The 72,089-nt window shown below is 38.0% G+C and overlaps 1 protein-coding gene across 9 annotated transcripts; it reads right to left on the reverse strand.

Moving 5' to 3' along the window:
• Positions 1–10,739: 10,739 nt before the first annotated feature.
• SLC35B3 (solute carrier family 35 member B3) lies at positions 10,740–35,729 on the reverse strand. 9 transcript variants are annotated; one of them, XM_003897033.4, is made up of 11 exons: positions 35,352–35,475; positions 34,300–34,345; positions 29,461–29,754; positions 27,515–27,636; positions 22,122–22,276; positions 20,386–20,493; positions 17,238–17,335; positions 15,049–15,141; positions 14,521–14,632; positions 12,559–12,628; positions 10,740–11,364 (listed from the first exon to the last, which is right to left on the reverse strand). In XM_003897033.4, the coding sequence occupies exons 2-11, from the start codon at positions 34,300–34,302 to the stop codon at positions 11,214–11,216; spliced, it is 1,206 nt and encodes a 401-aa protein (XP_003897082.1). In that variant the 5' UTR covers positions 34,303–34,345; positions 35,352–35,475; the 3' UTR covers positions 10,740–11,213. The 9 variants fall into 9 exon arrangements, with proteins under 9 accessions (XP_003897082.1, XP_003897083.1, XP_009202685.1 ...); XM_003897034.4 differs by having other exon boundaries at positions 34,990–35,475; XM_009204421.3 differs by having other exon boundaries at positions 17,238–17,302; positions 35,256–35,469.
• Positions 35,730–72,089: the final 36,360 nt, after the last annotated feature.

Genomic DNA, 72,089 nt, shown 5'->3' on the forward strand with positions numbered 1-72,089 from the left:
AATGTGATGTGTTTTTATATAACAATCATAGCAAATCTTCCCTAGACTGGAAGGTTTTCAATAGTATGGGTTATAGTTTATTCTTTTTGCATGCTCAGCATCCAGTATAATGCCTGGCTCATATTTGGCCCAGTGAAGATGACTGAATAAATGCCATTACAGTAAAAATAGAGCAGTCATGTCAGTGAGGCTACATTAGCTATTTACAAATGTTAAGACAGCTGGCTCAATGGGCAAGAATAGGGACATTCAATAGGAACAATAAAGCAGAATAAGTGAAAATGTAAAATATTTTCGCTCAGACACATAATAGAGAAAACTTATCAAGTGTTTAATCAGGAAGAAAACACACAGCAAAGGTTTTGAGTGTCAAAATGCATAACCTGATGATTTGATAACCATGTAATTAGTTTTAGAGTTGGGGCTGGCCATGCTGGAAAGACTAATGATGTGACCGTAGGTTTGGAACTTTGAGCCATGAAGTTTGGGACTTTGAGCCATGCAACACCAACCCAACCTCTGGGGAAGGAAAGCTGAAGATAAAGTTCAGTCACATGGCCAATGATTTAATCAATCCTATGGGCTATGTAGTGAAACTCTAATAAAAACCATATACCAAGACTTGGGAGAGCTTCCCTGGCTTGAACACATGGATGTACCAGGAGGGTGATGCATCATAAGGATATGGAAGCTAGTGTTTGCAACTATCTATATAAGAGCAAACATGATTTTGTAATGCATACATATTTGCAGTGTGCTAAGCCACATTACTGGCCCATTGCTGGTCAAGTTTTACTAAAATGCTATGCTTACTGATCAAATAAGAATCTAGAATGTAAAGTGGGTTCAAAATCTAGAATATAAAGTAGGTTTAAGGTACAAAACACTTGGGAAAATTAAAAGCATTTGATAACAGTTCAGACAATGTTCTTTAGCGAATAGTTCTTTAATGATAGTTAACAACCGTAAGGCCTGCAGTACAGTTCTGATCCTTACTACCCAGAATTAGGTCAAATGTCACATGTATTAGTCAGGGCTCTCCGAGGGACAGAACTAATAGGATATATATTAAAAAATATATAATATATGTATGTATAATATATATAATATATATTTATATATTATATATATGAAAAGGGGAGTTTATTAAGTATTAACTTACATGATCACAAGGTCCCACAATAGGCTGTCTGCAGGCTGAGGAGCAAGGAGAGACAGTCCGAGTTCCAAAACTGAAGAACTTGGAGTCTGACGTTCCAGGGCAGGAGAGCATGGGAGAAAGATGTAAGCTGGGAGGCTAGGCCAGTCTCGCCTTTTTCTGGGAGGCTAGGCCAGTCTTGGACATTTTTCTGCCTGCTTTATATTCGCTGGCAGCTGACTAGATGGTACCCGCTAGATTGAGGGTGGGTCTTCCTTCCCCAGCCCATTGACTCAAATGTTAATCTCCTTTGGCAACACCTTCACAGACACACACAGGATCAATACTTTGCATCATTCAATCCAATCAAGTTGACACTCAGTATTAACCACCGCAAGTCTACCCCTTGTTAATTTGAACCCATACATATCTCCTGAGATCATACATAATCTTCAAATAAAGACAATAATAAAGTCATAATTATGCCTAACATAATACAACTATCCTTCATACAACTGGAAATGCACCAGTCCCCAACCCAAATACTATTACATGAAGTTAACAATACTTAAATGCTGGTATGAAGTCAATAACTCTTATGTCACATGATAAAGGAAAGGAAAAATGAAGATACTTTCTTAGTACAAGTGTATACATGCATAAACATGTTTTTAACAAAAGGAGGAGGAAATATTCATGACAGTTACAGTCCTTGCTTCTGTAGCTGGTCATGTGGTCATAGCTGGTATTGATGACTACATTCTTCTAGTACCCATTCTGTATTCCTTTTGCCTTCAGCAAGCACCTCAGCAGATCGTGGCTTTTTTCCTGGTGGAGTAACCCAAGTCTTCATTCCTGAGGGGTCTGGACCATTTGTAGTCCTGCCTGGATTGGGCTGTTGTAGTTTCCCATTGACCTTAATCACAGGGGATGGTAATACTAAGAGACACCGATCTCCTGTATTCCATGCATACTCTTCCTTACCTCTGTTATGGAGTAATAGACTGATTTCATCTTGATAGTCTGGGTCAATCACCCCAGTCAACACTGTAACTCCCTTCTTAGTCTGTTGACTTAAAGGTAGGAGGAGCCCAAAGTGTCCAGGTGGCAATCTTAACTTCCAGTTTAATAGATCGTTGTTGTGTCTCCTGGTGGCAGCATTCCTCCCTCTGGTACTAAGAACTTTAGGCCAGCAGAATGTAATGTCACCAGAACAGGAAGCAAAAATTTTGCTAGTGGATCACTAGGGGTGATGGTGAGTGGTGCCACTTCCACTTCCATCCCTTGATTCCTGGACCCGTGAATCCTGGCTATGGGAGAAATTGTACCATATATTGGATACAGATTCAGAGCATACACGGACTTTTGGAGAACTTTGCCCCAGCCCTGCAAAGTATTGTCACCTAGTTAGGGTTGTAATTGTGACTTCAGAAGGTCATTCCACCTTCTATCAATACAGCTTCTTCAAGAAGATGGGCAACATGGTAAGACCAGTGAATTCCATGAGCATGAGCCCACTGCCACACTCCTTTAGCTGTAAAGTGAGTGCCTTGATCAGAGGCAATGCTGTGTGGAATACCATGACAGTGGATAAGGCATTCTGTGAGTCCATGGATGGCAGTCTTGGCAGAAGCATTATGTGAAGGATAGGCAAACCCATATCCAGAGTGAATGTCTATTCCAGTGAGGACAAACCTCTGCCCTTTCCATGATGGAAGAGGTCAATATAATCATCCTGCTACCAGGTAGCTGGCTGATCACGCTGAAAAATGGTGCCATATCTAGGGCTCAGTATTTGTCTCTGCTGCTGGCAAATTTGGCACTGAGCAGTGGCCATAGCAAGGTCGGCCTTGGTGAGTGGAAGTCCATGTTGCTAAGTCCATGAGTAACCTCCATCCCTGTCACCATGGCCACTTTATTCATGACAAGGAAGGCTGGGGAAAGAGGCTGAGTGGTGTCCACAGAACGGGTCATCCTATCCACTTGATTATTAAACTCTTCCTCCATTGAGGTCACCTGTTGGTGAGCACTCACATAGAATACAGATATCTTCACATTTTTTGACCACTCAGAGAGGTCCATCCACATACCTCTTCCCCAAATTTCTTTGTCACCAATTTTCCAATCACGCTGCTTCCAAGCCCTTGACCATCCAGCCAAACCATTGGCTACAGCCCATGAATCAGTATATAATCCTACATCTGGCCACTTTTCCTTCCATGCAAAGTGCGCAACCAGGTGCAGTGCTAGAAGTTCTGCCCACTGGGAAGATTTTTCCTTCACTGCTGTCCGTCAGGGACGTCCTAGAAAAGGGCTGTAGTGCTGCCGCTGTCCACTTTCAGGTGATGCTTGCATATTGTGCAGAACCAGCTGTGAACCAGACCCTAGTCTTCTCTTCCTCTGTCAACTGATCATAGGAAACTCCCCATGAGGCCATCAATGCAGGCTGGAGGAGGGAAGGCAGGGTGGCAGGAGTGGAGACCATGGCCATTTGAGCCACTTCCTCATGTAACTTACTCGTGCCTTCAGGACCTGCTCAAATCCAATCACATATATACCACTTCCATTTGATAATGGAATACTGCTGTGCACGACCCGCTTTATGGCTAGATGGGTCAGAAAGCACCCAGTTCATGATAGGCAGTTCAGGTTGCATGGTGACTTGATGACTCATAGTCAAACATTCAATTTCCACCAAAGCCCTGTAACAGGCCAAGAGCTGTCTCTCAAAAGGAGAGTAGTTATCTGCAGAAGATGGCAGGGCCTTTCTCTGAAATTCTAGAGGCCTCCGCTGTGATTCACCCACGGAAACTGCCAAAGGCTCCAAACAGCATCCCTATCTGTCACTGACACCTCAAGCACCATTGGATCTGCTGGGTCATGTGGCCCAAGTGGCACAGCTGCTTGCCTAGCAGGTTGGACCTGTTGCAGACCCTTCTCCTGTTCTAGACCCCACTAAAAACTGGCAGCCTTTTGGGTCACTCGACAAATAGGCCAGAGTAACACACCCAAATGAGGAATGTGTTGCCTCCAAAACCCAAATACACTCACTAGGCCTTGTGCCTCTTTCTTGGTTGGGGAGTGTTGGGGGGTGAGGGGGCGGGAAATGCAGCAACTTATCCTTCGCCTTAGAAGGAATATCTCCACAGGCCCCACACCACTGGACCCCTAGAAATTTGACTGAAGTAGAAGGTCCCTGAATTTTAGTTGGATTTATTTCACATCCTCTGGCATGCAAATGTTTCACCAATAAGTCCAGTGTGTTTGTTACTTCTTGCTCACTGGATCCAATCAGCATAATGTCATCAATGTAATGGACCTGTGTGATATCTTGCGGAAGCAAAAAGCAATCAAGGTCTCTCCAAATAAGATTCTGACACAAAGCCTGAGAATTGACATACCCCTGAGGTAGGACAGTAAAGGTATATTGTTGGCCTTGCCAGCTGAAGGCAAATTGTTTCTGGTGAGCCTTATGGACAGGAATGGAGAAAAAGGCATTTGCCAAGTCAATGGCTGCATACCATGTACTAGGAGATGTGTTAATTTACTCAAGCAATGAAACCACATCTGGTACAGCAGCTGCAATTGGAGTCACCACTTGGTTAAGCTTATGATAATCCACTGTCATTCTCCAAGATTCATCTGTCTTCTGCAAATGCCAAGTGGGAGATATTTGAATGGGGATGTGGTGGGGAATCACCACTCCTGCATCTTTCAAGTCCTTGATGGTGGCGCTAATCTCTTCAATCCCTTCGGGAATGCGATATCGTTTTTCATTTACTATTTTTCTAGGTAAAGGCAGCTCTAATGGCTTGCATTTGGCCTTTCCCACCATAAGAGCCCTCACCCTACCAGTCAGGGAGCCAATGTGAGGGTTCTGCCAGCTGCTAAGTATGTCTATGCCAATTATGCATTCTGGCACTGGAGAAATGACCAAAGGATGAGTTTGGGGACCCACTGGACCCACTGTAAGTTGGAGCTGAGCTTTATGAAACTCCATTACCTGATCTCCGTAAGCTCCTACTTCTAACTGGAGGACCACAATGACATTTTGGATTCCCTGGAATCAGTGTCAGCTCAGAGCCAGTGTCCAGTAGTCCCAGAAATGTCTGATCATTTCCCTTCCCCAGTGCACAGTTACCCTGGTAAAAGGCCAAAGGTCTCCTGGGGGAAGGATGGGAGAAAGAATCACTGCATAAATTGTTGGTGTGTAGTGGGGTCCTTCCTCAAGAAGGACCTCCCCTTCATTCAAGGGGTTCTAGGTCTGTAAACTGGCTCAAGTCTGGAAATTGATTGAGGGGCCGTGATTCTCTGTTTTTATAATTCAAATTAGTCTTTTATCCATTTGATCTAGAACTTTTCTCCTTGTATAAATTAAGTAGAAATGCAGTAGGCTTCCTATCAATTTCACTTCTAGGAACACTGTGATTAATTAGTCAATGCTACAGCTCTACACGAGTCAGACTATTCTGAGTGTTGCTTTGCCTCTGCTGTCCATTACGTATTCTCAATGTATTTAAATTTTGTAGTTGAGTGACTGCAGTTCCCACTTTTAGATCTGGCATACAGAGAAGAGCAATGACAGGAATCTTCAAAGATGCAGGTGCTGCCCTCACAAATCTATTTTGCAAGGCATTGGTCAAGGGTATATATTCTGGACCCTCCCAGCTGGGATGAGTAAATCTAAAGTGGCTAATCCACTCCACTATGCCACACTCCCTAAGCCTTTGGATCCCTTCCTCTACGTTAAACCAAGGGACATCAGGCATTTCCAACTTGTTCACAGTGGGCCATCTTTTAATCCATATTTCAGCTAACCAAGCAAATAAACTACTAGAACCTTTTTTTAACTCCCCAAGCTGCAACATTAAAATCATAGTCCCTACTTAGTGGGTTCAAATCAATAAATTCAGCCTGATCCAACTCTATGTTCCTTCCACCATTATCCCATACCCTTAATATCCATTCCCATGCCTGTTCTCCAGATTTCTGTTTATATAAAGAACTCTAAACAGTTCGAGTGGAGCACACCTCCTCATGGGTCACACTCTCAACCTCACCTCTAGAGGCCTGCTGGGACTTTACTCTAGTTATAGGTCTAGAAGCAAACAGGGGTATTAGGGGTGGCTCCGGAGGAGAATCGACATTATTTTGCCTGGCAACTGCCTCAAGGGAGGCCATCACTATTGCATCAAGTAGCGCAGGACTTATGTCCTCAGACAAAGGTGGAAACGCTGATGGCAGCATGGGTCAGCGAGATGTTGCTACTACTGGGGATGGGGAAGCTGTTCCTTGTAGCAAAAAAGGTTCCTCAGTGTTTACAAACTCAGTGTTCCCAGCTTCATCAGGGTCCTCCTACACATCCCCATTCCAAGTTGCAGGATCCCATTCCTTTCCAACAAATGTCTCACTTTAACAGTAGACACCTGGCAAGGCTGTGCATGCACCTTTCACTGCAGGTCAGCGAGTGACATGAAAAAAGCTTGTGTTCATTTTTCCACAATTTCAGCTCTTTCTCTACAGGAGATAAGACTCTGACTCAGTGCAATCTTAGCAGATTTGAGGCTCAGTATCTGCTTCTGAAGCCAGAAGACAGAGTCCCTGAGTTCATCATTTTCTTTCATCACATTGTCCACTGAACTTAGGAGGAACCAACCAGCTTCATTATGTTCCTTGGTTCTCCACATGTGGACAAAGGTATTATGTACAGTCACTAAACTCCTTGCCTCTCATGAGTGGTGAATCAGGAGTGTCAAGTGCATTTATTTTGCATAACTCTTTAAACAGTTCATGCCAAAAGGACTATCAGTGTTCTCCACACTATTGGAAGTAGAGTCCTTAGCATTTTTCGGTTTAATCATATTAAGCAGCCAACTCCAGAAACCCTAAAACCAACGAAAGAACTCCATCCTTAATATTGTTCCTCTAGAACCATTCCTGGTACCAAAATCTGTATTAGTCATGGTTCTCTAGAGGTACAGAACTAATAGAATAGAATATTTCATATATATATATATATATATATATATATATAAAATAGGGAGCTTGTTAAGTATTAACTTACATAAACACAAGGTCCCACAATAGGCTGCCTGCAAGCTTGAGGAGCAAGTCCAAGTCTCAAAACTGAAGAACCTGGAGTCTGATGTTCAAGAGCGGGAAGCATCCAGCATGGGAGAAAGATGTAGGCTGGGAGGCTAGGCCAGTCTCACCTTTTCCTGGGAGGCTAGGCTAGTCTTGCACATTTCTCTGCCTGCTTTATATTTGCTCACAGCTGATTAGATGGTGCCCACCAGATTAAAGGTGGGTGTGCCTTCCCCAGCCCAGTAACTTAAATGCTAATCTCCTTTGGCAACACCCTCACAGACACACCCAGCATCAATACTTTGCATCCTTCAATCCAATCAAGTTGACACTCAGTATTAACCATCACATCACAGGTGAAGGACACACTCTCCACGAGACTGCCCTCACTTCAGAGAGCAGTTGCAAGCTTTGGGGTTCCCAGGCCATTCACACTTCTGACAAATCGACTGCAAATTCGAGGGTTCTCGTTATCCTTAGAGGTTCAACAATTCATGAGAATGCCTTACAAAACTCATGAAAGCATTGTACTTTCAATTTCAATTTCATTTTAAAGAATACAAATCAGGACCAGCCAAAAGAACAGATCCATAAGGCAAGGTCTGGGAGGCTTGCAAACACTAAGCTTTTGTGTCCTGAGGAGATACATCACCCTCCTGAACACCCACGTGTATCATGAACCAGGGAAGCTCTTTCAACCTCAGTGTACAGTTTCTACTGGAGTTTCACTATATAGCCCATAGGACTGACCGATTAAATCATTGTCCATGTGACTAAACTTAATCTTCAGCTTCCCTTCCATCCCTGAATGTTGGGCAGATGAGACATGGCTCAAAGCCCCAACCCCACAGTTACATCTTTAGTCTTTTCAGCATGGCCAGCCCCAACCCTGAAACTATCTAGGGACCAATCATGAATAACCACACTCCTATCAATTGGAAAATGCCAAGGACTCAGAGGCTGCCTCCCAAGAACTAGGGACAATGGTCAACCAACCTCCTTGTTATGCAACATGGTTGTACTGAGAATTCTGGCTTGGCTGGCTTACCTCTAGGTCAGTCTTAACATAGTGATCCGCAGAAGCTGGCCAGTTTCTACTATTGTTGTTGTTGTTGTTGCACTGAATATTATGCCATAAAATAAAACACGATATGGCAGAATTTAGAACATCATTTCTCCAGAATATTTTTGATCTACTGGTGCTTGTCCTTTGATTAGTCTTGCATGACAGATATTTACTGAGTATATACTGACAGGCACCTAATGTAAACACAGCTGAAGAAATAGTTTCTATCTACATACTGCTTAAAACAAACACATCTACCTATATTGTAATGTCTCAATCAAATGATCTCACAAATTCTTTACTTAGAAACGCTTTCTTATGCGTTGTCTTAGTTTGGGCTGCTCAGGTTGATACCAGAAAGCACCATGGGCTGGGGGTCTAAGACAACAGAAACTTATTTCTCAGTTCTGGAGACCGAAGTCCAAGACCAGGGTGCCATCATGGTTATGTTCAGGTGAGGGCTCTCTTCTGGGTTGCAGACTGCTGACTTCTTGTATCATCACATGGTGTGAAGAGGGCAAGAGAGCTCCCTGTGGTCTCTTTTATAAAGGCACTAATCCCATTCACAAGGCCTTCACTCTCAGTAGACTTTCAAATGTTGATTTCCTTTACTACAGAAATCATTCCATATTTCAGACTATTCATTACAAATTAGTGAGGTGAAGTTTACTTCCATCTAATGGCAAATGACAAAAGAAATAGAGTTTAAAGGGTAAGACTGGCAAGTAGTGATTTTTAAACAGTGCTAAATTGTTTAAAATTGAAGGGTGGAATGATGTTGATAATAGGGAGACAGAGGTAAAATATTAGGGAAGTGTAGAGGCAAAATAATGCTTTGATAAGTCAAATTTATATTTTATCAAAGATCTGAGAAAGTTGATAAGGTTGTTTTTCAAGCACAAACCCTTTTTTCTTAAAAGTTTAAGGCAGCATAATAAAATATGCTGCCTTCTATCTTAAGACAGGAAAAATTTAAAATGATTACCACTAGGGAAAAAACAACAACTGTATTTTAGCAAATAGGCAAATGAAAACCAGTCAGAATTCCTCATGCTGGACCCCTCCATGACACAGGCTCTGTTGTACCTGCATATGCACATAACAGGTTAAAGCAGCCATCAGAATACAACAGAATTTTAAGAATGAGAGTAACTATTCCAAGTATATTATACTCACCAAATATAAACAGTGTCCCCAAGAGCACTAAGCTTTTTAAACCAATATTATTTATATTGAAAATGAAGAATAACAGAATTAAAAAAAAATACAATAGCAATTCTAAAAATCACTGCTAAAAATAAGTGCCCAAATCTTTGAATTTAGACTCAAAACTATACATGCAACATTGCTATAGTCTGAATATTTGTGTCCCCCTGAAATTCATATGTTGAAATCCTAACTCCCCAAGTGATTGTATTAAGTGGTGGGGCCTTTTGGGAGGTGATCAGGTCATGAGGGCAGAGTCCTTGAAAATGGGATTAGCACCCAAGGGAGCTTGTTTGGCCCTTCATCACATAAGGACATAAGAAGAAGCCTCCTTCTATGAACCAGGAAGCCGGCCCTCACTAAATCTGTCAGCACCTCCAACTTGGACTTCCAGACATCAGAACTGTGGGAAATAAATTTCCATTGTTTACAAGCTACCCATTCATGGTATTTTTACATAGCAGCCTGAATGTGCTAAGGGAGAAAATATTGTCCCAATTTGCTAATTCTACTTGTGTTTCTTAAATTTATTCTATTTTGTCCTCAAACTTCCAAATTAAATCTCACTTTTATGGAAAAAACTAGGATAATTTTATAATTATTTTATTATAATTTTGAGACATCAATTACTTTTTCTTCAATTAAAAAAAATCCAATCATGAATCCTTTGGTATTACTTGGGCAAACTGTAGCAAATTTTTCTTATGATACATACTTCCATGATGCAGAATGATGTCTGTTTTTACTACCTTGCCTATATTCTACATAAAACTTAAAGCATGTCTTCTGTAAAACAGTGGTCCCCAACCCTTCTGGCAGCAGGGACCAGTTTCGTGGAAGACAGTTTTCCCATGGACTGGGGCAGGGGATGGTTTCAGGATAAAACTATGAAACTGTTCCACTTCAGATTATCAGGCATTAGATTCTCATAAGGAGCGTATAACCCAAACCCCTCGCATATGCAGTTCCTAACAGGGTTTGTGCTACTATAAGAATCTAATGCTGCCGCTGGTCTGACAGGAGGTGGAGCTCAGATGGTAATGCTAACTTGTCAGCTTCTCACCTTCTGCTGCACAGTCTGCTTCCTAACAGGCCACGGACCAGTACCAGTCCACGGCCTGGGGGTTGGGAGCTCCTGCTCTAAAGAATAATTTTAAATGAGAGAAAACTCAAGTTTTAAAGTGCATGTTAAGCCTTACTCCAACTTTCATTTCTCTCTTTATAACAAAATTCTATTAACACGTCTTGAAAAAAGATCACAGAATAATTTTATTTATAATGAATGTTATTCTCTCCAGACTTCAACTCATCAGTTTACTCTTATAACAGAGAATCAATTTAAATAACACCATCAAAATGGAATGAATATAAAACAATCTGGTATTACATATCGATTTCTTTGATATGTCATAATTATAGCCAGTTAGTCTTGCAACATGTGGTCCATTTCCAGTGAAATTCTTAATAAAATGCTAGGAATTACAGTCCTTCATATTGACATTTTATTGTAAAGCGTGCTAGATGCGGCTGTCTTGGTTGCTTTGGAAGTCAGTCAAACAAGTGCTCTGAAGAAAAGGCTGACACCGCAAATAACTTCATATGAAATCTATCCACAAAGGGGATAGCAATGCCTCCAGATCCTTTGGTTTTTATCAGTCCCTTTGGAAAGTTAATTGATTGTTCCCTTAAAATTCTATTTTAAATAGGACAAATCACTGTCTATACAGTTTGTGCCAGCGTCCTTGACTTTCTTGCTTCCACTGATTTGTTTATCAAATCATACAGTGATGGTAGTCTTACTTTATCCATATTTTTGCTGTAAACATTGAGAAATATACCAAGGACAACTAAGAAACCAGACCATACATACCTAAGAGAAAGAAATAAGGAAAAAATATATTAAAATTAGCAAAATAACAATCTACTGTTAACCACAGAATTTGGTAATTTGTCCATAATAATTCTTCAGTGAAGTAAAATTCTGCTATTCTACAATAATAGCATTAAAATAAAAATAGTATTCTTAGATGAGATTAGATAGAATCCTGTATCTTTTATTAATACATATTAATACATTGAGTATATATAAAGATATTTTATAAAAATTTATATGACATAGTTCATTTGAGCTTTGGGGATAATAGTATATTCAAAGTACAACCCCCTACCAAAAGTCTGAAGAGTACACTTAAAGCATTGGATATGTATATCTACCAAAGGCCATTTTGGGAATTAAACTCAGCTGTCTAACTCGTCGTCTCAGTTGGGTAGAATATAAAGGAATAAAAAGAGAAACATCCCTGAGAAAGTAGGGGAATCATTATAATTATATTTATGTATGACATAATACTATTATGTATTATACCTAGTACATACAGAAAGAAAAACTAGTTTATAGACAAATAACAATCTGTAATACATTGATGGAAATTAATTTTATGTTTCCCTCTAAACTTAGAATGTTAAGATTTTGGTTGAAACTTCACAATCCTGACCAATGTAAGTTTAAATGATGCTAATGTCAAACAAACAGTAAAGACAGTAAATATGATAGTAAACACTTTCGCACACACAAAAAATACAAGCTAAGTAAGTCTTTGGGATGTAACTTACAGAATACTTCTCTGCCTTAAATCCTTTGTGGAAACAGGCATCAAATAAACTAATACTTTTTAAAAGCATGTGCTATAAATACGTAATTTATATATTTACAGTAGGGCAAAGGGGAATCTCTTAATCTCAACAACGTACACATCACTCACATTTACTCATAATGGAAACAGGTCACATTTGCACTGGACTCTGGTTAGGCAATTTAAGCATAAAAATGATAAATTCAAAATAATAAACTACCGACATTTCCAAAATAGCAGAAGACACACTGATAGTTACGAGACCAAGATGACAAAGTTTCTTTATAAAGCATAACAGGAAAAAAAAACCCACATTAATTTATATAAAAATAAATACACTTACTACAAAAAAGAAAAAGTAGAAAAGTTGAAATTAAGATTAAGAGGAAATGTGAAACACAGTACCTAAAAACTGAGTAAAAAGTACTTACTGAAATGTGAATGGTTTAGCAAAGAATATAAACGAAAGTACAATGGTCATTGCTTTTCTTCCTGTTGTCACTGTAGGAGCAACAAATTAGTTTAGAATGTGCCTATTATCTTGACAATATTTTAGAAATCATTTATTCAGCAAATATTTACAGAGCTGACTATGTGCCAGAATCTGTGTGAGGTGCCAAAGTAACAATGGAAAGTAAAAACCAACCAACCAAACAAATGCACAAAAGTCACTGTTCCCTGTTACTATGGAGTTTAGTCTTGTAGGGAAACAGACATTAAATAATTAATACAGTTAAATGTTAAAGTATAACTGTAATAAGTACTTGATGGAGGCCATGGTATTATGTAGCCACAGTAAGTCTTAGAGAAGGGCTTTCCTATGGAAGCTATGATTAGCTAGAGGCAGGGGTTATTCTTTAAACACGGTAATCTAAAGGATATACTCATATCTTAATAGGGGTCATCTCTGGATAAGACTATGAGTAATCATTACAATCTTCTTTACACATCTGTATTAACTTTCTCCTGTCCTTTGAAGTACTACACTTCGAAGTCTGCCGTAAGGCTGGAAGCCTTCCTCCCTGGTCCCAGGCAGAGCGGGGACATCTGCATAGATCTCCATGACAGCCCTTTCCTCCTCACTGCACGTCAGTTGCCGTCTTCCCACTAGACTACGTGCTTTACTTAGTTTCTTGCCTTATTCACCTGTATATTCCAAGACTCTACAGTTCCTGGCACTTAGTAATTTATGCATGAATGAATGAATTCCAAAGAAGAAGCTGTTCTGGAAACATGCCAGTCAGATTCCCAATGTTTATTTTCATTTCTATAGTAAAAGGACCCGTATTTTAAGCTGGGTATATGTTCTGCTTCTCCTGCTACTAGGTTTGGTCATGTGTCCAGGCTGTGGTGAAATGTGAGCAGAAGTGCTGTTTCTCTAAAATGACTTTTAGGATTTTCATCTTCTCTTACTCCATCCTACTGCATAGCATGAGGATGAAGATGGCACAGCGGACAGAAAGAATGTGGGTTTCTCATGACCAGGGAGTCACCATACCAGCTTAGAGGCAGTATAATGTATGGTGAAGAGCACAGGTGTGCAGCCAGACTGCCATCACTGGAACCTGGCTCTGGCTGACTATGAGACAAGTCACTTAACCTCCCTGTGCCTCAGTTTATCCATCTGTAAAATGGAACAATCATAGTGCCTAATTTATAGGACTGTTGTGAGATTAAAATAATGGTGTCTGGTACATACTAGGGCTATATACGCATTAGCTATGATTATTGCCAACTCTGGCTTTCCTTTATGTGAGAAAGAAACTGCCTGCACCTCTAAGGCAAAGGCTGTACCTTAGAGTTTTGGCAAATGACACAGGTGACACACTGACTCATCTGTTCCTCTCACTAGGCTGTACAGTCCTCCAAAGCAGAACAAATACAACTGATTTTTCTATAGGGCCAAGCAAAGACCCTGCACAGAGCAGGGGCATAGTGCTTACTGGTGAAAAGGGAAGCTAATCTGGTTGGTGTCCTAGAAAATGTATACATGAAAGGCCTAAAAAGCTTATTTAAAGTGTACCTCTCATACTTGAAATGCAACAAAATTGAAATTTTCAGTTATAGGTTAGAAGAATATAAAGGTAGTACTTTCTTTGGAGGTCTTCATCTCATCATAATTTTATAGAAAGTTCTTTTAATGCGTTTAAGGGTTACTATTCTGATAAATGTATATGATTGATTTTCAAATTAAATCATCAAAATAAGAAATTAAGACCAAAAATAATTTTCTTTAGCATTATAAAGAAACGCCATAAGCCAAAGAATAAATTGGTGAAATAGGATAATTTTCTTTTTAATGTAAAGGAGATGTTGCCTTTATGTTTTGAAAAAGAGCATCAGAGAAAATGTGAATGCTTATTTTATAACCAAAGCAAGTAAATCCCTCCTACCTGTTACAGCAATAAGTGCACCAAAAATTTTAATCAAAGCCAGAACAAAGGAGATTCCAAAATATCCAGTGAGGGAAAAAAGGAATGCATAACCATAGGTCCGAATTGGATTCTGCAAAAAATAAAAAAGCCTGTTAGAAAAATGTGAAGCAAACCCCGAGGTATTACAAATACAATAAAACTACAGATTTTAATCAACTTCTTGAGCAATAATAAGCTGTTTGACAATGCAGTCAAGCAAAAATTCTTATTTTGATTTAATGAAAAAATAATGTTGAAATTAAAGATCCTCAACTTTTCTACATTATGAACAGCTTAAAAATCAACTCATAGGGTACAGCAAGGATAAAATAAATTTAAATACGAATCATTTCATTTCTGAAATTAATTTCTGATTGGCATATGTTATATTAAAGGAGGTATCATTATATCTATGATAGCCTCTTGTGAACAAGGAAAATTAGAAATATAGAAAAAATTACTTAACAGAAGATATTTATTTGTTTTTAAATTGTGATTACTGTTTACCTTTGCACAGAATGTTACTGCAGGGCCTAATCCACTAGTGCATGTCAATCCCAGTAAAATGTATACAAAACCAATTGAATACGAATACAATACCTAGAGCAGATAAAAATAAAGAAGAAAAAAGTACTATCAAACAGAAAGTAGAAGACTAAAGGTTTTAACTCTATGGCTCAATTAGGTCTGCAGAACAAACATTTTAAAAGAAACATTATCATTTCAATATGGCCTAAATTTCCAGAAATGATATTTGATTCTAATGTTTTATAAGTCTATGCCTCAATTTTATGTACAAAATAACACCTAGTAATATTAATCCTTTCATATATGCTTACATATTCATTTTTTTCTAGATAATCACTGAAATCAAACCAGATTTTCATATTAGAGTTCTAAAAAAAATACTTAAAGAAAACAAAAAGCTTTAAAGCTACTTATAAAACCTAAAAAAATCCAAACATTAAGTTCTAAAAGACATTAAAATATAATGAAAATAAGCAGTATATGGCATATCTACTGCTTAACTTCTCTATTTTCCAACCAACCTTTTAATCCCAATTTACTATGCTTTTCATAAACAGAATCAGCAGCAGCAGTAGCAGCAGCAGCAAACCTAAATATCTGCTGTGTCAGGTACTGTGCTGAAGCTCGGTACAGATTATTCCACTTACTTCTCACAACCATCCTAGAGATGGGTATTCTTAGTCATCATAATCCAATTTCCAGATGAAGAAACTATAACTTAGAGATATTAAGTAATTTTCCCCAAATGAGTGCTAGTAAAGCCAGGATATGAACTAAGCTATCTTATTCCAGAGCCTACCATCATAACCACTGCATTATATTAACTTTCTAACAACCTACACTCCCTCACTTCTCTCTGCGCCCATCCTAACCTTATCTACGAGTAGTGATGATGATGAAGAAAATTCTTAACCAAGTTCCTGTGTTATTAGAAAGTACTTAAGTTGCCCCATTCTGTGTCAAGAAAATAACAGGAAAGAATAGTCCTGTCTATCCTTAATTCAGTATGCTCTTTCTGTCCAGCAAGGTGGGTGGTTATAAAATTAATGTAAACACACACACACACACATACAGACACACAAACAATTTTCCTATATAAAAACCAGTTACAAGATATACAAAAAGACATTATTTGCAAAAAACACCAGTTACAAGACATACAGAAAGATATTATTTGCAATAACTGCAAAAAGATGAAATAACTTTAATAAGTTATTATTAACAATACCTTTAATAAGAAATGTGCTGGATTTACATGAAGAAAACTTTAAACTCTAATGGACATTGAAAAAAAGACCACTTGAGTAAAAGAAAAGTCATACCTTATTCTTGGACTGAAATAATCAAGATGCCATTCTCCCTAAATTAATTTATAATTCAATGCCATACCAATCACAATACCAATGGAATTTTTAGTTTATTTGGGAATATAAACACCCCAGAATAACTACTGGTAGTAATATTCTGCAAAAGAAAAGGAACAATGGTAGCTAGTCCTAACAGATAATAAATGTATGATAAAGCTGCTGTCATTATATGTACTATTGCAAAAATAAATTCAAATACAATTCTGAATGCCACACTAGAGTGTGATATGATAAAGAGGGCATTTAAACTGAGCTGAAAGTGGATTATTCAATAAATGATATTGGAAAAAATGGGTAGTCATTTGAAATAAAAGTTCTTTTTAAAAAGTTTTAGATTGGATCAAGGGCTTAATAAAAAAGGAAAACACAACACTAGTAGGCAACAGGGATGAAATGTTCTAAATCTCAGGGTTGGGAAAGCTCTTTTCAACCATGATACTTAGCCAGAAGCCAGCAAGGAAAAGACAAACTGGGCAATATAAAAATTACAAACTTCTACATGGAAAAATATTACCCACTAGAAAGAGATAAGAGAAATGACCTAACAAAAGATTTTATTTTAATACATAAAAACTAAATCAATGAGGAAAAAATTTGTTAACTATGCAACAAGTGGTTAGCACTGCTAGTTGTAGTTTTAGTTTTTACTTTCCTATAATGTTTGAATGTATTACTTTTATAAAAATGACCGCTTAAAAATGCAATGCCAGTTATAATGATATTATAATTATTTCATCACATTACGTACATCACCATTGTTTAAGTCTGCCTAATTTGAAGAAAAAACACTAGAGTATTTACCATTTCAGAATTGGAAGCATTATGAAGTTTCATAGCTTTCTCTTGAACATTTCCAATGACAGCATCTGCACATAAGGCCAGGGAAATAAGCACCACACCTTCAAGAAGGTATTAAAAAAACAAAAAAACCTCCTTATTTAAACATATGAACTATAATCAAGCTTTATCAGAAATTTCATTGGTCTAAAAAACAAAAGCAGATCTTCAACCACGTTTGTTTGGTAATCCAGAATATTCTTATTCACAATCAGGTGTAACAAGTACAAAGGTGATGATATTAAAAAAGATACACTAATAAACTGAGTGAGTTCTGTCACCATTATCACATTTCAATAGCGTTATCAAATAACAGTTCCACAAATATTCCACTAGTCTAATAGTTCCACTAGTTCTGAAAGTGTAGAAGAAACTCAGGATATCTGTCTATTGGGATTGGTGGCTAGTCAGTTAATTAAAAAAACAAAACAAAACAAAACAAAAAAAAACAGATGAAGAGAAAAGCCATTTTTGAAAAACCCTATTATTGCTAAAATGTTTAATTTAAATCACATAAACATGCACGCAGCTGTCAGGGCCTTTTTCTTTGAGCATGGGTCCTGAATAGAATTCCGTATTTTCTCCTTTGTATAAACACGCTAATAGCACACATTTTCCGTGATTTCCAAGGTGTTTTTGTTTAAAAGTGCCCTGCAGAGTACAGAATCCTTTTACATGTTTATGAGCTTCCCTCCATTATTCACAGTGGTTTTACCCACACCTCATTCAATAGTGATTTTATTGCTTGTCAATCAAGTTGTGTCAGTTAACTCAGTTTTCACAAAAACAATTCTTTGTTCATACTCATTTTTGAAAAACTTAACACTGAGTTATGACATAATTATAATAAAGGTACAACTGACATAAACAAATCTGAGAGTCAACACTATTCATTCCTGAGAAGCATCAAGTGCACATGTGTACTTGGGAAGCAGGCTAGTAACTGACAGTGTCTAGGACGCAGGGTCATCGGTCACTGTGCTTTACAGAAGGAGTCAAGAGCAGTCTTAGTTGTATCTATGAGTCTGATGGGGTTTAGAGAAATTTTTTCTCTCCTTTTGTTAATGCATAAGCAACCATAGGTAGCAGAAAAGTGTATGGACACATGTGTATGCACCTCAGTCAATTAAGATTTAAGTTTTTATACTTATTTAACTTTGTATCATCTAACTTCTGATATATATATACACACACACATATACACTTTATATATTCAAAGTTTTATTTGTATCTATCTTAAATAACCATTTTAACAGTTAACCTCCTCTCCTTTAGATAATATATTCTAATAGATCAGAACAGGGATTTAAGTGCTCATGGATTATTCTTAATGATGAAGTATGGTTGGGTTCTAATTCTCTACAAAAATATGTCCATGGAACTCAGACAGGGTTAGCACTTAAGTTACAGTGAGAAGGTACAGAACCACTGGATTCAGCTCTTTCCATCGCTGTCACCATCACCACGCCCTCTGCCATCCTGTGTATGTAATTTCCCATTCATTATTCCTTCATCTCAGTCTGTCCTCCCACTATCTTTCCATGTGGGGAGTTACTATTCTCTGTTTTATGGGTGAAGCACAAAGGGGTGTGGCAATTTACCTGTGGCTATATTTTTAAGTAATTCAAATAGAATTTGAAGCCATGTCTCTCACTGCTAATTTGGTGCCTTCTCTAATATTGCCTTTTCATAAGTACAAGAGTCACTTCTCTCAGTTTTCAAGTATAATCTTCCTTGAAGCAATCCTGAAAGATCCAGACCATGGGTCCCTAAGCCCCAGTACCTGGCCTATCAGGAACCTGGCTGCACAGTCAGGGATGAGCAGCCAGTGAGCGAGCATTACCGCCTGAGCTCTGCCTCCTGTCAGATCAGCTGCGACAGTAGATTCTCACAGGAGCAGGAACACTACTGTGAACTGCACATGTGAGGGATCTAGGTTGCACTCCTTATGAAAATCTAATGCCTAATGATCTGCGGTGGGAGAGTAGTTTCATCTGAAACCATCCTCCCCCACCACTCCCTGTTGAAAAACTGTCTTCCATGGAACCAGTCCCTGGTGCCAAGAAGGTTAGGGACTGCTGATCTACACCATGTTAGAAACATCTGCAACTATACACTTTCTCTAAGATCAAGCAGTGAGTGAGTTCTGGTAGGTTCTACCAGAACCTTGGGGTTGCTAAAGGGTTGCTCCAAGATGCAGAACTGGTTACAGTTAAATTCATTCAGTTTGGTTAACCAGGTTAGTAAGTAAGATTGACAACTGGTAAGAGGTTCGGATTCTTAGGAAGAACAGTGAAGCTGATGTGAACGATTTTTTTCATTATGTAATAGTTTGGACTTTTTCTCAAACATACTTTGTACTTGCTGATGTTATTATGATTATTGCTGTTCTCTCAGTTTCTATAGAGTCCCAGATATTTTAAATTCTATTTTTGTCAGATTAGGAGATGGAATGTCACTAAGTTAGTCTTATTAGTAAAACTGACAATACTGCATATATAAACACCAAAGTACCCCCCTAATTTCTTTTTCAAATAAAAATAGAATTCCAATACTTAATTCTCATTTCTAAAAATACTGCAATAACTAGTCTGCTTTTGAAAAACCTAAATTTAATTTACAAAATTTCACACAGCACACTATAGAGAAAACTTACTTACAGTAGAAACTTCAAGCACTTTAAGGTAATGTCTATATTTATGTTAAACTGTTTAATATAACAGCACAGCATACCTTTCCTTCTTTAGCTAAAACAGTTACATGCAAATGTGCAAGTTTCAAAGTTTTTTTTCAAATGATAGTTGAAAACAATTACTACTGTTATTCCCCTATAACTCATATGTCTATTTCCAATTCAGCTTATCAAAGATTTTGACTGGGCAAATAGTGTCCTCTCCTGTCAAAATGCAAGCACACTAAAAAACAAACAAACAAATTGTTTTATCTACAGAGCTGTGGTACTTTCACTACACCTCATATGGAAAGTCCAAAAGCTTTATGTTAGATATGAAAATTGCAGCTGTCATACTATCATTTAAAATGCTTACAAAATATTCGAAATTCGTATTCTAAAGTAAAATGCCTATAAAAGCTAGAAATATAAATTGCTTACCTGTCAGGTTGAAATTTGGTGCAATTGTGCTGTCAGCAAGGGTAAACCATATCAGGCCAAGGCTCATACATATGGCAGCAGACACATCTGCAACATTATAACGCTTTCCTGTATAAAACAAATGTAAGTCGGCTTCATTATGCAAATACCTACCCAGCTTTGTGTTTGCTCTAGGTGTTAAGTAGAACCGGATTCGTTTTTTTATATCCAATGCCAAAAACGTGAACACTTAGGTCAAGGCAGCAGACAGTCACAAGAGGGCTTCTGAAAACTACCAATGGGAAGCAATATGTCCCTATACGTTAGAAACAAGAGCTACTTCATCTGGTATAATAGTGATACTAAAATACATACTCTGGCAAAAACTGACAGCAAGAATAATGCACATCCACAAACATTTAAAAAATTTCCTGGAAATTTAGTGCCTATTTTACTTTATGCATAATAAAAGGTTACAAATTTTCTTGTAGTTTCTAAGTTTACAAAGTAACCAGAGTAATGAATCTGGTTACATAACTAAGTTTGCAAATATCATAATGAGATTAACTTCCAGGCAGGTGAAAATTATTTTAATATCACCTTATTTTTTTAAAAAAATATAGTATGACTTTTTTGTAAGGTTTATAAGGACAATATTATATATGCCTAGTCAGTTGGGACAATAAATGTGATTTTTAATAGGGATTGAGGTTAATTATTTTTTCCTACATGAAGTTATCCTGAAGTGATACATGAAGTAGTTGAAAACACTTTCATTTTTAAAGGCTTATTCTGGGATGGTATCTAATGCATAAATGAAATCAGGCTGTATAAGAACTTCAGTGATACACAAACACCCGACTATTAAAACACGAATATTCCTGATGACAATAAGAACAACAGAAGCTACTTTCACTGTTTGTTGCTATCACTACCTCCTCTTTTACTCCTATTTCCACAAAACTCGTCACTTAGCTGGGGCTCTAAAAATCACTAAGCCAGCAAGGTTGGTAAAAATGCAGTTCTGCTCAGATTAAACTCTACTTCAATATGAGAACTGCCCATGGACAATGGAGGTGAAGTGTGCAGCCCTGGAGAGCAGAAGAATGAAGGACCTGAAAAAAGGGACTTTTCCAGGTACTTCTGAGCTAGACCTTTAATACGTAAATATAGTATTGCTGGAAATGTGGTAGATTCCAAAATAAAATAATAAAACGAAGTATTATCTTTTCTTTTTCTTAAGTCCTAATTACTGACTTCAGACACTAAGGCATATCAGCGTTTTTTTTTGTTTCTTGTTTTTTTTTTTTGAGACGGAGTCTCGCTGTGTCACCCAGGCTGCAGTGCAGTGTTGCGACCTCGGCTCACTGCAACTTCTGCCTTCTGGGTTCAAGCAATTCTTCTGCCTCAACCTCCGGAGTAGCTGGGACTACAGTCGTACACCACCACACCTGGCTAATTTTTGTTTTTTTAGTAGAGACAGGGTTTCACCATATTGGCCAGGCTGCTCTTGAACTCCTGACCTTGTGATCCGCCTACCCTGGCATCCCACAGTGTTGGGATTACAGGCGTGAGTCACTGTGCCCGGCCATCAGTGTTTTTAGAATACCTTATTTTGGTAAGATATCATTCAGAATTGTTACAATACCTAGAATGCTCATTGAAAATATAATAAAGTTTAATGTTTTTCCTAATGCTAGATGCCATAACATAGCCTATTAGTTTTAAAGAGTATAAAAAACATGTAATTACTATACCTTGAATAAAAACTCCTCCTAGCATAACAGGAATCAATTTGCAGCACTTGAAGATGACTTGGGTAGGGTAATTCAGGTAGCCCAAGGAAGTGTTTGATAACCCCATAGTACCCACAGTTAGAAAAGCTATTATCATGTAGGTTTTTCCTGGTATTCTGTAAAAGACAATTTTTAAAACCTTCATTTTGGGACCCAGTTCATACTACTAAAAGATAATGTGTTCACAATGTGTAAATGTCTAATTACTTTTCTAATTTCTGGTTACTATTTCTGGAAATATTAGTAAAAAAAGTTTATAAAAATAACAATTTACCTTTATTTAATCAATCATAAATGAGGCCACTCAATTATGTGAAAAAGAGTTTAGATTTTTACCGAAGGTATAAATGTTGACAAAAGGGTTTTTTTTTTTTTTAAACAGCAGTTCTAGCCACAACTAAAAACCATCTTAACCAAAGTTATAAAAAAAGAGCTTCTTTTTTGTTGTTTGCTTGAGACAAGGTCTCGCTCTGTTGCCCAGGCTGGAGTGCGGTGGCACGATCTCAGCTCACTGCAGCCTCTGCCTCATGGGTTCAAGAAATGCTTTTGCCTTAGCTTCTTGAGTAGCTAGGACTACAGGTGTGCACCACCATGCCCAGCTAATGTTGGCCTCCATAATGGTAAAAGGTACCTTAACTATTTTAAAACGAATTTTTAACTCTTGAATTGTTGTTCTGTTTCCTAATGTTTCCATCTAGCATTAGGAAAAATACATCTATCCATTCTGTTAAAGTAACCCAAGCAGAATTTCTCTAGGAAAAGTTCATGTGGTTTAAAACCCTAGACACAATTTTTATTATAATATCTTATAGATCATCTCTCTGTATTCCATGTTGTAATAATCAACTTTTAAGATGAGGTATCTGACTCTCTCCTCATGATTTCAAGTCTTTTAACTTTGGCTCTATCTAAAGTTCCTAAAGGAGATTCTTATTTCAGCATCTTCAGAATTTTGAGCCATTACTGTGAGCATATGCTCACTTTGACTAGATATTTAATGATCTAAACTAATAATCTTGTACGCTGGTATGATGAACACAAACACAATGAGGCACTATTCATACCAACAATGCCGAAGAGTTAGATGTAATTTCCATTTTAGAATTTGTGTTGACATTGAAATTAAGGCAACAAAATTCCTCATCTTTTATATGGTTAGATATAAGGTAAAATAATTTACTGGAAAAAGTCAATTAAAATGCATCATTTACATTTTGATTTTGAGGGTTTTTTTTTCCTACTTAAGTACTAATAGAGTAGTTAACCACGAAAATCCACGTGGGAACAACTTGGCATGCCCATATGCATCAGTGTAAATGTGTTCATGCCATCCATGGGGTTTGACCCTCACTGGCATATATATCATCAGTGATGGTGGAGCACCACTTCTCCAGGTAAAATGATAAAAGTCATGATGGTCAGATTTCCTCAAAGATAAATGGCAAATCATTGGCAGAGAATAAATATTCAAGTCAGAAAAATTACAAGGAATGAGTAGAAAAGTAGCACGGTACAGGTAGAAAGAAAACCAGCCTGAAACTCAGGGGAACCAAATCCAAAAGTAGCTCCAAAAGGAGCTCAAAAAAAGTCTCAGCAGTCCTCTAGGTCTTTGTTTTCTCATTGGTAAAATGAAGAAATTAGATTTGATCAGCTTGCCTCCAGAATACTATTTCTATTTTATTTAATATGTTGATTCCTTGCTTCCTTAGAAATGGGGAGAAACATTTTTTTGAGACCAAGTCTCGCTCTTGTTGCCCAGGCTGGAGTGCAGTGGTGCCATCTTGGCTCAATGCAACCTCCACCTCCTGGGTTCAAACCATTCTCCTGCCTCAGCCTCCTGGCTAATTTTATATTTTTAGTAGAGATGGGGTTTCACCATGTTGGCCAGGCTGGTCTTGAACTCCTAACCTCAGGTGATCAACCTGCTTCGGCCTCCCAAAGTGCTAGGATTACAGGCGTGAGCCAGCGCGCCTGGCCGGAGAGAAAATTTTAACTTTGAAAACCTCTTCAAGACAAATCTGAGAGCTCTCCTTAATTAAAAACTCATAGTAATTAATAATAATGTTACAAGGTATTCTTTGATGAAAAATAATTAGCAGTACATTTAGGATATTACAGTTTATGATGTACTTTAGCATGCACTACCACATACGATCCTCAAAATAAAATTTAGAGTATTATAGAAACTTCTCTGAGGTCTTGACAGATGTAATAAGACCCAAGTGCCAAGACCCAAACCCATGTGTCTAACTCCAAATTCTCAATGAGTATTGATGTACTTATTCCAGTATGTCGGTATTCATATAAATTAGGAAGAAGAAAAAAAATAACAACAGCAAAGAGTTCAGCTAATTAAAGATCTGAGTAGCAGTACCATTAAATAAATTCAGATATGGGTGTATATGCAGAAATAAATTCAGAAATAAATTCATTACATTTATTATAAATACATAAAGTCTTCTCCCAAATTGTTTCACTTACAAATTATTATTTTTTAAAAATATGTTATGGTCATGTGATTTAAAAGTTGGGATGAACACGGTTTGAGGCCCCCTCCCCTCTCATCTGGGTAGCTTATAGGGAGGTGTTTCTCTCTGAAATGTAACAGGACATGCATTGTCATTGTATCATTTTTCACATACAAAGACAGTATTCGTGTCTTTTACCTTAGAAGCAACCTTACCTTAGAAGGCCCAGTAGTTTGCAATAAGTAGTGAATCATCATCAAGCTTCCTTATGTATTAGTCTTGACAGATATATTTAATTACTTCCTATTCTATCACCTATGGCTATTCCCAGTACTCCTCTAGGTCTTTGTTTTCTCATTGGTAAAATGAGGAAGTTGGATTTCACTGGCTTGCCTCCATGATTCTATCATGGAGAATCACGATAAAACAAAAAAATAACGAAGATGAAACTCTCAGGTTCAAATATTTTTACAATAATTCCTACAGTAATTTATTGGCAATAAAGACAAGTTGAGAGGCAAAATTAGACCCATGAAGAAACCTATAATATAGATTTAAATATGTAAAACTGTATTACCTTGACACAAACTTCAAAACGATTTTATGATTTAAAAAAAAAAAGCTGCACAATTTTTGAAATCTTCACTAAAGGATTAAACATTTGTATAAAGGTATGTCAGTATTCCAGTCGTTATTATATTTAAACTGCCCAATAGATACATGATATATACACACATTAGGGTATGACAGAATAAGCACACTTCTTACATTAACCAAGAAAATTTTATATTCAAATTCTTAACCACTTTCTGTTTGTAATCAGAGACTAAGTTTTATTGCATATTGTTCTATATGTCATTAAAAATATATCAAGATACTTCTCAAATCTAGATGGTTGCTAACTGAAATGATATTGTCAAACAAGCACATTTGGTCTTGATGAAAAAGAATGATATATGTTTTTCTAATACTTAAGAATGCAACCTCAGTTATTGGACATCTTATGGCAATGTCAGCTGGGGCATATCCCACAAAAACTTCACATTCTAAAAAAGCAGTGTAACAACAGATGCAGACTTGGTATCCCTCATCCAAATTGCTGGGGACGGACTAGAAGTGTTTCAAATATCAATTTTTTTCAGATTTTGGAATATTTGCATCTGCATAGTAAGGTATCTTGGGGAATGGGACACAGGTCTTACTATGAGATTTATTTATGTTTCATATATACATTATACACATAACCTGAAGGTAATTTTACAGAACATTTTTGATATGGTTGGGCTGTGTCCCCACTCAAATCTCATCTTGAATTGTACTCCCGTAATTTCCATGCGTTGTGGGAGGGACCCAGTGGGAGATAATTTGAATCCTTGGCGGGGGGTTCCCCCATACTATTCTCATGGTAGTGATTAAGTCTCACAAAATCTGATGGTTTTATCAGGGGTTTCCACTTTTGCATCTTCCTCATTTTCTCTTGCAACCACCATGTAAGAAGTGCCTTTTGACTCCTGCCATGATTCTGAGGCCTCCTCAGCCATGTGGAACTGTAAGTCCAATTAAACCTCTTTTTCTTCCCAGTCTCGGGTATGTCTTTATCAGCAGCGTGAAAACGGACTAATAACAGTACATTGGTACCGGGAGTGAGGTTGCTGAAATGAAACCCAAAAATGTGGAAGCAACTTTGGAACTGGGTATCAGGCAGAGGCTGGAAGAGTTTGGAGGACTCAGAAGAAGACAGGAAAATGTAGGACAGTTTGGAACCACCTAGAGACTTGTTCAATGGCTTTGGCAAAAAAGTTGACAGTGATATGAACAATAAGGTCTAGGCTGAGGTGGTCTCAGATGGAGATGAGGAACTTGTTGGGAACTAGAGCAAAGGTGACTCTTGTTATGTTTTAGCAAAGAGACTGGTGGCATTTTGCTCCTGCCCTAGAGATCTTTGGAACTTTGACATGATTTAGGGTATCTGGCGGAAGAAATTTCTAAGCAGCAAAGCATTCAAAAGGTAACTTGGGTGCTGTTGAAAGCATTCCATTTTAAAAGGGAAACAGAGCAAAAATGTTCAGAAAATTTGCAGCCTGACGAAGCAGTAGAAAAGAAGAACCCATTGTTTGAGGAGAAATTCAGGCTGGCTGCAGAAATTTGCATAAGTAACAAGGATCTGAATGTCAATCCCCAAGACAATGGGGAAAATGTCTCTAGAGCATGTCATAGGTCTTCATGGCAGCCACTCCCATCACAGGCCAGGAAGTCTAGGAGGAAAAAATGGTTTTGTGGGCTGGGCTCAGGGTCATTACGCTGTGTGCAGCTTAAGAACTTGGTGCCCTGCATCCCAACTGTCCCAGAGCTGGTCATGGTGCACATTTAATATAATTTTGTGCACAAAACAACATCTGTGTTAAGTATTTATGTTTGGAAGTTTCCACTTGTGTCACATTGGCACTCAAACTTTTCTAATTTTGGAGCATTTCTAGATTTCAGATTTTTGGATTAGGGATGCTCAACCTGTACTGATATTTCATTTCACCACTGTGATGTTAGTTGCACTATAAATCAGTAACTGCACCTATTTCAGCAGAATTTATAAAAACCAAGTATGTACATCATGTTTTTTATCATGTTTTAAGAAGATGTAACACCATAAGTTGAGCTTAAAACTATTATTTTTTTATTTTGTAATACTGCATTTAAGGAGAGACTTCATTTTTTCCAGTGTATAAATGAGTAAAATGTATTTAGTATTATTAAGTTGGTTATACTGACAAGAGATCATGCTTATTAGATATTTTGTTAATAGAAGTATAAATTTCATGCATATTCAGTATGCCAAAAAAATTCAACTAATACGAGTGAAATATCAAAAAATAAAAACAAACCACATACCTCCTCCTTTTGTCCTGAATAAGCTGAAGTTCTATTAGGCCAAATATGGAGTAAAAGGCAAACTGCACTAAGGTAAGGTACCAGCCATAGGACTTAAAACCCTCCACTGAAAATATTAATTCCTGTCAAAAGACACATGAACACTGTTAAGTCCAAGGCAGCACATTAATTTCCTAAAAATAAATTCTTACAAACACAACATTTTTAAAGAAACCAAGCCCCACCTCCAACAACAACAAAATGTAAATTAGAGAGGTCAGAAGCTCTTTCATATTGATAATGTTATTTTTTGAAATTCTTGTGCTATAGATGATATAAACCTTCTTTTAGAGGAAATGGTTAATTTGTCTAAACATATTATAAAGTAATATTTATTATCAATTATTAATAAGCCATTCTTAACAAGTCACTAAGAGGTATTCTAATAGTTATCTGGTTTTTTTAATTGAATAAATCAAATTGATCAATAAATCAAATCGAATAAATGAAGTGTATGTATGAATATGCATACATCTATTAAAAAATACTTCATTACCAAACCCCATTTTCTCTGAACTATTTTGATATGTAATTATATGTAACAGTAGCAATGTCAGTTTTCACAAAATGAAAGTGGTTAAGTTATAAACATAATTAGCAGGGGTTTGTGTAACTTAAAAAAACTTTGCATAAACCAATTATAAACTAAAATACCTGATTATTTAGAGAAAATGTATTTAATGAGACTTACAGGGCAAATTTCAAATTCATTTTCCATTGCAATGGCTAACTCTGTTCCCAAGCTATTTTGGTAACAGTGGTATACTGAAGAAAAAAATGTTTCTGAAATGTTTCTCAACAAGAAATTCTAATCTCTATTTTTAATTGTTCTTCATTGTGGCATCTCAAGTTTTATATCACCTACTAGTGGAATATCAGTTATTATAACTATTTAAATTTGTAATTCGTTTTTGTTTTACATTAACATTCTTCATTGCATTCTTGCAAGCTAGCTAACTAAAAAAGTCACAATTCCATGTTCACTTACATTTCCCTTGATATTTCATCTCTACAAGACAATGAAAAAGAATACAATTTTTAAATTCACTAACTTTTTAGTATTAAAGAATACTGGAAATATTATCTGTGTTTTAAGAAAATACATCATTTTTCTTTCCTTGAATTACAAAGGCTTTCTCTTGTTATAGGAAAATATCCACGAATTAAATGACCATTAATAAAATTAGAACCCATTCCAACATCCTGTTTTCACTAGCCCGGATCCTCACCCATCCAGCCCATGTCTTTGAAGGTCAGAAATTTGCTCCTGGCCAAAGGTATACAACTTCTCCAAATATAATGTAAATATGAGACAAATTGTTGCAGTGTTAGAAATGTTTTGTGCCAGCAAAAAATCACAGAACAGTAAGATTCTGGCAAAGTTAGAAGACAAAGCAAGTAAGAATGAGAATATAAGAGGTGTTTAAAAAAGAAATAATTCAAATATTATAGGATTAAAGAGATACCTTTAGAAAACCATAAAATATCCTGATATATTTTTGCAAGAATGATCTTTTATTATCGAGCTCCAAGAATCGAGTAAACTACACTATCATTCAATAATGTTCCAAGATATCAATCAGTACTTGAATCATTTATTTCTCCTGGAAACACAAGGTTGCAATTATTACCTACATTTTGTTAAATATTTAAAAATTAATTTTCATAATTACAATTTTTCAAGGTAGTCTCTACATGTGTCTCCTCCCCACTTAAAATATTTAACTCTTGAATTTTGATCTGTTTTCTGTTTTAAGAAGCTCTTTTCTACTACTATACTAAAAAATTCAAATTTATGAATCAGCCAGTATCCTGTAAGTGACTATCTCGGGCAAAACTAGTAAGTGCCCATACTGACTGCAATTATTATAAATAATTAACATATTACAAACATATAACTTTTTTACCTGTAAATACCCATAAATTAGGTAAAATACAAAAACTCCAGCAACACATATGAAAAACTGAGTAAGTTTGTTAAACTTGCTGAGATTCATGCCAAGCACCACGATGTCGTCAATTGACTTGATGTGTGGTGACATTGTTTGGGTTTTGGATGGCACAGTGATAGAAATATATTTCCTGGAATTGTTGAACTTGAGATCCATTGTTATTTTGCTGCATTCAATGCTTTCAGAGTTATCTTTGTTGGTTTCCTCGACTCGTTTGTTCTGTATGTCTCTTGCTTGCTGTGTCAAGTCCTAGAGAAAGAAATAAGCAAGTAAAAGAAAACATTTAGATGATAAAGTTTAATCCTCCAAATAATATTCCAAATCATACTTAAAAATTATACAAATGTCTGCTTCTCTCTGGATATTAGTATATTAATTCCTGTATTCTAGGTTCCAAACCACCAAAAACAATATGCCTACAATCTTTAAACAATTTGTCTACTGCTGATAAAGATTAGTACATCACTAAACTGAATATAAACCATACTTATTTCCACGGTAACAAAAGCTAGTATTTCATCAAAGAACACGCCTTTGCGTCTATATATATAGTTGATGCATAACATCTTCAACATTAAAGTCGATCTTTATTTGTAGAAGAGTAAAAACTAAGTAATTCTCCTTTAAATACTAAGACAATTCTAAGATATATTTGCCAATGACATTTAAAAAATAAACTAAAAAAACAAAGGCTGGGTGTGGTGGCTCATGCCTGTAATCCCAACATTTTGGGAGGCTGAAGCAGAGAGATTGCTTGAGACCAGGAGTTCAAGACCAGCCTGGGCAACATAGCAAGACCCTCTCTCTACAAAATAAAATAAAATCAAAAAATTAGTTGGGTATGGTGGTGCACACCTGTAGTCCTAGGTACTCAGGAGGCTGAGGCAGGAGGATCACTTGAGTCCAGGAGTTTGAGGCTGCAGTAATCTATGATGACACCACTGCACTTCAGCCTGGGCGACAGAGCCAGACCCTGTCTCTAGAAAACAAATGAAAAAAAAAAACAAAACCCAAAACTAAGGTCCTTAAAAAGCTAGATTTATCACAAACTACAGAAAGCACAATATGCTTCAGCAGTAGCATCTCTTAGGTTAAAAAATATTTTCTTCCTCTGGAGCAAACCATTTTAATTTAATTTACATTCTTCTGGGATGTAAAAGGCTGGAGAAAATATGTCATTTTTTGTCAGTCTAAAAAAAGTTATGAAGCCACCAATTTCTCTTTGGATTTATAAAAACTGAAAATATGAACTCCCTGTAAAGACTGAGGAAAGACTGAAGAATTGTGACAAAGTACAGAACAAACCTATGTAAAATAAGTTATTTTCTTAGAAACGACTCATCTATTTTTAATTCCAGTGGGAACAAAAATTTAAACTCTGCAGCATAAAGAGAAATAAGAATAATTTTGACAGTGTTTTCCTTTGGTAATTTTTTTTTTAAACTGTTACCAAGATGGTTTAAAATGGCCAAAATTAGAGTTGCCTCTTCATGATCACTTCTAGTTTGCTAATTTACAGAGGTTAACCAGGTCATCCTAAGGAATTAAAGGAGGGGTCAAGGATCTGAATACCACTTGTAACTAAAAACACGCAGTCACCACAACATTTTATAGGGCATCTGCCATATTCCTAAATAGAAAAGTAATTTCATGAAGTTTACTGCGTTCCTCTTGTTTATTCTTCGCTTTCCTTTGTTCTTGCTACCCACATTATGTTTCAATCACTGTCATTTGTAAGACTTTTTATGTAATCTCGCAGGACATCTTTAAGATGTGACTTTCTTTTAAAACCATGCTTTAAATTACCTCTCCTAAATATTTGGTCAAATCTGTGCTCGAATCTACATTCAAAACGAAGAGATGAAAACCTTAACAATTTACTCTTTTCTCTGTGTGGGCATGGCTATAGAGTACCATTCAAATAAACCCGGCCTCACATAGGTTTCTAAGTTTGCTCTCCCACCACTCTCAATAAAGTCGTAAACCACCCATGTTTCATTCCTGAAATACACCAGGGACTTTCAAACACCCCTGCCTTCTGCTCATGACGTCCTTTCAGTCTGAGGTCTTCTTAAGGTCAGGTTTGGAAGTTCAGCTTTAATATCCTCTCCTTTGTGACACCATCACTAATTCCCCCAGTTATTAGAAAACAGAACTTGAAAGGCAAGATTCAAATCTTATTTGTCTCTGTGTCCTTGATACCTGGCATATACCCTGACGTGATATTCAGATGAACCAAATAAACTGATCCTTCCTCTTGATACCCTCAAACTTCAGCTTGTAGTCACTCACCTTCAGCTTGGGTATGATTTTTGAAATGGATGGTGGTACTGGCAAACTTTATCAGTAAAACTGAAAATATTATAGAAAAAGAGTGGGGAAATTTACAAACAATGCTTATATATTTACACATACATACAGAATAAATAAAACTAGAAAATATCTTTCCTGCTTTTATTGGCATCAAAACATTTCTCCAGAAGGTCACGCTTTCCCAAAGTCACCTTCTTCTGAGATGTTTGTAATTTAGAAAACTGCCAAGCATATTGCAATGACTCAATACAATTATAGGTAATAGTATAAGAAAGCAGTATAACACAATGCTTTCCCCATGCTTTGGAATTTTGACAGATATGAGTTCAAGTTCTGGCTTTGCTACTTATTAGCTGAGAAGCCTTGGGCAAATCGTTTAACTTTTCTGAGCTTTAGGTTCTGTACATTCAAAAGTGGGAGGAGTTAAACATGTGCCTATCACAGGATTTTGGTTAGGACTGTATGAAATAAATGTAACATTGCCTGGCATATGACAGTACAAAAGTGTGTTAGCTGTCATCCTTCAACTTTTTAGAAATATTGCTAGGGTGATACGGTGTGCTCAAGATGACTCACCCCTTTGATGTGCAGCTGGAAATACAGACCTGAATTTCCAAGGCTGCCTTTTCTCCTGAGATCCAGAGTTCTATGTCCAAATGCTTCTTTGATACCTCCACTCATAAGCTCTGCTGGCACCTCATATTTAAAATGGCCAAAGCTGATTATTTTCCCCTCAAAACAAATCTACTGTTAGTTCCTATATTCCCAATCTCACTTAACAGTACCTAGTATGAAACACAAGCTAAAAATCTGGGAGTTATCTTAACAATCTTTGCTTTTCCTCACGTTCTATACTTTGCCAAGATTCCTGTTAACTTTACATCTATAACTATATCTAAAATCTGTTTTGGACCCTACTCCATCAGGCAGCCATTTTCTCTTGCCTAGATTACTAGACAGTTTATAATCAATTTTTCCCTTTCTGACCCATCTGTCGCATGGCTCAACGTGAAGTCTGATCGTGCTGCATCCATGAATAAGGCCTCGAAGTTAAAAACAAGTTGATGTCCTGGACCCTAATATCATATTATACTTATTTTTCAAATTCCTAAATTATAATGGTATAGCTTTTTTGTTTTTACACTTGTTTCTCCTAAAAGTCTATGAAATCCTTAAGGCAAGAGGTATCTTCATATGATGTTCTAGCACATAACAAAAATGTAAGATTAAGTGAAGGACTCTACCGCTCTTTAGCAAGCACCATTTATTTATTTATTTATTTATTTATTTATTTATTTATTTAGGGACGGAGTCTCCCTCATCGCCCAGGCTGGAGTACAGTGGCGCAATCTCGACTCACTGCAACTTCCTCCTCCCGGGTTCATGCCATTCTCCTCCTGCCTCAGCCTCCTGAGCAGCTGGGACTACAGGCACCCGCCACCACGCCCGGCTAATTGTTTGTATTTTAAGTAGAGACGGGGTTTCACTGTGTTAGCCAGGATGGTCTTGATCTCCTGACCTCGTGATCCGCCTGCCTCAGCCTCCTAAAGTGCTGGGACTACAGGAGTGAGCCACTGCGCCCAGTCAGCAAGCAACATTTATTTAATCAACATTATTCAGCTCCTTTCCAACACTTTACCACTTCTAACACACTTCTTGGCAACTTTATGTGCTGCAGATCTAGGCCACATGTGCAGAATGAAATCTCTCTAGCACTGTCTTTTCTACATGTGTGTCAAAATACCGACATCGCTACTGAAACTCCCCACAAAACATTTGAAATGAACATGAAAATAAATTTGCTTTTCCTCTGCTTGAGGCATCAGTCTCATAAAACTTGCCCACCAAAGCCTTGCATTTAGAATGCTGTTTTATTAATAAGAACATCACTAGTGAGAAAGTGTGACTGATGAAGACCGCTGATATCTAATAACTGGGATCATTGGGGAATGTTTGCCATATCCCTTCCACTTCAAACATTAATGATTGATATTAACCATCATCTAAAAAAAAATTGGCCAAACTCCTTGTGGTGCAGGGGCCAAAAATGAAGCATGGAATTAAAATTAGTTTTCAGACTAAATGATCAAGATTGTGCTTTGCTTTTGAAGCTCACAGTAATCCCTGAAACTAAAAAATATATATACATATATTAAAAAATCACAGGTGTGTATCATTGCCTGAGACCTCTTCCTAAATTCAACAGATAATCAACTTCAACTGCTAAAATGGAATAAAAAGGTACCCTTTCCGGCATACAATGTAATTTAAAAATTAAAATTAGTGATAATGTTGAGTTACAATGACCTATTGAAGTCACAATTATTTCAGTTTTTGAGTTTTCCAATCTGAAGGACAAAAGTCCCACACCAAACAAGGTAGAATATGGAAAAAAAAGGTCATTACGGTGTCATTAACCTGAAAAAACGTCATTTTAACTATATTTTGCCACGCTCAACGTTACAAATAAAAGAATCTTACCATGCCATTATGCCTTGATTAACTGCGCTCCGGAATCAATCATGGCCTATGGTGTACGATTATAAAACAGAAAAAAACAAAGTTCCATCTCATTTCTTTGTACAAAGGTGGAGAAACCCTGTGCTAATTTTTGAAGACTATTCTTTTTTTCTCTTCCCAAGAGAAAAAGATAACACTAGGACTTAATCTATATATTAAGTAATTACGTAAAAATAACGCTGTCTAAATTATTTTGAAATGCTGGCTCTCTTCCAAGTTCCAAACTATCTCAATTTGCTTAGAAAAACGCTTAATTAAAAAACAGTTCTAGCCTTCTGATATCCTCATGTAGAAAAATGCAGATACTCAACACTTAAGATTTTGTTAGCACACCAAATCATTCCATCTTTTACTTTCAACATTCCTTAACAAATAATAAAAAGACGGGAGAGGAAATTCAGTTGCAAAGACTGGAGGAAAACCTGCAGAACTTCTAGTGGAAGTTTATGCCATAAATTTAATAGCCCAGCCAGAACAATCACATTCTACAGAAAGCCAAATGAAGATAAGGGTATCTTGGAGTGCCCCTACTTAATAAACACGGAACCAGGAAATAGTTAACTGCAAAGACAGTCTAGAGGTATCCAGGTGACTGACAGTTCTCCAGAGACCCCCGAGAACAGCGTAAAAGACCCCTTGAGGTCACCTCACCCCTGCGAGTCCACGGATTGGGATCTGAGGGAGGTCTCGCCAGCCCGAGGGCGAGAAACGGGCGAGGAGGTACAGATGCTCCTCCCTGGAAACCGCCCGGCTGGTTTCCGCTCTTTAAAAAAAGGGAGTCACCCGTTCCTTCCATCCCGACCTCATCCACTCCTCTAATGCTCCTTCTGAATGAGGAAGATGGACAGTGTCAAGGTTTTCTGGAGGAGAGGAGATCTGGGTCCCAAACACAGGAAAGGCCCCGAAGGCACGCGTACCCCAAGGTCGGTATGTCACTCGGAAGGGTGACCGCAGCCTGGGTGGCGCCTCAGCCAGACGGAGCATCTCCCCCTCCCCAGGTCCGTCGCCATCACCTCCTCTTCCTCCTCCTCCTCTCCCACTCCTGCACTTTCCACCTCGGCGGTCGCCTCCCCGGAAACCACTCTCAACTCCGGCGCCCGCGGGACACTTCCGCCTATGTGTCCCTGCGCGCGTGCGCAGACGCGTGGCCCCGCCTCCCGACGGGCCTGTGGCCGCCGCCGGCGTGCGCGCCGTTACCTCCCGCGCATGCTCTATCGGGTAGAGACGCAAGGCAGGCACTGCCAAGGTGGCCCGGCGGTGCGAGGGTCACCTTTCAGCCCTTACCTCTACCCGCTGAAATGGAGTAGGGCGGTGAGCGCCGATCTGCTGGAGAATCTCGTTATCCCATCGGCGCTCTGCCTGCTCCTGGCCTCCAAGCCTCTGAAGTCCCCCGGATTTCAGCTGCCGGCTACCCCCGAGCCCGTGGTGCCCACGAGTGGCGACTTTACGTCAGCGGCCCTGGGCTGAGATTTGAGAACGCGACCAAGTGGAGAATGTTGGAGCCAGATTTCAAAATCATTGACTTCCTTATTCTTGCTACTTGATGTAAATGAGATACGGCAAAGTCACAGTACCTGTTTTTATGTTTTTGCCGGATTCATAGGGGCTTCTCCGGTGAAGATGGGCCGAAGTAAAGCTTGTGTTGCTTCTGACGTTCTTACTCACCCTGTAGCTGCAGCAACTGTGGTCCTTGCAACCTCATAAAAATGTTGCCAGCATTGTTTTGATAGTGCTGCTTAATTCTTGGAAGGTAAATCTCAAAGCTTGAGGACCAGCCATCAAAATTTTTGTAAACGTTTTCCCCGCATTTAGGGCCACATCTGTCACTACTGAGATGTAATAATGTAAAATCCAAGACGGTTTGGGGATGAGTCGTTTTCAGAGAACACTTAAGGAAAATATTACTGTAACGAAGATAGACAATTTTTGAAAGCATGGCTTGGATACCAGAAAGGGATAAATTGGATTAATATATATGTTAGAATCCAGTCAGTTATGTACAACTTTTAAAATTTTATAGGCACTCTTCAGAAAGGGTAACGTTTGTGTCTTGTATTGGGATTGAGAGTTTGTAATAAAACAAGGCACCTACTTTGGTGGTGAGAAAAACAGGTCTGGGTAGACATTTTCATTTAATACTTGCCAACCTTGTTAGGCTGGTGGTAGCAACATTTAGGAATGTTGAAATTGAGGCTTAGAGAACTTAAATTTCCTCAAGAGATAGTAAATGACAAAATCTTTCAGTGATGCCATATCGTCACTGTATAATGTGGATTTAGTACTACTGTTAGCCATTTATATGATGGTTATTTATCAAGCCTCTATTAAATGGGCATATGTATAGGTCATATTCATAAACTATGCGTATGAGCTTCCTGTCCTGAAGAAATTAGGGGTTTCCATGAGAAAGTAAATGGCAGTATAAAACAACTTAAGGTCCAAGAGGTGGTACAAGGTACCATCTGCTCACGCCTGGACCATTGCCGTAGCTGTGAGCATAGCTTTCTACATTCCCTTTATTTCTCTACATAGTTGCCTTCAGCAGCTAGAGTGATCCCGTTAGAACTTGAATATGCCACTCCTCTGTGCAGAACCTTTTAGTGGCTTACCAGCGCATTAAAGTTCAAAATTCTTATTCTGACTTTTAAGACTGAACTTGTTCTTGAGGGTCACATTCAAGCTACACTGCGGAGCTTTTCTAATTGTCTCCAAGCACAGCAAGCGTCAGTGCTTTGTAGCTGTTGTTCCTTCTGCATGGAACACTGCCCTCTCAGATGTCCACAAAGCTTGCTTCCTCATTGTTTTCCAGTCACTGCTCAAATGTCACCTAGCTCTTCTCTGACTACCATGTCAGTGAAATACTTTTACATGTCAAATGTGAAATGTACGAGAGACTATCTGGAGTAGTACTTATTACAGAGTAGGTGTTTAATAAATATCGACTCTCTTATGATACTTCTCATTTACTCCTGTGATAACCATGTGGTAAAAAAAAAAAAGACTTGCAGCTATGAATTGGTTTTTTACTGATTGATTGATTGATTGATTGACTGATTGAGGCAGAGGCTCACTCTGTTGCTCAGGCTGGAGTGGAGTGGCGCATCTCAGCTCGCTGCAACCTCTGTCTTCTGGGTTCAAGCGATTCTCCTGTCTCAGCCTCCCAAGTAGCTGGGATTATAGGCGCCTGTCACCATGCCCAGCTAATTTTTGTATTTTTAGTAGAGATGGGGTTTCACCATATTGGCCAGGCTGGTCTCAAACTCCTGACCTCAAGTGATCCACCCGGTCGGCCTCCCAAAGTGCTGGGATTATAGGTGTGAGCCACCGTGCCTGGCCCTAGGAATTGGTTTTAAATTTTTAAGAAATTAATAATCCTGTCGTGTCAGAAACCTTTGGTGTCGTGACTCACATCTTCTGAGCATCACCTCTCATTTCTGACTTGGTTGTGGAGGGGCAGTTTCATGCAATCTTCCACATTCTTCTCCCTGACAGCTTCTCCTCTCCCACATTTACCAGGCCTCTTTGCTTTCTTCCCTGAGGTTCTTCGGACTTCACAGATTCCAGCAGTAGCTCTCTCAGCTCCTGCCCTGCACAGCTTTGAAGTGCTGGTAAGTCAACACATCCGGGGCCCTTCAACCAAGGGGTGACAGTCGCTGATGGATAAATTCTCCTGCTTCTTACGCTTGAGCAAGATAGTTTTGTAGGCCATTCTGTGTGTTTTTCAAAAAGTCCTAGTGAAATTGAATTCCGGTTTCTCACAACAGCAACTTCAATAACGCATTCTTGTATTGTGTCTATATTCTCCCTTCCATTCTCTCATTGTTTCTCACTAGGATCACATCCCAAATTACCTGTCCCCACATAAGTAGTTGTCTCACGTTTTGAGGGAAACCAAGCTAAGAAATTTGATGTAAGAAGAAAGTCTAGAATGCAGCTCCTCAGAACTCTGGAAGTGGGTTTCTTTGCAGTCAGAAGACAACAAGGACTTTCTTAATAATATTAAGGGGAGGACATGTGCATGACCTAACAATTAAGGCTCTTTGTTACTAAAGCTGATATGACTACTGCCTCTTTGGATGTCTAGCCCATCAGCAGCAAAGATTGATGGTAAATTCCATAAGGAGAGCATACAGTTGCTCGACTGATTACACAAAAGTCCTTCCTTCCTGGAGAGAGTCGTGGTTTGTACTTACGGAACTGACACTTCTCTTGATATGACTGGTCTTGTTCACGGTGCTTCTGCCAATGCCATTATCTAATAGAGTTACAAACACATGATTGACTGACTGTCTTTCTTTCTTCCTCCCTCCCTCCCTCTCTCGCTCCCTCTTTCTTTTCTCTTTTCTCTCTCTCTTTCTTTCTCTCTCTCTCTCTTCCCCTCCCTCCTTCCCTTCCTCCCTCCTTCCCTCCCTCCCTTCCTTCCTTCCTTCCTTTCTTGACACAGAGGCTCACTCTGTTGCCCAGGCTGGAGTGCAGTGGTGCAATCTTAGTTCACTGCAACCTCTGCCTCCCAGGTTCAAGCCATTCTCCTGCCTCAGCCTCCCGAGTAGCTGGAATTACAAGCGCCCGCCACCACACCTGGCTAATTTTTTTGTATTTTTGGTAGAGACACAGTTTCACCATGGTGGCCAGGCCGGTTGTGAACTCCTGACCTCAAGTGATCTGCCCACCTCAGCCTCCTAAAATGGTGCAATTACAGGCGTGAGCCACCACACCCAGCCCAAACACATGATTTTCTGAAGTATTGCCTCCAATTGAAGGATACACTTTATGGTAAAAGAAGTGTGACAATGACACATGACCATGGGATTCCACTGCTCCTACCGTATATTGTGTCAACTGGAGGCAATTGGCCTGATAGAACAGTGACATTGTTTTGTGAACATCAGCAAGTCTCCTGTTCAGGAACAGTGCTCAGATAGGGTTGAGATGCCATCACTCATGATACACACACACACACACACACACACACACACACACCCCTAGCCCTTGGAAAGTTTGGTGGAGTTAACACCCCCAGGCAATGATCCACCAATGGGGAATGGGCAGCTGCGGATAAATGCCTGCCTTCCATTTCCCAGGGGCAATTTTTGGGACGTGTTTTTTATGTATTTTAGGATGTCCTAGGTAATCAAGTCCTGTGATTTGTGGAAGAGAGAAAGAGAAACCAACAGTAGAGACTTAGAAGAAGCAGCTATTGACATAGGATGGGTCCAGGAATGTATAGTCTTCTAAAAGCCAGCTGAAGACACTGTTTAAAGGAGGAAGGAGTGATCAACAATGTCGTTCATGTCAATTGGTGTTACTTAGTCATGTGTCTGTGAAGAATCATCTTGCACAGTTAAGCCTCAGGTTCTAGTGTCAGATTAAATTTAAATCCTTGCACCACCCCTTACTCTTAGAGTGTCTTTGTGCAAATTGCTTAAATTCTCTAAGTCTCAATCTCCCCATCTGTGAAATGGGAATGACGGTAGTATCTACGTGGTAAATTGTGGTGATGAGTAAGTGAAAGACGTTTAAAGATGGTTACATGGTTAGTACAACACCTATTATTTGACAAACACTTAGTAAAAGTTAGCTATTAATATTCTTATTAATATCATCTACTATCATTGGAATCATCCATTTATATATAGTCATCAGTTGTCACTTTTCTAGCTCTTCCATAAGGAATAGGTTATATAGCATTTTCAAGCTAGGAAATTCATTGATAGATATATGGTTCCAGATGCACTGAGCAGAAAAACTAGTTTATTTGATTTTCATTAAATATCCATTTAACAAATACTTACTGAGCACTTATTCTGCATGCTGCTGTGTATTGTGGATATGTGGATGACAAGACACATGGATCCCTGCCCTCACAAAGCTCACAGCCTTGTGTGGTGGAGATAATTAATTACACAAGTAATTACAGTGTGATTTGTGTTAATGATAAGGGAATTAACTACAGGATGCAATGGGAGCTATAGGCTATGCTAATGAGGCTATGGTTATAGATTCAGTTCCCCTGTAGGTTGCTTGACTTCCAGGGCTATCAGCTTTTCTCTGCTGTCTCCTAAATGGATAGAGGTTCACAGAACTGGGCCACCTGGACACCAGCCCTGACTCCTCTTCTTTCCCAGTACTGATAATTGGCATGGGGCAAAATTCTTCATAAAGAGGTAGCATACGTAATGAGATGGAGAAATATTTTGCTCGTTTAACACCTGGCTTTTAAATCCCTTTTGGGTCAAAGTTTCTGTGTTTTGTTTTCTTTTTGTAAGAAGCAATTTGATTAGCTTCTTAGAAGATTATTCTTAAACTGCCTTCCATGGAGGGTTAGTCTTATTAACATGAAGTCCTTTTTACTTCCAGAACAGTGCTGTCTAATAGGAATATAATATAAGCCTTGGAGGCTACTTTAAATTTTCTGCTAGCTACATTAAAAAAGTGAAATGAGGCCAGGTATGGTGGCTTATGCCTCTAATCCCAGCACTTTGGAAGGCCAAGGCAGGTGGATCACTTGAGGTCAGGAGTTCAAGACCAGCCTGGCCAACATGGTGAAACCTCATCTCTACTAAAAATAAAAAAAATTAGCAGGGTGTGGTGGCGGGTATCTGTAATCCCAGCTGCTCAGGAGGCTGAGGCAGGAGAATGGCTTGAACCAGCAAGGCAGAGGTTGCAGTGAGCTGAGACAACCTGGGCAACAGACTGAGTCTCTGTCTCACAAAACAAAACAAAAGGTGAAATTAATTTTAATAATATATTTATTTAACTCAGTCTAACCAAAATATTATCATTTCAACATGCAATCAATATAAAAAGTTGTTAATGAGATACCTTAACATCCTTTTTTTATACAAAATCTTGGAAATCCAGTGTGTATTTCACACTTCCAGCACATTTTGGTTTGGTCCAGCCACATTTCAAGTGCTCATAGCACATATGACTACTATCTACCACTCGGGACAATGGAATTTTAAAGCACTTTAATTCTTGTTCACCATGATGGAGTTTAAAGTGCTAGAGAAAATCCAGGCTGAGCGCACTGGCTCACATTGCCTGTAATCCCAGCACTTTGGAAGGTCAAGGCAGGCAGATCTCTTGAGTCCAGGAGTTCAAGACCAGTCTGGGTAACATGGCAAAACCCTGCCTCTAGAAAACAAACAAACAAACAAAACAAAAATTAGCTGAGTATGGTGGTGCATGCCCGTAGTCCCAGCTACTCAGGAGACTGAGGTGGGAGGATCCTTCGAGCTTGGGAGGTGGCGGTTGCAGTGATCCCAGATCACACCACTGCACTCCAGCCTGGGTGACAGAGTGAGACCCTGTCTCAAAAAAAAAAAAAAAAGGAAAGAAAGAAGAAAAGAGAGAGAGAATAAAGAGAATCACCAGTGTGGTATGGCTGAGAAGGGAGCTTTTGGGAGACTATAGGTTCTGTATCTAACTGGAGTCTTTAAGTTGTTTTATGGAGGCTGTGATTTATAATTCCAACACTTCATATTCTTAAAAAGCTTCAGTAAATCTGCATTGTTTGTTAATTCCCCTGCATAGGTGCATCATTTCAGATGAATTTAAAGAAGGCTAAATTCTGTGGCCAGGTGGGTGTGGAGTAAAAATAAAGATGGCTCGCAGGGACGCAGGGACGTAGGAGCATAGGAGCGAGTGGGTGGGAACTGCTAAGGCCTGTTTTTACATAAGATAAGCGTTTAACTTCCTCCACTCCTCTACTGTGAAGGCTTGAAGGGTTTATGACACTAATTGTTCAACCTAAATAAACATTTATTAGGCCTGTTCTTTATGGCTGCAATTAGAACTTTTGAGAACCAGCTGCATTTTGCAACTTCGTTCTTTCTTGACTTCTGTACTACTGCACTGACTGGCTCTCCTACCTCACTGTTCCTTGTCCTGTCCTCAAAATGTTCATGTTTCAGTCTGTTTTCCTGATCTTTTGTATAAACTCCTCTTTAGGAAATCAATTTAATTTAAGATTACAGACTTGTTCCCAAGTTTATATCTGTGTAGTTAACTACTCACCTATGCTTTATTCTCATTTTTCAGACTGCTTGTTAGACATTGGATGCAGTGATATAACCCTGTAGTCATCCTAAGTGTGAACTTGGTTTCTTTCACAAGGCAATATTTTCCTTCCTCCTTTCTTTTCCTGTCAATAAAAGTCTCATTATTTGTTATCACTATTTCTTTTTTCCCATCCGTTCTAGAGTTTGAGTATCCCGTATATGAAATGTGTGAGACCAGAAGTGTTTCACAGATTTTAGATTTTTTTTTAAATTTTGAAATATTTACATATACATAATAAGATATCTTGAGGCTTGGGCCCAAGTCTAAATGCAAAATTCATTTATGCCTTATAAATACCTTGTACACATAGCCTGAAGGTAATTTTAAACAATATTTTTAATAACTTTGTACATGAAACAAAGTTTGTGTTAAGTACTTATGTGTGGAATTTCCCACTTGTGATATTATGTCAGTGCTCGAAAGTTTTGGATTTTGGAGCAATTCAGATTTCAGATTTCTGAAAATATTAGGGATGTTTAACCTGTATTAGTACACTTTGGTCCATCTTGTGCATATAAGTAACTGTATTAGCTTTCTATTGCTGCTATAACAAATTACCACAAGCTTAGTGGCTTGAAAACAGCACAGTTTTTTTATTTTACAATTCTATAGGACAGAATTTCAAAGTGGGTCTTAGCTGGGTACAGTGGCTCATGCCTATAATCCTAGAGCTTTGGGAGGCTGAGGTGGGAGGATAGCTTGAGGACAAGAGTTTGAGACCAGCCTGAGTAACATAGAGAGACCCCATCTGTACTAAATACATACATCCATATATTACATACAAACATAATGAGCCTCACTGGGATACAATCAAATGGTCAACAGTGCTGCATTCCTCTTGAAGCAGCTAAGTTGTCTGGGATATATACCCGGGGACTGTAGTCTCACACCAGGAAAATTTAGGACACAGACACTCACAAAGAGTTTAGGGGTGGAGGCTTAGTAGGCAGAAGAAAAGAGAATGAAAAACAGCTCTCTATCTATAGAGAGGGTTCTTCCGAGCACAAAGGATGAACTGGCAGTGAATGTGCCAGATTTTATAGTCCAGCTGTGCCAGATTTTATAGTCTGGCTTGAGGAGGTGGTGTCTGATTTATGTAGGGCTCACAGATTGGTTCAATCAGGTATGATGTTTACATAGCACAAGGGGAAGGCTGGTTGCCCCACCCTAATCTTATTATGCAAATGAACTCTCCCCTTGGCCAGTGCCATCTTGTCTGCTCCTTACTGTACACAAGGCTGGCAGAGAAGGGTAGATGGAGCCGCCATCTTGAACATGTCACTAGTCCCTAGTTCCTGATGGCATTCACCCATGGAAGCTCTCAGCTTGCTTGTCTATTCTGTCTATGGCTCAACTTTACAGGCTGTTCTTTGTTAGAAAATGATTTGGGGCTGCTTTTCATTAAAAAGAAAAGCCTTACCGAGGACTCCCATACCCTTACTATCTGCCTAAGTGATACCTTAACTCCTATATCACTTTCTAAGGGCTCTAGGGGAGAGTTCATATTCTTGCTTTCTCCATCTTCTAGAGGCTGTCCCCATTCCTTGGCTTGTTGTCCCCTTCCATTTTCAAAGCCAGCAAAGCCGTTTGAGTCTTTCTCACATGGCTTCAGTGTGTACTGACTTTTTCACCTCCTCTTATACATTTTAAAGATCCTTGTGATTATACTGGGCTCACTCAGATAATCCAGGATAATCTCCTTTTTTTTTTTTAATTATACTTTAAGTTCTAGGGTACATGTGCACAATACGCAGGTTTGTTACATAAGTATACATGTGCCATGTTGGTTTGCTGCACCCATTAACTCGTCATTTACATTAGGTATTTCTCCTAATGCTATCCCTCCCCCATCCCCCCACTCCACGACAGGCCCCAGTGTGTGATGTTCCCCTCCCTGTGTCCAAGTGTTCTCATTGTTCAATTCCCACCTATGAGGGAGAACATGTGGTGTTTAGTTTTCTGTCCTTGCAATAGTTTGCTGAGAATGATAGTTTCCAGCTTCATCCGTGTCCCTACAAAGGACATGAACTCATCCTTTATTATGGCTGCATAGTATTCCATGGTGTATATGTGCCACATTTTCTTAATCCAGTCTATCATTGATGGACATTTGGATTGGTTTCAAGTCTTTGCTATTGTGAATAGTGATGCAGTAAACATATGTGTGCATATGTCTTTATAGTAGCGTGATTTATAATCCTTTGGGTATATACCCAGTAATGGGATGGCTGGATCAAATGGTATTTCTAGTTCTAGATCCTTGAGGAATCACCACACTGTCTTCCACAATGGTTGAACTAATTTATACTCCCACCAACAGGGTAAAAGTGTTCCTGTTTCTCCACATCTTCTCCAGCACCTGTTGTTTCCTGACTTGTTAATGATAGCCATTCTAACTGGTGTGAGATGGTATCTCATTGTGGTTTTGATTTGCATTTCTCTGATGGCGATGGCGAGTGATGATGAGCATTTTTTCAAGTGTCTGTTGGCTACATAAATGTCTTCTTTTGAAAAGTGTCTGTTCATATCCTTTGCCCACTTTTTGATGGAGTTGTTTTATTTTTTTCTTGTAAAGTTGTTTGAGTTCGTTGTAGGTTCTGGATATTAGCCCTTTGTCAGATGGGTAGATTGCAAAAAATTTCTCCCATTCTGTAGGTTGCCTGTTCACTCTGATGTGGTAGTTTCTTTTGCTGTGCAGAAGCTCTTTAGTTTAATTAGATCCCATTTGTCTATTTTGGCTTTTGTTGCCATTGCTTTTGGTGTTTTAGTCATGAAGCCCATGCACATGCCTATGTCCTGAACGATATTGCCTAGATTTTCTTCTAGAATTTTTATGGTTTTTATGTCTAACATTTAAGTCTTTAATGTATCTTGAATTAATTTTTGCGTGAGGTGTAAGGAAGGGATCCAGTTTCAGCTTTCTACATATGGCTAGCCAGTTTTCCCAGCACCACTTATTAAATAGGGAATCCTTTCCCCATTGCTTGTTTTTGTGAGGTTTGTCAAAGATCAGATGGTTGTAGATGTGTGGTGTTATTTCTGAGGCCTCTGTTCTGTTCCATTGGTCTGTATCTCTGTTTTGGTACCAATACCATGCTGTTTTGGTTGTGGTAGCCTTGTAGTATAGTTTGAAGTCAGATAGCATGATGCCACCAGCTTTGTTCTTTTTGAATGGGATTGTCTTGGCAATGCGGGCTCTTTTTTTGGTTCCATGTGAACTTTAAAGTAGTTTTTTCCAATTCTGTGAAGAAAGTCATTGGTAGCTTGATGGGGATGGCATTGAATCTATAAATTACCTTGGGCAGTATGGCCATTTTCATGATATTGATTCTTCCTATCCATGAGCATGGAATGTTCTTCCATTTGTTTGTGTCCTCTTTTATTTCATTGAGCAGTGATTTGTAGTTCTCCTTGAAGAGGTCCTTCATATCCCTTGTTGGATTCCTAAGTATTTGTGAATAGGAGTTCACTCATGATTTGGCTCTCTGTTAGTCTGTTATTGGTGTATAAGAATGCTTGTGATTTTTGCCATTGATTTTGTATCCTGAGACTTTGGTGAAGTTGCTTATCAGCTTAAGGAGATTTTGGGCTGAGACGATTGGGTTTTCTAAATGTACAATCATGTCATCTGCAAACAGGGACAATTTGACTTCCTCTTTTCCTAATTGAATACCCTTTATTTCTTTCTCTTGTCTGATTGGCTTGGCCAGAACTTCCAACACTATGTTGAATAGGAGTGGTGAGAGAGGGCATCCCGGTCTTGTGCCAGTTTTCAAAGGGAATACTTCTAGTTTTTGCCCATTCAGTATGATATTGGCTGTGGGTTTGTCATAAATAGCTCTTATTATTTTGAGATACGTTCCATCAATACCTAGTTTATTGAGAGTTTTTAGCATGAAGGGCTGCTGAATTTTGTCAAAGGCCTTTTCTGCATCTATTGAGATAATCATATGGTTTTTGTCTCTGGTTCTGTTTATGTGATGGATTACGTTTATTGATTTGCGTATGTTGAACCAGTCTTGCATCCCAGGGATGAATCTAACTTGATCTTGGTGGATAAACTTTTTGATGTGCTGCTGAATTTGGTTTGCCAGTGTTTTACTGAGGATTTTCGCTTTGATGTTCATCAGGGATATTAGTCCAAAATTCTCTTTTTTTTGTCATATCTCTGCCAGGCTTTGGTATCAGGATGATGCTGGCCTCATAAAATGAGTTAGGGAGGATTCCCTCTTTTTCTATTGATTGGAATAGTTTCAGAAGGGATGGTACCAGCTTCTCTTTGTACCTCTGGTAGAATTCGGGTGTGAATCCATCTGGTCCTGGAATTTTTTTGGTTGATAGGCTATTAATTATTGCCTCAATTTCAGAGCCTGTTATTGGTCTATTCAGAGATTCAATTTCTTCCTGGTTTAGTCTTGGGAGGGTGTATGTGTCCAGGACTTTATCCATTTCTTCTAAATTTTGTAGTATATTTGCATAGAGGTGTTTATAGTATTCTCTGATGGTAGTTTGTATTTCTGTGGGATCGGTAGTGATATCCCCTTTATCATTTTTTATTGCATCTATTTACTTCTTCTCTCTTTTCTTCTGTATTAGTCTTGCTAGTGGTCTATCAATTTTGTTGATCTTTTCAAAATACCAGCTTCTGGATTCGTTGATTTTTTGAAGGGGTTTTTGTGTCTCTATCTCCTTCAGTTCTGCTCTGATCTTAGTTATTTCTTGCCTTCTGCTAGCTTTTGAATTTGTTTGCTCTTGCTTCTCTAGTTCTTTTAATTGTGATGTTAGGGTGTCGATTTTAGATGTTTCCTGCTTTCTCTTGTGGGCATTTAGTGCTATAAATTTCCCTCTACACACTTCTTTAATTGTGTCCCAGAGAGTCTGGTACGTTGTGTCTTTGTTCTCATTGGTTTCAAATAACATCTTTATTTCTGCCTTCTTTTCGTTATTTACCCAGTAGTCATTCAGGAGTAGGTTGTTCAATTTCCATGCAGTTGTGCAGTTTTGAGTGAGTTTCTTAATCTTGAGTTCTAATTTGATTGCACTGTGATCTGAGAGACAGTTTATTGTGATTTCTATTCTTTTACATTTGCTAAGGAGTGCTTTACTTCCAACTATGTGGTCAGTTTTGGAATAAGTGCGATGTGGTGCTGAGAAGAATGTACATTCTCTTGATTTGGGGTGGAGAGTTCTGTAGGTGTCTATCAGGTCTGCTAATAGACCTGATAGACAGAGCTGAGTTCAAGTCCTCGGTATCCTTGTTAACTTTCTGTCTCATTGATCTGTCTAATATTGACAGTGGGGTGTTAAAATCTCCCACTATTATTGTGTGGGAATCTAAGTTTCTTTTTAGGTCTCTCAGGACTTGCTTTATGAATCTGGGTGCTCCTTTATTGGGTGCATATATGTTTAGGATAGTTAGCTTTTCTTGTTGAATTGATCTCTTTACCATTATGTAATGTCTTTCTTTGTCTCTTTTGATCTTTGTTGGTTTAAAGTCTGTTTTATCAGAGTCTAGGTTTGCAACCCCTGGTTTTTTTTTTGCTTTCCATTCACTTGGTAGATCTTCCTCCATCCCTTTATTTTGAGCCTATGTGTGTCTCTACACGTGTTGAGTCTCCTGAATATAGCACACTGATGGGTCTTGACTCTTTATCCAATTTGCCAGTCTGTGTCTTTTAATTGGGGGCATTTAGCCCATTTACATTTAAAGTTAATATTGTTATGTGTTAATTTGATCCTCTCATTATGATTTTAGCTGGTTATTTTGCCTGTTAGTTGATGCAGTTTCTTCCTAGCATCAATGGTCTTTACAATTTGGCATGTTTTTGCAGTGACTGGTAACAGTTATTCCTTTCCATGTTTAGTGCTTCCTTCAGGATGCAGATGAACTGGGAAAGAGGGGGTTTATTTCTGTACCCAGGTACTGGGAGAAGGCCTGTAAGATATTGCCAGACCAACTCAAAATTATACAGTTTTCCAGAGCTTATATACCTTCTAAGCTATATGTCTACATGTAAGTGTACATTCCTCTAAAAGTGATAAGTGATTAACTTCTTCAAATCTATAACTAAGATCTGAGTCCTGAAGACCTTCCTCTGGAGCCTCAGTACATTTACTTAATCTAAATGGGTCCAGATGCTGAGATGATTCCCTTATCTTGTCTCCTGCCAAATCATGGAGGTTTGGGGAGTTCCTTCAGAGCCCCAATAAACTTGTTTGTGGAGGCCTGGGGAGTTTCTTCAGACCCCCAGTAAAACTTGTTTAATCTTAAATGGGTCCCGTTAAGAATTCCTCCATTATCTCCTCACGCTTCAAGGCCCAGAACAGGCCTAGGCAAAACTCTTGATGGGCTTTCATTACATTCTAGCTTTTGTATAAGGGCACTGGCTGTCTCAGCTTTTAATATTTAACTTCATCACTCGGTCAGTGCTGAAACCGTTGTTATGGAGGCTTGCCTGTTCAGCCTTTATGAAGACCTGGCCTGCACAAGTTGATTGAAGCCCATCCATACATTTTGAGGCCCTGTTCCCCTGGGGACCTCTGAGTTATCTCCTTTAAGGGTTGAGGAAGCTTGGATATTATTCTCCACCTCCTCCCATTGAATGAGGACTTTTTTTAAGTCTGTTAACTCCCCAACACTTTATTTCTACCCTTCCCCATGCCAGCAAGCAAATCTAGGAGAAAGCACCCAGGCAGAGGGTCAGTAGGATACCAGGGGCCCTCCTGTGGTTGAAGAACTCTCTGTTGATTGACTCATCACAGTGAATGGGATGCATGCTGTAGGGGAACTGTGGGGCATCTCAGTAAGCAAGTATTAGAACGAATTTACAGGATTTGTTCTCATGTCAGGTAACAAGGAAGAGGTTCTAGGAAGTGGGGATTTGCTCTGGGATTTTCTGTTGCCTGGGATCATCCTATGGCTGGATATCTTTAGAATTCTTTCTTCTTCTTCTTCTTTTTTTTTTTTGTTTTAGACGGAGTCTCGCTCTGTTCCCCAGGCTGGAGTGCAGTGGCGTGATCTTGGCTCACTACAACCTCTGCTTCCCAGGTTCAAGTGATTTTCCTGCCTTAGCCTCCCAAGTAGCTGGGATTACAGGCACGTGCCACCATGACCGGCTAATTTGTATATTTAGTAGAGATGGGGATTTCACCACGTTGGTCAGGCTGATCTCGAACTCCTGACCTTGTGATCTGCCCACGTCGTCCTCCCAAAATGCTGGGAATACAGGCTTGAGCCCTCATTCCCGGCCTAGAATTCTTAGCTTGAAGGAGAGAATAACAAAAGGAAACTACAACTGTAATTGGTAAGGAAGTAATTCTTACTTATATTAGCCCAGATAGAGAGATGTTTGTTCATTTTGGGAGTTTAGACAATGTTCTTGTTTTGTCTGAGTTCATACATGATCACCAAGTGGTCCTGTGTTTATTTTGATCCGTCATTGTCATGGAGTGGACTTGTCCGCTGTTGGTATTCTGTGAAACTGTTATGATCAACAGAAGGACACTGTGTCTTATTGAATAGTACCAGTCAAGCTCCCAGCTATCAGGAACTGCTTTTCTTTTTCTCACTACTGTGGTCATGTACTGGCATGGTGAGTGCCAAAACTAGTGAGACTTCTACAGCATCCACTACTTTTCACTTTCTTCCATTCTATAGACTGCTGCTGGGTAGGTATTGATACTTTTACAGTATTTCTTTTACCATAGTTTTACCATGTGTATTAGTTTTCATTAGTGCAAAACAAGTTACTGCAAACTTAGCAGCTTAAAACAACAACTATGAGCTCATAGTTTTGTAGATGAGAGGTCTGGATATGGGTTGACTGGATTCTCTGCTCTGGGTCTCATAAAACTGGAATCAAGGTGTTGGCTAGGACTGTCATCTTATCTAGAGCCGAGAGTCTTTCTTCAAGCTCATTCAGGTTGTTAGGCAAATCCAATTCTTTGCAGTTATTGGACGGAAGTCCCTGTTTCCTTGCTGGCTGTGAGCTGAGGTGCCCCTCTCCGCTTCTGGAGGCTGCCTGTGATTCTTACCAAGTGGTTCACTCCGTGTACAAAGTTGGGTGTGTCAAAACCTTCTTGTGTTTCAAAACCCTGATTTTCTCTGTCTCTGACTGCTAGACCCAGATCTAAAGGGCTCATGAGATTAAATTAGGTCTACAAGGATAATCTCCCTTTTGATTAAGTCAGATCAACTGATTAGTAACCTTAATGATGTTGGAAAAATCCCTTTTGCCATATAATATCACATTTTAAACTCAAGATGATTTCAAGTCATTCACATTTTTGCATTAATCAATAAAGCATTTATTGTTATTGCTGAAGTAAAATGCCATTGCATGAAATATTATTTATCATTTCACTGTTAATGGAAATTTAGGCCATTTCCAGGTTTTGGCTGTTACTCATCAGGATGCTGTAGAGCATTCATGTTACAAGTGTTTGTGTGGACCTATGTTGCCATTTCTCTTGGGTAAATATTAATACCTAGAAATGGACTAGTTTTGTCATATAGCTGTGTATTTAACTTTTTAAGAAACTGCTGGTCAGGCATGGTGGCTCACGCCTGTAATCCCAGAACTTTGGGAGGCCGAGGTGGGCGGATCATCTGAGGTCAGGAGTTTGAGACCAGCCTGGCCAACATGGTGAAACCCTGTCTCTACTAAAAATACAAAAATTAGCTGGGTGTGGTGGCAGGCGCCTGCAGTCCCAGCTACTCGGGAGGCTGAGGCAGGAGAATCGCTTGAGCCTGAGTGGTGTAGGTTGCAGTGAGCCGAGATCATTCCATTACGCTTCAGCCTGGGGAACAAGAGCGAGACTTCATCTCAAAAAAAAAAAAAAAAAAAAAAAAAAAGGGAAAAAGAAACTGCTAGACTATTTTCCAAAATGCTTATACCATTTTACATTCTCAGCAGCAGTAGATGAGAATTCTATTCACTTCCCATCCTAGCCGAAAGACTGGTCCAGTCTTTTTCATTTTAACTGTTTTAAAAGGCTTAGTAGTATCACACTGTGGTTTTAATTTGCAATTCTGTAATGTCTAATAATATTAAATACTTCCCATATGCTTGTTGACTTACTAAGCATCTTTTCATATGCTTTATTGACTTCTGTAGACCTTCTTTGGTGAAGCATTTATTCACATTTTTTGCCCATTTTAAAAAAATTGTTTTTATATCTTTAAGAGTTTTTCAACTGTTTTATTTCTTTTTAAACATTTTCTACAGTTAAGATGTAAAACCTAATGTTTTCATATATATTTACATAGTGAAATGATTACTTCAGTCAAGCATATTAACATATTTATAACCTCACATAGTAAGCTTTTTAAATTATCACATTTTGTGAATTCTTTATGTATTCTAGATCCAAGCCATTTTATCAGAAATGCAGCTTGCAAATATTTTACTCCATGCTGATGCTTGTTTTATCGTTCTTTTCATGATGTCTTTTGAAGAGAAGTTCTTAATTTTGGGGTATATAATATTAATTGATTCATTTTTGATGGATCGTGCTTTTTGTGTCATAGCTATTAGGTTGGTGCAAAAGTAATTGTGGTTTTGGCCATTACTTTCCATGGGAAAAACTGCAATTACTTTTGCACAAACCTAATAATGTATCTTTGCCTCAGTGTCACAAAGATATTTCCTATTTTACTTTAGAAGTTTTCAGTTTTAGGTTCTACATTTAGGTCTGTGATCCATTTTGAGTTAATTTTCACATATATTTTGAGGTCTTTAGTTCATCTTTGTTTTGGAAAGTTGTTTTCATTGGATTTTAACTTCTAGGATGATGAATGTTTTTCATTCAATACTTTCATGATGTTGCTGCACTCTCCTCTTGCTTGCATTGTTTCCAATGAGAAATCTGCTATTAGGACACACTAAAGATGAAAATTACTCTTTTGGAATTTTGTTGTTGTTCATCTATTTTCTGGACACAGATTGTGACCATTTGCCAACTGGAAGTATATGATTTTTAAAACAAGTGAAATGTAAATTCCTGTCTAAAAGTGATTGTTTGATATTTCCAGATGAATTCAATAGACTTGGTCTTCCAGAGATATAAAGAACTTCCAATTTTTGTTATAGTAGTTGATCCAGGACAATGTATCATAAATTCTAGAAACTTCATGTTGGTATCCTAGGAGACGATATTGCAGCAGAGATTAGATAGCCATTCTGAATCTTTGGAATAAAACAATTGCTACTTAGCAGAACCCAGGGTTAGACAAATCAGTCTTGTACCTATTTGAAAGGAAGAAGTATTAAAAGAAAACAAATGTTTATCAACAAATTTCATCTCAGATGCTGTTATGGAAATGCAAGTTTCAATTCATTTATATAATTGAATAAAGTAAAATTTATAGTTATTTTCAGAGCTTTCATTTGTCTATAACATATGTTAAATTTGTTATTTTAGATATTTTAAAATTGACTTAGTAATCAATACATTAAAATATTTTATTATAGTATTAGCCTGATATGTGGAAATCATACTTATTTTTGGTTAGTTGTAATTGCAGTTAAAGGCAGTTTGCTACATTTAATACTAGAAAGTATGCAAAAATCTAAAATCAACATGTGAAATGCATTCAATTGTTTTTGCAAAGAAATTAATAGCATAACATATACATACATTAAATATACATAACATGTGTAAATAAATATATGAAATAATATTTATATAATTGATATAAAACTGCTTTCAAAATATATTGTATTTTTGCATTTTAAAGAAACAAAGAGTCAAAGAACTTGTAAAGAATTTGTTCAATTTCTGTTTATAGCTAATACTGAACTAACTCATGACAGAAAGATAGGTGGAAATAACTATTTCTCTGTCCTCTGTACGCCAGAAAAAAAGTTTCTACCATTGAATAAATACGGTTAAATGAAGTCTGAAGAAGTATATGTTGCACCTATTTCTTTTAATCTTTTAAAGTATTTGAATGTAAGATTTAAAGACATAATTACTTAAGATTTAAAGCTAAAGTTCTTAAACATAAAGACAATAATCAATGACCAGAAAAGCAATCCAAAAAACCATAATGATAAATGCATAACTCTAGAAGAATATTAGCTCACTTTTTCATGAGTCTCTTATGTTACTAATGACTTAGCAATCCTAGTTTACTTTATTGTATTATTATAAGTCCTAAGATTCTTGTTATTTCTATACAGAGGAAGAGGAAAATACAAGAATTTTCCTTGTATTTTCTGAGAATGAGGTTTAATATGATGAAGGTTTTTCATGGCTTTTTGAATTAGTTTTTTTGAAAAACTTTGTCTTATAAGAAATTGTACTCAGCTTATGTTTATTATGCATTGTTACTTCTTTGAGTCATGTTTATTACATCTCTCAATTGCCAATATGGTTATTCCATATCATAAAAATATACTGTCTTTCTATTGGAGTTGTTACTGAGTTATTGTTCATTTCAAAGGTATAATCAAGTTCATAAATTGCTAATATGACTATTGAATTTAAAGAAACAATCTTGTCTCTTTTCTCAATAATCCCTTTACCAACTCCCTTCCCCACCTCTGAAGTTCTTTGAATCACTTTTCATCACAATGAAATAATTTGTGACCATGGTTCAGCTGCCTTTAGTTGCTTTCATCACAGTAGTCTTTCCTAAAATAAGCTCTTTTGCATATATGCATATATATATGTGTGTGTGTGTACACATATCTTCTGTTTTTCTATTTTTACTCAGTGTGATTATTTTGATGTGATTTAGGTCTTAACAGTAATCTAACTTCTTTTAGAAATAGAATGGTCAGCTTAACTCATATGGAAAAGAAATATTACTTTAGATGTCTTCTTATAACAGTAGCCTATTGGATTCATCAGGGAGGAAAAAAAGCCTGTCAGGACCAGCATAGCCTGAAGAAAAATAGTAGCATTTTGGTTTCTTCCACCTTAGCATGTCATGACGTAGAAAGAAGATAGTGTTATTTTTTACCCTTTAACAGAACTTGTGTGGTCTTAAGTTGATAAAAATAATGGAATAATAACAGTGTATTTTCCAGGCTTGTGACATAACAGGAGAAGTTTTAGTTACATGTGTGGCAGCATAAATAACTGAGGGACTGGGGAATGAGCCTGGCTGGCACCACCTAGACATTAGACACAAGCTCTATTTCTAAGAGCATGCTGCTAGATATAACCTCTGTGAAGAATACCTGATTCTGGGAGGATAGATGCTTCACTTTAACAAAAATTTTCATATTATCTTAAAGTCCATTCTTTTTTTTTTTTTTTTTTTTGAGACTGATCTCACTCTGTCACCCGGGCTGGCATGCCTGGTGCCATGTCGACTCACTGCAACCTCTACCTCCTGGGCTTAAGGGATTCTCCTGCCTCAGCCTCCTGAATGGCTGAGACTACAGGCATGTGCCACCATGTCTGGCTAATTTTTGTATTTTCAAATAGAGATGAAATTTCACCATGTTGGCCAGGCTGCTCTCTAACTCCTGACCTCAAATGATCCACCCTCCTCGGTCTCCCAAAGTGCTGGGATTACAGGTGTGAGCCACCACACCCTGTTAAAGGAGCTTTGAGAATACCAAGACTTGGGCACAAGCTGTGTCTTCTCATTTAAGATTGTTTGGGTGACAGTGTCCACTGATCTTTAACTATTATTATTGCTATTATCTCTGAGCCTGAATACTGTGTCATTCTTTCTTTAAAGCCAATTTGAGGTTCTAAATTACTGCAGTATTTTCAGTTGTGTGGAAGAGTAAGAGTTATTCATTGCAGTGCCAAACTTAGTCTTTTGCCACCTGATGGGAATTGACATGTGGTGTGCTCTAGTACTTACTTCCTACCTGTCACACATAGCATCAGAGATTTTAATTGCTTTCTTTGCATACATTTGAGGAGGGTAGTATATTTGAATAATCTAAGTAGCCAAGTTAGTTATGTATTGAATTAGCTGATTAAACCAGGTAATCCCTCTGAAATGTTTTTTTGTTAATGAGAAAGAAGGTGATAATGAAGATTCATCTTTGGTTCCAATCCAAGTATAGTATCCTGCTGGGATAATGGTTTTGCAGCAGCATAGTCTAACAGTTGGTTAGTTAATAAGCTTTCAGCACCAAAGTGATTGTAAATAAACAGAATTGGACTTGTAGCTTTGAAATAATACTTATCACTAGCTATTGATATCTACTAACTTCTGTGTGAAACTGTATGTACACACACATATGCATATCACAGTATGGATATGTATGAGTGTTAAGTGCTTTAGGTATAAAGTTTGAGTTGTTGGAAAGGTCTTCATTCTGTGTAGTAGGTAATTGTTAGCAAGACACTGCTCAAAACACTGCTTAGATTAAATCTCACGCATATGCACGTGTGCTGTAGCTAATAGTATTAGTGATCTTCGATCAGTTTGTTAGGGAACAGTGTAGCAAAATGAATACTACCTGGAAATCCAGAGATCTAAATTCGAATGAAGGCTGTGCCATTGTCAAGCTTTATTACTGTGAGAAGTAGCATCTTCCTAAAGATCCCTCCCCTTTCCCCTTTGCCAAGTAGATTAACAGTTCCCTCTCTTGGGCCACCACAAAATTTTTGTAGTCACATCTGTTTGCTTCTATTAGAGCAGTAATTATGGTGTTTTGCAGTGTTGGTACATTTCTCTGTCTCCCTCCTTTACTGGGATAGGAACTCTTCGAAGGCAGTGACCATGTTTTCTGTTTATTTTCACTGTCTTACCATATAGAGGGCAGTCAGTGAATATATGCTAAATGAACAGATTTGTATGTGAGAGCTAGAATAGAGTATCTTTAATGAATCAATGATTTCTGCTATAACTTGATATTTAGTAGGGGCAGTTATTTGATACAATTGATCTGTCATATATTTAGTTGAAAGAATGACTTCTAAACCTCTCATTGGATTATGCTAGGTTACAAATTCCTAACATGACTGTGCTTGTAATGGACATCTGTGTGTTATTCCCTTAGTTTTTGACTTACTGAAAAATAATGATTCAGTCACATTCTGAATCTCAACAATAGAAGAAAGTGTATTTGTTCATGGCCTTATGAAACAAATACTACAATTTGAAGGTAATTTTGTTATACCTTTAAAAATGTATTTCTGATTATCAATCTCATCAAACCATTTATCATGTTAGTTACTGACATTGCTAAGATGAGCAATTATGTCATCATTTTAAATTGTTTGAAACTTCCAACCAAGATGTACATGCACAATCCAGTATGTGATGAAATATTTAAAGGCATGAAAATTAAAAAATAATTATATTTAATATAGAACTGTAATTTTGAAACTTGAACACAAGGATTTTTACCTTATGTCCTCCATGTCTGTGTATATATAGGGATGAATCTTGGTCTGGATGTGAACCTTGGAAGACAGTCAGCAATTTGGGGACTGAATTCAATACTTGGATTATTTCATTTTCCCATGTACTTAATGGGCTATGCATCATACTACTGGTGAGAGAAAATGCACCAGACATGTTTTATTCTGGCATGTGTGTGATTCTTGGTTTAATTTCTTTATATTTTTTATTGTCTTATTTAAGTTTTAATGTTACTTATGATTATGAAATATATCCACACAATCAAGAGTTCAAAAGTTGCAAAAGCTTCTGTAAAGTTGATTACACACCCTTGGCCTTATTCATTCACTAACTTCCCCTCTTCTCAGGCAACTAATGTTGTTAACAGTATCTTAATGTAGTTCCAGCAATATTATATCCATAATAGTTACATCCACACACAAACATCTATTTTCTTCTTTTAAAAAACTTAAAATAGTAACATAATACATGATTTTCTGCATCTGCCTTTTAAATCTAATGATATATATTAGAGATTTCTTAGATTTTATAGCTGAAAAAACTAGATTCAGCCAAAACAGAGGATTAGGCTGTATAAAATATATGACTTTTTGGTGGCCTATTCATATATATTTGTATTTATAGCTCTTATTCTTACATTTATATTTTGTTCACATAAATTTATATCTGTATATTTTTTGGTCTATTTAATCATCATGCATTTAGTCATATTCAGTGTAATTCAGTATAATCAACTTTTCCTTTCAAATTGATTGTGGGGAAGGGAAGCAAAGGCCAAGTGTTTGTAGGCATGGTGTAATCTTAAACTTTAGGCTTCCAAACCCAAATTTCTATTCAGAACAGAATGACTATGTTATTCTAGGATCCAGAAATTATAACGTAGTGAAGAGTCATTGAAAGAAATGAGCATGCGATTATTGTCCTCAAGTAATTTAATGTTTATTGGGTAAAAAGGAATTAGACTTATGTGCCTCTGGAAGGCATAGCTAGAACTAAACTGAAGTATGGAATACATAATTTCTTGTTCCCCTGACTTTAAGCATAGTAATTTTCCAAAATGGAATGGGTTGTCTCATGAAGTACAGAGCAGACATGAGAATAGTCACTTTTCTGAGATCTTATTATACAAGGGATCCCTGTATCATAGAAGTGAACTAGATAACCATTTAAGGTTCTCAACCCTCAGACACCCTACTCCAGACCTGTGCTCCGTATCAGGCCTTGCCAAACCTTGGGGCTATTAATGGCTAAAACTGCTCCTCCTTGGTCATGCAATTCCCTATAGAAGGAGCAGTACAGAGCGAGCACCCATGTCAATAGCTACTTACACCTGTAGGCTGAGGTGAATGGTTACATACCAACAATAAGTAGAACAGAAATAAAAGTGTATGAAGCATTTCAGACCCAAACAGTGTCATTTCTTGCTGAAGGAAACAGTCCAAGCAGAAACAATTTTCCCCATTAAGAGCACATAGCTGTATATGTCAATCTTAATGCGTACAGAGTGAGTAGTAGGACAAGAAAGTCAAGAGTGACTGGTTTCTTTTCAGCTTTTATTTTAGATACAGGGGGTACATGTGCAGGTTTGTTACATGTATATATTGTACCCAGGTAGTGAGCATAGTACCCAAGAGGTAGTTTTTCAATCCACATCTCCCCCACTCTAGTAATCCGCAGTGTGTTTTATTCCCATTTTTATGATGTGCTCAATATTTAGCTCCTACATACAAGTGGCAACATGTGGTATTTGGTTTTCTGTTCCAGCATTAATTGGCTTAGGATTATGACCTCCAGCTCCATCTATGTCGTTGCAAAGGATATGATTTTGTTCTTTTTTATGTCTACATGAAATTCCATTATGTATATGTACCACATTTTCTTTATGTAACCCACCATTGATGGGCACCTGGACTGATTCCATGTCTTTGCTATTGTGGGTAGCTGACTATGAACATACAAGTGCGTATATCTTTTTGGTATAATGGTCTAATTTTCCTTGGGTTTATGCTCAGCAATGGGATTGCTGGGTCTGATGGTAGCTCTATTTTAAGTTGCTTGAGAAATCTCCAAGCTGCTTCCCACAATGGTTGAACTGATCTATGTCCCCACTAACTGTATAAGCATTCCCTTTTCTCCACAGGCATGCCAGCATGTGTTGTTTTTTAACTTTTTAGTAATAGCCATTCTAACTGGTGTGAGTAGGTATCTCATTGTGGTTTTAGTTTGTACTTGTCTGATGATTAGTGATGATGAGCATTTTTTCATCTGTTTGTGGTTGCTTGTATGTTTTATTTTGAGAAGTGACTGTTACATCCTTTGCCCATTTTCTTAATGGGGCTATTTGGTTTTTGCTGGTTGATCTGTTTAAGTTCCTTATAGATTCTTATTATTAGACCTTTGTTGGATATGTAGTTTGTGAATATTTTCTCCCATTCTGTAGGTTGTCTCTTTGTCTGTTGATAGTTTCTTTTGGCTGTACAGAAGCTCTTTAGTTCAATTAAATCCCACTTATCAATGTTTGGTTGGTTTTTTTCGCAATTGCTTTTGGGGACTTAGTCAAAAGTTCTTTGCTAAGTCCTATGCTGAGAAGGGCATTTCCTAGGTTTTCTTCTAGGGATTTTATAGTTTGAGGTCTTATATTTAAATCTTCAATACATTTTGAGTTAATTTTTGTATATAGTGACATGTATGGGTCCAGTTTCATTCTTCTGCATATTTCTAGCCAGTTATTCTAGCACCATTTATTAAATACAAATTCCTTTCCATAGTGCTTGTTTTGGTTGACCTTGTTGAAGATCAGATGGCTATAGGTGTACAACTTTATTTCTGAGTTCCCTATTCTGTTTCATTGGTCTATGGGTCTGTTTCATTGGTCTATGGGTCTGTTTTTGTACAAGTACCAATTTTTTTGTACAAGACCCATTGGTCTATGGGTCTGTTTTGTACAAGTTTGGTTCTGTAGTCTTGTAGTATAGTTTGAAGTCAGATAGTGTGATACCTTTGGCTTTGTTATTTTTGCTTAGGATTGCTTTGGCTATTCAGCCTCCTTTTTGTTTCCATTTGGGGATAGTTTTTTTCTAAAATCTATGAAGAATGACAATTGGTAGTTTAATGGGAAGAGCATTGAATCTGTAAATTGCTTTGGGCAGTATGGCTATTTTAACAATATTGATTCTTCCCATCTATGAGCATGGAATGTTTTTACATTTACCTGTGTTGTCTCTGATTTCTATCAGCAATGTTTTGTAGTTCTCCTTGTAGAGATCTTTCACTTCCTTGGTTAGTCGTGTTCCTAGGCATTTAATTTTCTTTGTGGCTATTGTTAAGTGGGATTGTATTCTTGATTTGACTCTCTGCCTGGACATTATTGGTGTATAGAAATGCTACTGATTTTTCTACATTGATTTTGTATCCTGAAACTTTATTAAAGTTGTTTGTCAGTTCTAAGACTCTTCTGATGGAGTATTGAGGGTTTTCCAAGTATAGAATCATGTTGTCAGTGAAGAGAGATAGTTTGATGACTTCTTTTCCTACTTGGATGCCTTTTATTTATTTATCTTGCCTGATTTCTCTGACTAGGACTTCCAGTACTGTGTTTGAATAGGGGTAGAGAAAGTGGGCATATTTGTCTTGTTCCAGTTCTCAAGGGGAGTGGTTCTGGCATTTTCCCCATTCAGTATGATGCTGGCTGTGGGTTTGTCATAGTTGCCTCTTATTATTTTGAGGTGTGTTCCTTCAATGCCTAGTCTGTTGAGGGTTTTTATAATGAAGGGATGTTGAGTTTTATCAAAAGCTTTTAATACATCTATTGAGATGATTGTACAGTTTCTGCTTTTTTGTTTATGTGGTCAATCACATTTATTGATTTGTGTATGTTGAACCAACCTTGCAAACCAGACATAAAGCCTACTTGATCCTAGTGAACTCACTTTTTTTTTTTTTTTTTTGGAAACAGGGTCTTGCTCTGTCGCCCAGCTTGGAGTGCAGTGGTGCAATTGCGACTTGCCTCAACCTCTGCCTCCTGGGCTCAAGTAATCGTCCTGCCTTCTGGGCTCAAGCGATCCTCCAACCTCAGCCTCCCGAGTAGCTGGGATAACAGGCACACATCACCACCCCCAGCTAATTTTTTGTAGTTTTAGTAGAGACAGGGTTTCACCATGTTGGCCAAGCTTGTCTTGAACACCTGACCTCAAGTGATGTGCCCACCTTGGCCTTCCAAAGTACTGGGATTACAGGCGTGAGCCACCATGCCTGGTTGTGAATTAGCTTTTTGATGTGCTGCTAGATTCAGTTTGCTAGTATATTGTTGAGGTTTTTTGCATCTATGTTTGTCAGGGATATTGGCTTCAAGATTTTTTTTTTTTTTTTAAATTTTTGGTTTTTTTCATTGATAGATGAAAAAACAGATTGAAATTTGTTGAAATTTCAGATGAAATTTCATATTTTCAGATGCAAATTGACAGATTTTAGCATGAGGGTGATACTGGCTTCATAGAATGAGTTAGGGAGGAGCCCCTCCTATTTGATTTTTTGGAATAGTTTTCGTAGGATTGGTACCAGTTCTGTGTACGTCTTGTAGAATTTGGCTGTGAATCCATCTGTTCTAGGGCTTTTGTTGGCTGTTAGGTTTTTATTACTGATTCAATTTTGGAGTTCGTTATTGGTCTGTTCATGTTCTCACTTTCTCCCTTTTCAATCTTTAAAGGTTGTGTGTTTTCAAGAATTTATCCATTTCCTCTAGATTTTCTAATTCGTGTGCATAGAGATATTCATAATAGTCTCCGAAGATCTTTTGTATTTCTGTGAGATCAGTCTTGTCATTTCTGATTGCACTTATTTGGATCTCCTCTGTTTTTTTCTTAGATAATCTAGTTGACAGTCTTTGAATCTTGTTTATTCTTTTAAATTACAAACTTAGTTTCATTGATCTTTTGTATGGACTTTTACATCTCAATTTTGTGTAGTTCTTTTCTGATTCTGATTTTAGTTATTTCTTTTATTCTACTAGTGTTGGAATTGGTTTTTCTTTCTTTTTTTTTTTTTCCAGTTCCTTTAGATGTGATTTAGATCTAACTTTTTTTTTTTTTTTTTTGAGAAAGTCTCACTCTGTTGCCCAGGTTGGAGTGGAGTGGCGCACTCTTGGCTCACTGCAAACTCTGTCTCTTAGATTCAAGCGATTCTCCTGCCTCAGCCTTCTGAGTAGCTGGGATTTTAGGCACCCACTGCCATGCCCAGGTAATTTTTGTATTTCTAGTAGAGATGAGGTTTCACCATGTTGGCCAGACTGCTCTTGAACTCCTGACCTCAAATGATCAAACTGCCTCTGCCTTCCAAAGTGCTGGGATTACAGGCCTGAGCCACTATGCCCAGCCTCTTTCTGCTTCTTGATGAAGGTGTTTAGCACTAAATTTTCCTCTTAACGCTGCTTTAGCTGTACCCCAAATATACTGGTAAGTTGTATCTCAGTTTTCATTAATTTTAAATAATGTTTTATTTCTGCCTTGATTTCATTGTTCATCTTGTGTTTTATTCAGGAGAAGTTTGTTTAACTTTCATGTTTTTGTGTAGTTTTGAGAGATCGTCTTGGTATTGATTTCTATTTTTATTGCACTAGTCCAAGAGTGTGCTTAGTATGATTTCAATTTTTTTGGAAGTCAAGACTTGCTTTATGACCAAGCATATGGTCAATCTTAGAATATGTTCTGTGTGCAGATGAGAAGAATATATTTTCTGTGGTTTTTATGGTGGAGTATTCTGTAGATGTCTATTAGGTCCAGTTGTTCAAGTGTCAGGTTTATGACCAGAATTTCTTTGTTAGTTTTCTGCCTCAATGATCTGTCCAATGCTGTCAAATAGTGTTAAAGTCCCCTATTATTATTATGTGGCTGGTTAAGTCTTTTCATAGGTCAAGAAGATCTTTTTTTATGAATCTCGGTGCTGCAGTGTTTGGTGGATATGTATTTAGGATAGTTAAGTCTTCTATTTGACTGGAACCCTTTATCATTTTGTAATGCTCTTCTTTGTGCTTCTTGATTGTTATTGATTTAAAGTCTGTTTTCTGCTTTTTTTTGTTGTTGTTGTTTGTTTGTTTTCTGTTTGCATGGTAGATCTTTCTCCATCCCTTTACTTTGGGTCTTGTGTTTTTATCTACCTTGCCATCCTATGCCTTTGAAGTGGGACATTTAGACCATTTACATTCAGGATTAGTATTGATATGTGAGGTTTTGATTCTGTCATCATGTTGTTAGCTGGTTGTTTTGTAGACTTGGTTGTGTAATTGCTTTGTATTTTCTGTGGGCTATGTACTTGAGTATGTTTTTATGCTAGCAGGTATCAATCTTTCATTTCCATGTTTAGCACTCCCTTAAGGACCTCTCGTAAGGTTGGTCTGGTGGCAATGAATTCCCTTAATGTTTGCTTTTCTGAGAAGAATTTTATTTCTCATTTGTGTATGGAGCTTAGTTTGGAGGGATATGAAATTCTTGGCTGGAATTTCTTTTCTTTGAGGATGTTTCCTTTCTGGCTTATAAAGCTTCTGCTGAGATGCCTGCTGATGGTTTCCTGAGAATTCTTTTTGTTTGTTTGTTTTGAGATTGAGTCTTTCTCTGTCGCCCATGCTGAGGTGCAGCTGCGCGATCTTGGCTCACTGCAAACTTTGCCTCCTGGGTTCAGGCAATCCTCCTGCCTCAGCCTCCCAAGAAGCTGGGATTACAGGCATGTGCCACCGTGCCCCGCTAATTTTTGTATTTTTAGTAGAGACAGGGTTTTGCCATGTTGCCCAGACTGGTCTCAAACCCCTGAGCTCAGGCAATCCACCTGCCTCGGCCTCCCAAAGTGTTGGGATTACAGGCATGAGCCACTGTGCCCGGCTGAGATTCTCTTTATAAGTGACCTGACCTTTCTTTCTAGATACCTTTAAGATTTTCTCTTTTGCATTGACCTTGATGAATCTTATGACTATGTATCTTGGGGATGGTCGTCTTGTACAGTAGCTCACAGGGATTCTCTGTATTTCTTGAATTTGTGTGTCCACCCCTCTAGTGAGACTGAGGAAATTTTCATGGACTATATCCTTAAATATGTTTGTCAAGTTGTTTACTCTCTCTTCTCTCTCAGATATGTCAATGAGTCGTATATTTGTCCTCTTTACATAATCTCATATTTATCGGAGGTTTTGTTCATTTGTTGAAATTCCTTTTTCTATATTTTTTTCTGACTGAGTTGACTTGAAGAGCTGGTTTTTGAGCTCTGAGATTCTTTTGTCAGTTTGGTCTATTCTGTCATTAATGTTTCTGACTGTATTATGACGTTTTTGTAGAGAATTCTTTAATTCCAGAAGTTCAGTTTGATTGTTTCTTAAAATGACTATTTTACCTCTCAGGTCTTGAATCATTTTACTGGATTCCTTGGATTGTTTTTCAACTTTCTCCTGGGTCTCGATTAGCTTCCTTGCCATCCAGATTCTGAATTCTGTCTCTGTCATTACAATAATTTCAGTCTGGTTAACAACCATTGCTGGGAGACTAGTTTGTTTGGAGGTAAGGGGACACTCTGGCTTTTTAAGTGGCTGGAAAAAGCCAGAGTGTCTTGCATTTATTCTTTCTCATCTGAGAGAGCTGGTGTTCCTTTAACTGTGATGTAAGATAAATGTAGTCAGTTGGCTTCATTTCTAGGTACTTTCAGAGTGCCAAGGCTCTGTATAGGATTTTTATTTGTGGCTGGATTTTTGCCTAGGGTTTCACAGGCACTGTATACTGGCAAAATATTTTTGTCATTCTAATTTGGGCTGCGATCCGGTAGATGACACTTAATAGTGAAGGCTGGCAGATAGGCTCTTACTCAGTCATGTGGCTCTTTGGTATTTTAGCACATTCTCAGTAGCGCTGTGTGATGTGGGGAGAGAGATGACATCCTCACAGGTTTGCTCCAGAGCCTTGGAGGAGCCTCCTCTGATCACTGGTGCCACACTCACATTTCTTTCCCTCAGGCAGAGGCCATGGCTGGCAGACAGGCCACACCTTTTCCCGACTGGCCCTGCAGAAGGAGGCATATCTTGTTCCCCCATCTGCCCATGAATTCACATGTCTCACTCCTCTCAGTGTTCTGGGAGCGGGGGCTCCTCCCCTCCTTGGGTGCCACCCATACCAATAAGTCTTGTCTGGCTAGGAGCAGCAGGGGTGGATGAAATAGCATGGACTGTTGTCCAGGTGTTTCCCAGAAGAACCCAGGACTGTGTCTCTTGGCAGAGTTCAGGTAGGTGTGGGGCTGCTGTGCTGACGCCTAAGCCAGCAAGTTCCGCCTGGGTAGCAGCAGTGGGGGTTGGTAGAGTTGTGCGGTCTGCTATCCAAATGTTTACACTACTTCCTTGATTTACTCTTTGTTTTATGCAATCATGAATTCTCATCCTTATGACTTTGAAGAGTGGTGGTACGTGCCATCCAGCAAGCCTTTTGAGGGCAGAGTTGAGGACTAGGAATATCTGGAAACGTTGTGACCCTACCACAGTGTCTTGGTCAATTAAATTATTTTTTGAATTCATCAAATCACAAACCCAGTCAAGGCCAATTTCTTCAGTGTCATGTAGGAATATTTATAATATTCGTTATTATTAGTAGAAGTACCCCTACTAGTAGTGTTTCCCCTTTTGTGCCTTTCTTTGTTTTGTTTCACTAGCCCAGATTGTATCTTTTTTTCTTTTTTTTCCTCCAAATTCTACAATCCTTCAAAGTTCGGATCAACTATTTTATACCTAATTATTGCCCCTTTCTCTGCCTGATTCAAATACCTTAGTACTTGTTTCTTACAATTTGTACTTAAATATCACTGCAATCATTTATATATATAATAAATATATTGCATATATGTATACGTGTGTGTGTGTGTGTGTGTGTATATCTCATATGGAACCTGTGTAGTGGTTTGCACAAAGTGTGAGCAGAAAGTACAGAGTTCCCATATACTCCTTCTCATCTATTTTCCTCTATCATTAACATCTTGCATAAGTGTGGTACATTTGTTAAAATTGATGAACCAATATTGACCCATTATTATTAACTAAAGTTAATGTTAGAGTCCACTGTTTTACATTATAAGTTTGGACAAATGTATAGTGACATGTATTCATCAGTACAGTATCATACAAAATAGTTTCGTTGCCCTAAAAATTTCTTGTGCCCCACCTATTTATCCCTCCTTCCCCTGAACCCTTGACAACAGCTGATCTGTTTACTGTCTCCATAGTTTTGCCTTGTTCAGAAGGTCATATAGTTGGAATCATACAGTATATATCCCTTTTAGATAGGCTTTTTTTTTTTTTTTTTTTTTGCTTAGCAATATGCATTTAAAATTCCTACATGTCTTTTGCTGGCTTGATTGTTCATTCCTTTTTATTGTTGAATAAAATTCCATGGCATGGATGTACTACTGTTTGTGTATTCACCTGTTAAAGGATATTTGTGTTATTTCTTAAAGAATACTCTTTTTTTAATGCAGGGTTTAAAAATTGCTTTAGTGCAGGAGTAGAAACTAAAACTTATTTCTAGAAACCGGAGAAATCAGAAAATATGCCATATAGTGAAGCATTCCGTTAAAATTGCTTTAGCTCTTCTGAGATCAATGCCTATATTGTGTCAATATATAACAATATTTACATTTTAAAAATAAATGCATTGTTATAATAATTAGAAATAGAAACATTTAATTTTTTTTAAATTTTCTGCCTAAACAAGATTTCCCAAAGCATGACAGTATAGAGAGAATTTTTTTTTTAAATTAATGTTTATCTCTTTATTACGTTCCACAAAAAAGTTAGAACTTTTAAAATATATGGTTTGAATGTTTTGTCCCACCCAGAATTTGTGTGTTGAAACTGAATCCCCAATATGACGGTATTAAAAGGTGAGAGTCTTTGGGAAGTGATTAATTCACAAAGGGGTAGCCCTTATGAATGGATTAATGTGGTTGTAAAAGAGGCTTCAGAGAGCTACCTGACTGTCTTTCCCTTCCGTCTTCCCCCATGTGAGGATGCAGTAGCAAAGTGTCATCAATGAAGAATGGTGCCTCAGCAGATAACTGAATCTGCAAGTGCCTTGATCTTGGACTTCTCAGCCTCTAGAACTGTGATAAAATAAACTTCTATTATTAGAAATTACCCAGTCTGTAGCATTCTGTTATAAAAGCACAAATGAACTGAGACAAATGTATATTTCGTTAAGGCTTGTATTACAGAATCCAAGAATGCAAAAAAAAAAAAAAAAAAAGAAAAAAGAAATAAAAGGTGGGGGGCCTAGGGTCATCTGGTCCATTTGGTATCCAATATCTGAATTTCTTCTCTGACATGGTAGGCAGGTGGTCTTATAATATATGTTTGGACATTTCCAATGACAGGAAAATTACTCTCTTATAAGTCAATTGGTTTTACTTTTTTAGATAACTCTAATTGTTAGAAAGGTCTTTCTTTTATTCAACTAAACTGTTTTCCCATAATTTCTTACCATTCATTCTAATTCTACTCCATGAATAATAAAGGATAAATTTAATCTTTTCCCCAATGATAGCCCTTTAAATATTCAAAAGATAGCTAGAATGTCACTTTCCATATTAAACTTCTTAAGCACCTTATCACGTTAGACATTTTCGCCTGAATGATTTTGCTGAACGGTTTTTGCAGCTCTCTAAAAACATTTTGTGGATGCATACCTATATTCTTTTTTTCATTCGTTCATTCAGTAACTATTTTTTGAGTGCCTGCTACCTGCCAGATACTGTGTTAAGAATTGGGCATATAATGCTAAACTAGACAACAACTGGCCCTTCCATCATGCAACATGCAAGGGACAAAGATAGAGATTAATGGGGTGGGGGAAGCAAAGTATTCAGGGAAGGTCAGCCAGGAGGGGAACCTCCCAGACAGATATGTGGACATGTGGAAGAACCTGGAGCTAAAAAGGAGTTTAGCAAATTCTAGGAACTGAAAGAAGATCACTGGGACTAGAATGCAGTGAGAAAAGGTGCATGTGGTGGCTTTGAAATAATTACCACTATACATTATATGTATTGAAACATCACTATATACCTCATGAGTATGCACAATTAGTTTTCAATTAAAAAATAAAAAGAAATTGTAAAAATGTCCACAAATTCTTTCCTAAGATGGCACCTAATTTCCATCTCTTATATCTGGGCTGGACTCAGTGGTTCTTTCCTAGTGAATAGAACGTGATAGAAGTGATGCTTTGTGATTTCTGAGGTTAGGCCATTAAAAAGAACAGCTTCTACTTGACTTGCTTGCTGTTGTATCTCTCATTCTGGGAAAAGTCAGCTGCTATGGTGTGGGGACTCGCAGCAGCCTGCGGAGTATCTCACATGCAAGGAGCTTGAGGCCTCTGCCAACAGCACACATTAAGTTGTGAATGTGAATGAACCACTGTGGAAGTGGATCCACCTGCTCCAGTTAAGCCTTCCATTGACTGTAGCCCCAGTTGACATCACATCTACAACCTCATGAGACACCTCCCAAACCAGGACCACCCAGCTAAGCCACTTCTGAATTCCTGACTCAAAGGAACTGGGAGATATTTATTGTCATTTTAAGCCACTAAATGTTGAGGTAATTTGTTATGCAGATAAATGATAGAGAAGAGATGTGGCACTTGGTTTGCTTCTGGCTTCAAATAACACAAGACCCAACTAAAGTTATGAGGAGTTTATTTTGTCCCATAATAAGAAGTGCACAGGTAGTATACCTGCAGCATTGATCAAGTCAGTGGCCCAATCAATACCCAGGTCTTCACCATCTTCCTGCTCTGTTATTCTTGACTTGTTGATGATGTCTCCTCATAGAACCACAAAGAATCGGCGGCTTCAGCCATACCGTGGGCTAGATAGGCATTTCCTCCTGTGTGTTTTCATAGATGAAGAAAATCTTCCCCTCATTCCTGGTGGTCAGAGCTGGATAAAATATCCACCCTTCAACCAATATCAGACAAGTGACACAGATCAGAGTAAACAGAACATGCTGATAGACTGGATGTGGAGCATGAGAAGAAATGGAGAGGACCAAGGATGACCTGGATTTCTGGCTTACGCAACTGCGTGGAAGGTAGTATCTTTTTTTGTTTTGTTTTGGTGGGAAGATCAGAGTTGTGTGGAAAAATTAAGAATTTTATTCTATTTATTATTATTATTATTGTTATTATTTTGAGACAGAGTCTATCTCATTTGATTCAGTGCAGCCTCATTGCGCTGCACCAGGCTGGAGTGTGCTGGCGCGATCTCGGCTCACTGCAACCTACGCCTCCCGGGTTCAAGTGATCCTCCTGCCTTAGACTCCCAAGTAGCTGGGATTACAGGTGCCCGCAACCATGCCTGGCTAATTTTTGTATTTTTAGTAGAGACGGGGCTTTGCCATGTTAGCCAGGCTGGTCTCGAACTCCTGACCTCAGGTGATCCACCCACCTTGGCTTCCCAAAGTGCTGGGATTATAGGCATGGGCCACCGTCCCTGGTCAAGGATTCTATTATATGTATGTTAAATCTGAGAGGTCTGTCAGACATCTAAATTGAGATGTCAGGGAGCAGTTGGATATTTACATTTGGAATGAAAAGAGGAGGTAAAGACATAAGCCAAAAAGAGGAGGTAAAGATGTAATGAGCCAAAAGATGGTTTTTGAATCCATGTAGCGGATGACTCAACTGTGGGGGAGTGAATGAGAGGTGGCAGAGGAGGCCCAGAGCCAGGCTCTGAAGAACCCCCATACCCTAGCTTGGGGAAAGGAGGAGGTGGCAGCGAAGGAAGACCAGGAAAGTGGGCAGGAGGAAGAAAGGCAGAAAGTAATGTTGCCAGGGAAGCCACAAAGGGAGCAATTTCCAGGAAGGAGGGAGTGGTAATTATTTCCCATTTGCCAAAAAGTTAAACAGAATGAAGATATAAAAGTGACCTTTGGATTTAGCAGAGCAGTTTGTGTGGGGTGGTGGGGAAAGAGGCAGATTCCTAAGGGGCTGATGAGTCAATGGGACATGAGAAAGTAGAGACAGTGTGTGAATACAACTGCTTGGAGAAGTTGTCCTGGGAAGGAGCTAGGGTTGCTACAGTGGGGTGTTGGATCAAGGAGAGATTAGAGCACATCTTATGCCAGTGGGAACATTCCCATACAGAGAGAATGATTGATAATGCAGGAGGAATGAGGGACAGCGGAAGGAGTAAAATCCCTGCGAACAACACGCACACACATCTGTGCATAGTCATACTTAACTTTAAGATTAATTAGTAGAGTACAAATAGAATATTTGTATGTTGGGTGTATTAACTATTTTTTTGGCAAGGCAATTTTGCAAAGTGGCTAAGAACCGAGACCCCTAAACAGAGATTTTTAAATCAGCTGTGTGAACTTGGGGTATTTGGGTTATTTACTTAACCTCTCTGTGCTCCAGTTTCCTCATCAATAAAATGAAGATAGTAATAACAATACCTGCCTCATAGAGTTGTCAAAGTGACCTTGGTTAATATATGTAAAGTATTCAGAGCAGTGCTGGTACAGGGAACATTCTCTATGTGCTAGGCACCTACTTGCTAGTGTTTGCTGGGTTTGGTTCTGAGTAACTTAGGGCGAGCTGTTATCTTCAGAAAGAAAGTGTTGATTTAAATTTTATTGTTATTTCTACATGCTTTTTGGATTGCTATGTGTGGACCTTTATAAAAAGTGCCATATATTGAGATGCAACCTCAAGAGATGAAATGAAATTTACAATTTCAAAGATAGTCATCTGACCATTAGTAAAATCATGGGTTAGTAGTTGATATTTATTATCTTCTGCCTGTTGGAGCTCTTGCATTGAAATAGAAAAATATTAAAAATGTGATATCTAGAAATTCATCAGAAAGCATCCAAAGATTATTTGGGTGGAGCAGCCCAGGTGCTAAATTAAACAACACAGTACAAGCTGGATAATGGATGTGAACCTTGTACTACATATGCAGCACTTTCTTCCTCTCTTACTGAATGTTAATTTCCACCCAAGACTGTATAGCCATTTTCAGGAGTCTGCAAAGATAGAACATTTATAGGAATTAATGCTCTGTGGGTATACAATGTGGAGACCCTGAAGAACTAAAAAAGCATGAATAAATGTATTCCAATTATAGGCTAATGCAGGTAATGGGTTTATAGTACTTAGAGGTCTGGGTCTGTTCTCTGACAGCCTGCAGACATTAGGGGCCCCTCATGGCTCTGCTGCAATGTAGGCATTATGGAGTGATTTTTACTTTACTGCCTTTTCCATCAGATCATCCCCTTTCTTTCACACACAAGGTTAATTCACTTCTTGATCACATTATTTCCTCGCTGCTCTTTGACAATATAAAAATTCTGAGTGGACAGCTCAATCCCTCTTCCATCTCAGATTTGATTGTTATGGTATTGCCTGGCGTCCCTCAGAGGCCTCCAGCAGCCTTTGCTGCACTTTATGACACTTAAATGGCTCGGCTACAATTTCTCCATCTATTCACGAAATGCTGTTAATAACTCATTTCCAAAGAGGCCCTTCTTTATGTCTTGGCATTAAAGGAATTTTTATTAGGTGCCAGGATAGGTGACACACAGCCCCAGTAACCAAAGAGTTAATTAATCTGTTGAAATTTATTGCCTTTTATACTGCACTCAGTGTGACAGTCCCTAAGAGAAACAGATACTATATTTACAGCCCGAGTTGAAATATTCAGTAATATAGTCTGCATACTGACCTACTCCATCAGTGTATGCCTTCTGCTGGAACATCCATTCATCACAGAAGACGAATTTGTGTAATCTATCTTCTTTCTTATTCTGAGATTCCAATAAATATTGAAAGAATAATTTATTGATTACCTTGCAATCTAAATGTGTAGTAAAGGCACCCAAGACATTTGCATGGTAATACATTTTGGAAGATTTTGGCATTCTATGGGAATGAAAGGAAAAAACTGTGAGGAGTGGCATGGAATACTCTTGTGGGTGAAACTCTAAACTGATTTCTTAACGTGTGGAGAGAAATGAGAAGAGCTTTTGAACTACTAGAAGTCATAATCATAGCAACGATCATTACATTCTTCAAAGTAAACATGAATATTTACTGAGTCTTTCATTCTTTGAGTATTATCCTCAGAATGTTTTAGATCACAAATAATTTTCTTGTGCCACGATTTCTCTTGTAAAGCCACCTCCTGCCTGCACTTAATCCAGGCAAAGATGAAAAAGGTATAGGCATGGGAATGCTAGCTTCTATGTAATACCAGTGAAATCTTCTGGGACCATTCTATAAATTCTTCAGGCTAAAATAAATATTTCCTAGGACCATACTTTGAATAGTGT

The sequence above is a fragment of the Papio anubis genome, chromosome 6, assembly GCF_008728515.1.
Source record: "Papio anubis isolate 15944 chromosome 6, Panubis1.0, whole genome shotgun sequence".
Lineage (NCBI taxonomy): Eukaryota > Metazoa > Chordata > Mammalia > Primates > Cercopithecidae > Papio > Papio anubis.

Bases quoted from the DNA above. Each gene is read 5' to 3' on its own strand.
- SLC35B3 (XM_003897033.4), bottom strand. The intron at 22,277-27,514 runs GTATGTGGTTTG...TGTCTTTTACAG, and splicing joins ATTCAGGACAAAAGGAGGAG to AATACCAGGAAAAACCTACA. The intron at 15,142-17,237 runs GTAAATACTCTA...TATCTGCTCTAG, and splicing joins ATGCTTCCAATTCTGAAATG to GTATTGTATTCGTATTCAAT.